This window comes from Sander vitreus, chromosome 4, assembly GCF_031162955.1.
Source record: "Sander vitreus isolate 19-12246 chromosome 4, sanVit1, whole genome shotgun sequence".
Taxonomy (NCBI): Eukaryota; Metazoa; Chordata; class Actinopteri; order Perciformes; family Percidae; genus Sander; species Sander vitreus.
This window is the reverse complement of record NC_135858.1, coordinates 14,299,479-14,360,426: the sequence shown is the minus strand read 5'-3', so window position 1 is coordinate 14,360,426 and position 60,948 is coordinate 14,299,479. Positions and strand designations below refer to the sequence as shown.

At 39.6% G+C, this 60,948-nt stretch overlaps 4 protein-coding genes across 5 annotated transcripts; 3 read left to right on the top strand and 1 right to left on the bottom strand.

Annotated features, from left to right (window-relative positions):
* Positions 1-740: 740 nt before the first annotated feature.
* On the top strand, positions 741-19,545 carry LOC144516851 (S-adenosylhomocysteine hydrolase-like protein 1). 2 transcript variants are annotated; one of them, XM_078248509.1, is made up of 17 exons: positions 742-1,226; positions 5,999-6,110; positions 6,935-7,078; positions 7,477-7,577; positions 9,371-9,473; positions 10,276-10,370; positions 10,564-10,670; positions 10,763-10,879; positions 11,852-11,915; positions 12,300-12,388; positions 13,230-13,300; positions 13,795-13,889; positions 14,032-14,130; positions 15,622-15,690; positions 15,866-15,944; positions 16,154-16,274; positions 16,394-19,545. In XM_078248509.1, the coding sequence occupies exons 1-17, from the start codon at positions 1,047-1,049 to the stop codon at positions 16,398-16,400; spliced, it is 1,653 nt and encodes a 550-aa protein (XP_078104635.1). In that variant the 5' UTR covers positions 742-1,046; the 3' UTR covers positions 16,401-19,545. The 2 variants fall into 2 exon arrangements, with proteins under 2 accessions (XP_078104636.1, XP_078104635.1); XM_078248510.1 differs by lacking the exons at positions 15,622-15,690; positions 15,866-15,944; positions 16,154-16,274; positions 16,394-19,545 and adding an exon at positions 15,129-15,322 and having other exon boundaries at positions 741-1,226.
* Positions 19,546-20,008: 463 nt separating this feature from the next.
* strip1 (striatin interacting protein 1) lies at positions 20,009-29,801 on the top strand. The gene is made up of 20 exons (XM_078248506.1): positions 20,009-20,142; positions 21,218-21,287; positions 21,434-21,508; positions 21,682-21,816; positions 21,960-22,080; positions 22,345-22,520; positions 22,615-22,742; positions 22,827-23,009; positions 23,676-23,896; positions 23,988-24,053; positions 24,161-24,224; positions 24,343-24,414; positions 24,851-24,925; positions 25,444-25,541; positions 25,960-26,086; positions 26,187-26,287; positions 26,405-26,471; positions 26,607-26,711; positions 26,820-27,024; positions 28,442-29,801. Exons 1-20 carry the CDS (start codon positions 20,035-20,037, stop codon positions 28,687-28,689), a joined length of 2,445 nt encoding a protein of 814 aa, XP_078104632.1. The 5' UTR covers positions 20,009-20,034; the 3' UTR covers positions 28,690-29,801.
* Positions 29,802-30,416: 615 nt separating this feature from the next.
* LOC144516850 (tripartite motif-containing protein 16-like) lies at positions 30,417-38,142 on the top strand. Its single transcript, XM_078248507.1, has 7 exons — positions 30,417-31,026; positions 34,049-34,138; positions 34,254-34,487; positions 34,577-34,745; positions 34,851-34,940; positions 36,318-36,386; positions 37,147-38,142. The coding sequence occupies exons 1-7, from the start codon at positions 30,535-30,537 to the stop codon at positions 37,692-37,694; spliced, it is 1,692 nt and encodes a 563-aa protein (XP_078104633.1). The 5' UTR covers positions 30,417-30,534; the 3' UTR covers positions 37,695-38,142.
* A 5,572-nt stretch (positions 38,143-43,714) lies between these two features.
* On the bottom strand, positions 43,715-53,581 carry LOC144516239 (sodium-dependent neutral amino acid transporter SLC6A17-like). Its single transcript, XM_078247443.1, has 11 exons — positions 53,268-53,581; positions 51,085-51,242; positions 50,030-50,156; positions 48,183-48,364; positions 47,983-48,093; positions 47,658-47,899; positions 46,535-46,727; positions 46,225-46,417; positions 45,865-46,024; positions 45,546-45,708; positions 43,715-44,771 (listed from the first exon to the last, which is right to left on the bottom strand). The coding sequence occupies exons 1-11, from the start codon at positions 53,548-53,550 to the stop codon at positions 44,364-44,366; spliced, it is 2,220 nt and encodes a 739-aa protein (XP_078103569.1). The 5' UTR covers positions 53,551-53,581; the 3' UTR covers positions 43,715-44,363.
* Between the last annotated feature and the right edge of the window lie 7,367 nt (positions 53,582-60,948).

Sequence of the window (60,948 nt, the reverse complement as noted above, 5' to 3'; positions counted from 1 at the left end):
AACTTACCTGGAGGAACATCAAGTCTATGGTGCAAACCGTCTCTCTGAAACATTTGACAAGGCTTCTTCTTGTGGTTTAACAGCAGTTGGCATCCATAGGTGTTGCATTACTGCCACTCAGGATCGTCACCTGAGTTACAAATTGCTTCTGACCACAAACGGCGCGGAAAAACAGTCTCAAAAGTACCCACACACGTAGAAGGAGATTTACACGTATATTTACATTGTAAGTTAATTTACAAATGATGAAATACGAGTTACAAATTAGATGCACAGACACAGATACACATTTGCGGATACAAATCACTCTGCATTAATTTGTGAATTGTGTTTCACAAGTTACAAATTCTTATGAGACTGTTTTAGCACCATACTGATCAATGACCAAAGATATATGACAGTACATATTTGTATTCAGTCTAGTAAGTAGATTACTGCCAAAACAGCATATTATGCAAATGAGATTGTATGTAGAAATTTCCTGATTAGATTGCAAGTGGATAAAGCAATTAAAAGAAAGTTTCATATGTATGGCTGCTTTTAGAACAGTTCACATTAATCGAGATACGATGCTATAGTGAAATGTGCATGTTAAATTTAGCCGAAACAGAACAATTATATTCAATAAATTACATAAAATATCTTTCTTGTCCCACTCTCCCCTGAACGCAGCTGTATAAATATAACGCCCCCCTCAGTCTGTTGGTTACATGAGAACGGTTACCGCCCTCATCATATCAAAGTTACTCAGCCAGGTGACAGCTGAGCCAGCAGGGACTTGCTACGGCTGCACTCTACGCAACATAACAGACAACATTAGGACATCTGTCAGCACCACATCTTGCGAAGGACACAGTCAGACAGTTACCCCACTGTTGCTTTCATTTTCTGTTTTTACATGTACGTAATTTGAAAGCCTCTCTTACGCTCGTTGTATCACAGTAGTTAGCTAGCACGCATTAACGTTAGCTTCTCTGACGCTACTACCAGAGAGGACTCTACGGTTGTATTTGTGACCGGTCACGTTTTAGACAGACATTGTCAACATGTCGGATCCGGCCGGGGAGTTGAAGCTGGAAGTGAAACAGGCGAGCAAAGAGGTGAAAGAGAGCGAAAACGTAGCGGAAAAATATTCAGCCATGACCGTAAGCAAGAATAGCGAAATGAACATGGGAGAGCTGTCGTCCGCCTTCAGCGCTGTGCCCACTCACAAACCAGTTAAAAAGGTAAGACCGTTCAGCCAACCCCCTTTATACAGTTTGGCAAAAATGTATACAGTTTTTGTAAAAATATTGTAGCTAGTGTAGCTACCTAATTTGTTTGGTAATCATTTGGGTGCACGGGGTCAGGTGTACCTTAAGAAATCGGGTTCGCACAAAACAGGTCATACTGCCTGCCTGCCAAATAAATGTACTTTGGTAAGTAAAATATTATACCTTTACCCTCCACTTGCAAGGTTAATGCATTTTACATCCATGTTTAACACAAGAAATGTTACATTAAAGCAAAAAAAAAAAAAATACACTAATAATGATTCACACATGGATTGTCTCTCAATCTGTGTTGCAGAATAAATCCTACACCTACACAAGAAAGTGGTGCACTGCAGAAACCGGCAGATTAATAGTGTATGTGATTTATACATATGGTACATTATTGGACATTATGGGATGTTAAAAGTTGTCTTTACCCCAGATTGTGAAGTAGTAAGAAGAGACAGTTTTGGCAAATTGTTTGTGCTTGAAAGTATTACAAAGTAATAGGAGATCACCCCTGAAAGGTCACCTCTGTCATATTACCACTGTCGACATGTATACTATACGTTTGTTTTAATCCTCACAATTGTGCTTCTTAAACAAAAGGACCAGATCAATTCATCTTCTTGGTCTTTGCAGTTTTCTTACGTTTCACGTAAATTGCTTGACTTCCTTACCACAGCCAACTCAAGGAAACAAGTGAATTATTTGCTCATTGTAACACTCACAAAAGAAGGATGTTAACTGACACTTTCATGGAACAAAGAAGAGGTGCACCGTGAATTCCTGGGTACTTTAGTGTGGAAAATATTTGCACACCTTATTTAAATTGGAGTGGACAAATGAATACCAGTTTTGGACAAAATGCAAACTATAATGTGTTTTTTTTTTTTTACATTGAGCAAACATATAACACATAATTCTGTCAAATGCAAAAAAACTCCACTGAAGATTGAATAGTCAGCCTCATTATAGAATAGTTTCACATCCTCATTCTCTTTCTGGGAGGAAGCTAATGTTTCAGCAATTGGCTTGCACATTTTGGATCTCAAATAGAACAGTTGAGATTAGTTATACTGTTGGAATGTAATCAGTTGTGCTCACTTGGTAGATAGGGTATGGAACATCAAGTAACAACCGGTATGATCCAGTGTCGAATAATAAAACAAATCAAGTCATGGTAATACAGTTAATGTAATTCACGTGTTATTTTGTATTAACCCTCTTATGTTAATGTTCTGTAGTTAATATTTAGGTATTGATGGTTAAGTTAAGTTGCAAGATTACAGATGATTATGCAAGAAAATAAGATGAAAGATGAGTCAACTTCAACTCTTTCAGCCAGGTGACGTAAAACATACATAAACATAAAGCACACATCAACTTAACCCTTGTGTTGTCTTTGGGTCAAATTTGAACCGTTGTTCAAAATTTCTATATCAGAAATATGGGTTTCCTTTTAACTACCTTGTTTTAATTACCCAAAAGTAACATGGATGATTCCACACATCGTGCTTTGCAAGTACAACAAAAGATAGGATCTCTACTTTCATTGACTTTTGGGTGTTTTATAAAAACAATTTGCATTTGAAGAAAAAAAAAAAAGTTTCAAAACCAGACTGAACGTTGACATATACCCTTCTGTAATTATCCTTACTTTAATATGAGTCTAAATAATTCATAATTTCTGCTTTTTTTTAACTCAAGAATGAGGCATTATTCCCTAATAAATGAGGTTTATTGACCATGAATTTCAAAAAATGTAGTAGATGTAAAACTGGTAATAAGTTGGTGTTAGTGGTCGTTTATACACGGTAGTGAAAAGAAGCGTTAAACATAAAAAAAAGAGCCAAAAACATTGAAAAAAGAGACAAGTGTCGATAAAAGAAACAAAAACGTTGATTTTCAGGACGACAAGTACATGGTCGAATGGAAGACAACACAAGGGTTAAACATAGGATACATTAAACATAATGTAAATAAATAAAACATATGTAAAACAAATGCTTAAACCAGCTCACATAGAAGAATGCACATCAAGTGACAGCATAACATTAAACTTGTAGTACATCCAGCCAATTCAAGCCAATCATCAGTAGTTATAACAACATTACCACCATCTCTTGGCATTAGTCCTGGATTCTAGAAGAAGCACTTTGTAATGCAGTGAATACAGACAATCTTTTATGTGGCTCTTAAATAATTAGATCTGAGGGAGCCACAATCAATCAGTCAGTATCAGTCACGCTTTGGGACCCTGTTTCCAACACCATCCTGTCCGGGGGGAAATATTTAGTGTCTTGTCGCCTTGTTGCCATGTTATTTTCACTGGTATGTGGAGGCTTTTCAGTACCAGGCCTAAACCTAGAAACTAGAGACCGACCGTATCAGGATGAAGAACCTGATTCTCATTCAATGATAAGAATGAGGCTGGGACACACTGTAGTCTCTATTAATGTTGTTTTCCAAATAAATAAGAGTTAACAATCTCACCTGGCATGGCGAAAAAAACAACAACATTCGTCCACTTCTCCATACCTGGACTCGATAACGTTACCTAGAGCAGTCATTCCCAAACTGGGGTACTGCAGGTGGTCCGTGGAAAAGCAAAATAAAATATAAAATAATAGTTTTTTAACCTTCATTTTACCAGGAAATTCAACTTTCACTTTTTTTTTTTTTTTAAACCAGGAGTAGGCCTACTGTGTTTTCATTAAATGTGTATAGGGCCAGAGGCAAAGAATGTTGTCATGATCACATCACACGCATAGCCTTTATAGGCAGTTTATATGACATTTTAAATTATAAATGGAATGAATAAGGCCTATTATTATTTTAATTTCCAGTTAGTTTCTTGATCTCGCGTTTCTGAAATGTTTTGCGGATGTGCTGTTAAGTGGACAAACTCACATAGCCTACTTTTTGAGGACTTGTAAAACTCTGAAGATTAATAATCCCCTAAAAGGTTTTTAAATTTTGACTATATCCAAGTGTTCTTATTACTGTATAGATTTAATACTCCATTGCTATGGAAATAAGCCTGTTGTTCAAATGAACCTGATTATGCCAGTGTTTCCTCTATGTTGATTTGACTGTGGCGGCCCCCCACGGCAACATTTCTGCCCCCCACGGTATCAGAAATAGGGCTGCATTGTTAGAGTGCATGTCAGAGTATAGAGCGGTCACTCGGCAGAAAAAGGGAGAAAGGAAAAAGAGACGCTGTCCGGATGATAAGCCAGTTGAGATTGTGTGTGTGTGCGCGTCCTTGAGAACTGTAAGTCGTATAACTTATGTTGTCAGTTCATTTAAGCCTGGTCTTGCCAATTTAAATTAAGGTAACTGGTGATTTTCGTTGTTTGTGTTCTTCACCTGCTAGCTAAATTGCACGTGGCTGTTTGAATTGATTGATCGATTGCTGAACGCCCTTGCTCACGTTTGTATTTTAGGTGCATTATTTATATGCTGAAGTAGTTACACTGCATTAAGATAATGTAATTAATAGTGGGTTTATTGTTATTTGCTACAGAATGTTTAGTCTATATGTCAAGATCAAAGTTGGCCTATACAGTTCAATCACAACTGAAAATATGCCTCATTGTGTGTGTGTGAATAGAGGTGAATAAATATATTTGCTTGTGTTGCAGCGACGTGTCAGTTCTGTTTCATGGGGGGGGGGGGCAGTTTTCGGACTTACCCCCACTGCTAAAAAAAAAAAAAAAATCCTAAAGGAAACACTGTATGCCCTTGGGCGCTTGAGTAAATAAATACATTTGTGGCAGCTGTTGTGTGCAGTAAACTTTCTTTTAACAAGCCTGTTGTACTGATGCGATGACCAGTTATAGTTTTAGTGGTAGTAGGCCTATTAAGAGGTGCGGATTAATTCAGGTAGGACTGTGTGTAGACATGTTTTATTATGTGTATTATGAGGTGGTCCGCGAACATTTTTGATTACAAATAAGGGTCCACACACACACACAGTCTGAAAACCCCTGACCTAGAGGATGTTTTTCTCACTATCTGATGTTGCTTCGAGGCATGCAAAATCCCTGTCAACAAAAAATTCTGGTTAGAGCTGTGGAAAAAGTTAGCTGACCAGACATAAAGCTAGGAACACACAACAAAAACATCAATTTCTTCCACTTACACACACACACACACACACACACACACACACACACAGCTTTGCCTGAGCATGGATTAACTACTTGTATGGATGCAGAAAAATAAAGAATAACCAGCAGATGAGACTTCAACAAGCTGAATCTAAATAGGGTAGTAGGCCAGTCTAATAATTGTTGTAATTAATCAATAGTTACAATTCAGATGCGTACGCCAATCACTTTCAAACCACAACATTCACAATGATTACACAAGCATGAGTCAGATGTGGCCATCGTTTTGTTGGTGCAATGACTGTTGGTCTGCAGCCAGGCATCTATTTTTGGCAGTACAACAAAATGAGCTCACTAGTGAGTTTGAGTAGGATTATCATATTGATTTATCAGTTTTTTTTTTGTTTTTTTTTTAAAGCAAAGAACTTCATTTTCCTTAATTCCACTCCATACACATCTGGCCAAGGCTATAGACAAGACCTCAAGCAAGACAACAAACAAAAACAGTTCAACTCTCATTTCTATTTGTTTTATGACTAGATTTGTATCCATTTGAAAAAGCTTCAGTTTAAACATCTATGAAAGCATACAGTGTGTAACATGACTTTTATTTTTTTCATTATATATCAGCAAATCCAGTTTGTGGAGGACAAGCAGGAGTTCAGCAGGTTCCCCACCAAGGCAGGCCGTCGCTCCCTGTCCCGCTCCATCTCTCAGTCATCCACAGACAGCTACAGCTCAGGTAAGAGAGAGATACATGTGTGCACCAATGTTCAATTTGTCTGCAGAATATTATTTTGCATGAGTTTATGAATGTCTTTGATTAAAACAAAACTGTGTTATTATATATTTTAAAGGTGTTCTAAGCGATGTCGGGTGACGGCACTTCTTGTTGACGTTCGAAGTATTGTCAAACAAAACGGAGGCTAGCTCGCTTGCCCCTGGTTTAGAGCTCGCTTGAAACGCTATAATGATCATGTTTCATTGGCCAGTTACCGTGCCACTTGCACATGTTAGTGCATGTCAGCGCACGGGTCCACTACGTGACAAACCCTATGGAGCATACCACGTGACGTGTGTGCATATTTCAACAGAGTGATAGTGTAAGTGAAGAAATAGATAGAGACAACAAAACGGAACGAATCAGAGAAGAGAAAGAAAAGTTGTGTCCTGTTCTTTTATTTATTTATTTTATACTGTACAACCAGTAAAACATGTCCTGTTCTGTCGACATGGTCATTATTTATTTACTCATGTTGTACCAGTCTAGTATGACCGTCAGTTGAAATAAACCTTGTGTTGTAAGAAAACTTGTTTAATTTGTTACGAATCTATTTTGATTCGTTTTCCCGTAACTTTTGTAATTTGACATATGTTTAAAAATATCGAAATGAATATCGCTATCGCAGTATTCATAATCCCTATCGCAATATCACATTTTGGCAAAATCGTGCAACCCTAGTAAAGGGAGATGGTGAATATGGAGCTCTAAATTCAGTAAACAATTTTTACTCCTCCTGTGGCTTTAATTTAGTGAGTTCTTTAAAAGCCTTGTTTCCTCTACAGCTGCGTCCTATACGGATAGCTCTGATGACGAGTCCTCACCACGGGACAAAACTCAGGTCAACTCCAAAGGCAGCAGCGACTTCTGTGTGAAGAACATCAAACAGGCTGAATTTGGCCGACGTGAGATTGAGATCGCAGAACAAGGTAAGTCACAGGGACAAAGTCACTTCACCATTTTTTATTCTTGAATGTTGTCTAATTCATCTAAAAGACACCTGTCATGATATGGTATGTTGAACCAATCATTATTCCAATTTTAGAAAATATCTGTAATGTTGTCTATTGATTAGTAGCTAGTGTCCCTTAAGATTTTCTGATCTGACTGATTTAATTTGATCTATTTCAAGAAATAAAACATGACTACCAATTACACCACATCACCACACACTTAGAAAAATGAACAATTTAAGATTACGTTATAATAAACTATTTTTTCTAGTTTTATCCAGCAATATTTTCTATGGATAGAGAGTGGGAATTTGAGTTTTGGGAGATCATCTGCTGTTCCCACTTATCCCTCTTTTATATTCTCTCGTTTTCAGATATGTCAGCGCTGATCTCACTCAGGAAAAGAGCACAGAGTGAGAAACCGTTGGCAGGTGCCAAAATTGTGGGCTGCACTCACATCACTGCCCAGACTGCAGTAAGATTTCTCTTTGACTTTGAGCTTCAGTGCCCAGGCAAAGGCTGTGTGTGCAGTGTGATGCCTCTTAATCCGGATAGGGTTCTATGTCAATTTTATTCACAGTTTCTGCACGATTTAACTGTCTACAAAACACCTGCCAACTCTTGTATTACCTGAGCCTTGAATGAATAAAGTGCTGTGGAGTTTTCTGTATTTTAATAAAGTACACAATTGGCTGTGTTTCATGGACAACTCGGCAGCTATCAACAACCAGCTGATCCCACTGAGCCAAATAAAGTATGCAACGAGGTGGCAGACATAATAAGGACCAGAGGGCTATTGCACAAAAGCAGAATTTATAAATCCAGGATAACTGATAAAGCAGGGCTTGACCTAGTCTAATCTGCGTATCCAGGCTTGGTGCGTTTCACGAAGACCAAGCCAGGCTGGGGAGGAGATTGAGGTCGAGTCAGGATGAAGTAATTCGAATAGATGCGCGTTCACGGCTTTCTTAAACAGACCGCAAGGTCGATCACAGATTTACTGATGCTAAATTGGAGAATACGTGTTTTGAAAATGAACAGTTCTCATTGCCTTAAAAGTGAGCAGAAGCCTAATGTTACTCAGGAAATTGACCATGAAGTTCAATTACAACCACTAATATACAATGCTAGAATAGGCCTATGATGTGTAAATCTCTCTTGCTCTCGCTCTCTCTCGCTTCCTTGTATGGGCTAAAATATAAATTACCTAAGTAACATTAACTTCCACTGCTCACTTTTCAGGCAAAGTGTTCAATAGTTAGTGGAAATAATTAGCCCAACTTCTTGAATAATTTCATTTGAGAGCAGTTGTTCAAAAATGTATATTTTTAGATCATTCAGTTGGTCCGCTTCTGCCACGCTTTTTCTCAGTTTTTATTTTTTTTAAAGAGGCCAAGTTTCCTTCTAGAAACCATTGAGGTGTCCTCTCCCTGTTGTTTAATGAATGTACAGTAGCCTACACTATATAGATACTGGTCAAGTGAACAATAAGGAGGATTGTACAATTTAGGATAGGTTTTTATAATTGTACAATCCTCCCAAATTATAGTCCCAGTTTACTGGAGAGAACACAAAGTGTGTGCTATGGCAGATAAAATGCACATGGAAGAGGAACATACATGATCCTTTATTGTTAAAGAATACAAAAAGAAATAAATCAACTAAAATAATTAAAGGTGTATTGGTCTCTGACCAGTCTGCCATTGTTAGAACCACTAACATGTGTACAGCACTTTATATATTATCCTTCATTACTGACTTCATTTAAAACACATATGCAACTGTATCAGCCTTTTCTAATCATCTCAACAACTGCCATAAAATATTCATCAAACTTCTAACAACAATATGAACAGCATAAACAGTGCTTAACTGAACAGCATTATGCACTTGTATTTTAATGCAGGCTAATAATAATAAGGTAAACTACTGCTGAGTAAACAGAAGTCCCCAGGATTAATAAATCCTGGCTTTTAGCCTGGCCAGAAGCAGGCTAGCTGCACAGAATAAATCTCCATGGTAACTTAGGTGCCTCTTCTTTTGTTCAACCAAGTCAAGCCTAAATTCTTCCAGGATAACTGGAATATCCCAGCTTAATCCGTTATTCTGGTTTTGTGCAATAGCCCCCTGGTTCATTGTAACCTTCATTGTTATGGAGTAATACACAAAATAAACTAATAAAATGATTGATTTGCCGTCTGTTGAGTTTGTGCTTGTGACCAGTAAATAGTTTTTCTCATTTGACCATTTTCTTCTTCTTGTTTTCAGGTCCTGATCGAGACTCTGGTGGCTCTTGGCGCTCAGTGCCGCTGGACTGCATGCAACATTTACTCTACACAGAATGAAGTGGCTGCTGCTCTGTCAGAGACTGGTAAGAAGTAGAGAAGGTGAAGAACATTTAGTTTTTGAGCTCAAACACCCCGACTCACTTTTACCTGTAATGTGTTGGCGATAAAGTTGCCAACACAGAGGTGTGAAAGTCATACATGTTTAAATTGCACTTGATTACAAACAATAAGGTGTTTTCTTATGAGCACAGGTGTGCTTTGCCACCTTTTATAACCAAGGATACTGTTTGGAAATGTTTAATTAACTCTTGAAATATCAGCCCTGGCGAGATAATGGGAACACTTAAGATTTGCCATTTGGTAAAGCCCTTTATCTGCAGTTGCTATGTGATGGTTTAAGTAGTTTAAGTGTGTGTGTGTGTGTGTGGGGGGGGGTTTACAACAGATTTAGGAGGCGCTCAGTGGAGATCATGGGGGTTGAGTATGTGTTCAGTAAGTTATTGCTGTACATAGTCTACTGCATGCTGAGCTGTTTTATGTGGAAAAAACCTACATTTTCATTCAGCTATAGGGCAATTAGAAAGCGTAAATGTCTGCCTCTGTTGAATGGTTCTCCAGCTTGCTCTTACACCCAATAATGATATTCATATCGTCTCTTGGGAGCTATAAGAAATGACATGTTCACCAATATGTAATGTAGAATTATTAGGTGCTGATAATTTTGAACCAAAGTGTTCTGTTTTTCTAAATAATTCACCCTCACAGAGTCAATACTGTAACTTTGCCCTCATTCACTGAAACTGTTTCTTTGATGGCAGCTTATAGCCACACACAGGATTGTTGATGTAAGATTCTTCAAGATGTGCCCCACATGCTATGTTTCAGGTGTGGCTGTGTTTGCCTGGAAAGGGGAGTCTGAGGATGACTTCTGGTGGTGCATTGACCGCTGTGTCAACAATGAGGGCTGGCAGCCTAACATGGTACAAGGAAAAGCTTGTTTTCTACCTTTTGTGAAGGGGACAGTTTATGTAGCAATAGACCGTTATGTGAATGATCTAGACATTAAAACCGCCACAGGAGCAGCCATTATTGTCACATTATTTCAATGAATAGCTATTTATGCGTAAATATTTGCCTCGCAATTCATTTATTCAGCTTTTTCTTATCCGTTAGATCCTTGATGATGGAGGAGACTTGACACACTGGATGTACAAGAAATACCCCAATGTATTCAAGAAGATCAGGGGCATTGTAGAGGAGAGCGTCACTGGGGTTCACAGGTGATTTAGTGCTTAATAGATAGGTTTCCTTTAAAATATTTCGTGACGCACCCACAGCAACACACAACTACCTTACTCTTGCCTCTCTCTAGGTTGTATCAGCTTTCTAAAGCTGGGAAGCTGTGTGTACCGGCTATGAATGTAAATGACTCTGTGACGAAGCAGAAGTTCGACAACCTGTACTGCTGCAGAGAGTCAATCCTGGATGGGTGAGTAAGCTTGACTTTGAGGTATTTGGTTATTGCAAGACTGAACAATAAGTCAAACTGATGTTGAAACACTAGTAGGGTTTGTTCATTGGATAGCTTGATTTTGGGTTGGAAAGAAATACAACATCACAACGAAGGCCCTCCGACTGGAAAACATCGGCTTAGCTGTGAACTCACCAGCACATTCAAGTCGTTTTTTCCCCCGAGTGATAAATGAGAAAAGCTCATCAGTTTGCATCAATTACTTTATGTCATTACAGTAAATTCTTTCAGCATGCAAAAAAAAAAAAATAGGTTTTGCAATCCACAGTCTAGTTCAGCTGTTCAAAGAAAACAGCAGCACATTACTTTTCCTTCACTCCTGAGTGTGTTGTCAGCTGCCACATCAGACCTTTCATTACTGTAACACTGGAGTGACGTAAAGGTCAGGAAACATTGCTGCCATCACCCGGTCCATAGATAAGAAATGTGCATATCGCCTCAATAGCTTTTTAAAAAGCTGTTTCCCTTGTAATGCTCTTCTGTTGACTCTGCTCAACACTGGGCAAAACAGCCTGAGAACAAAACTAATGCCTTTATTACCTTTACAATCCTGTTAATTATCACCACGGCAGCATATAAAGAGTCCAGCACTCTTCAACAATGTCTCTGTGTCGGGTCACCACTTTTCTGGTTCCTTCTGATTAATAATCTGCAAGGTACACTGATGTCTTGGAGCAGGTGTTTCATTACGAGTTGAGACACTAAATCATCAGACCTTTAGATTTATTGCACTAGGATGGAAACTAATGCTTTGTTTTGTAAACAGCTTTTATTCAAACAAACTTCATATTATCCAGAACTGTAGAAAGTTACACTGTCACACAACTTTTACTGTATATCAGTATAAAGATTTTGGGGTCGTGCAAATACAGATTGGCAGTTTCTCAATTCCACATAAAAGTGCTAATGTTATGCCTCAAACCTCTCTAGCTTGAAGAGAACCACAGATGTCATGTTTGGAGGCAAACAGATGGTCGTATGTGGGTATGGTGAGGTGAGATACTTCCGTTAACGTTAACATGCCACATACTAATCTATCTTTTATCATGTAGCGGTGAAAACATTCATGATGATACATTGCAATGCTAAAACCTCAGACAGCTCAGGCCATGGACTCATCACACGACAGCTCATCACATTTCATTGGACAGTGTTTACGTGTCTGATTGTTGAGTCTAGATGATGTTGGAGAATCAAATTCTGCAGGACTAGGAGATTAGTAGGCTTGTCATGTTAAATATCTAGAGCCTGGTTTTGTACTAAGATGGTTTGCATTTAAATACTGATACATACAAGTGTAATTTCTTTATTAAGGTCATGGTAATAATTGGCATATGCAACTCTGCTGGTCACACAGTATAACATCTTGTCTTTGCAGGTTGGAAAAGGCTGTTGTGCTGCTCTGAAAGCTCTGGGAGCCGTCGTGTCTATTACAGAGATTGATCCCATCTGTGCCCTGCAGGCCTGGTGAGGAAAACAAGTGGAATGATTATGCAAACTGAATGTGTTGAATGTCAAAAATGTATGAATTGAACAGACAGCGGTATGGATAACATAGCATAGCGAGCCAACCCCTCGCCATTCCGACAGCCTGCCAGAAGGTCCTAGCCGACTTTTTGTCTTCCAGAGGCTGTAGCAGGCTCAGATTTGGAGATAGTGTGAAGATATTGGTATCATATGAAACGAGACAATCTCTAAAGAATCCAGTGGTACCAACCATGCTAGCTATGTCAGGAAGGTGGCTAAATAATGCTCCAAAGTTAGGCTTAGGGGTCTTAATATGGTATTTTGGAGGGATCTTTGACAATTGTTATCAATTCTTGAGTGGTCGAAAATGGGTAAATTGTGCAACAAATCTGTTTAACAAATAGTATCAAACCAAAAACTGCTGCAACCACTTAAGAGACATACTGTAAGTAAGCATGAGAATGGCCATCATCAACTCATGTCATAATGTGCTAAAGCCCTATACACTTTCACAATTTATTTTAAATATTTAATTCATTAAGTAATTTTTATTTGCTGGTTCCCAGCTTTCAAATGCTGTATACCACTTCTATGTGGAATCTACAGTTGACCTGCTATCAGCCCGTAAACATCCCCTGTCAACCACCCCTCTAGAAAAAGGGGATGGAATGATGTTTTGTTAATTATTTAACAAACACATTGTGAGGTGACTGTTTAGCTTAAATTAAACACTACTTTGACCTAACAGGGACTCCAGCCCTTCAGCTGAATTGAGTTGTTTGTCAGTAAATAATAGTTTCCTCACTGAGGCTGAATACTGAAGCTCTTCTTTCTTTATCAGCATGGATGGATTCAGGGTGGTTAAGCTGAATGAGGTCATTCGCCAGGTTGATGTCATCATCACATGCACTGGTAACTCCTTCATTTGTATAGCCTTTCAATCTATACCTGTCTGATGACATAATAAATGCCTTTTGTTTCATGGTTCTTTTGCACTGTTCGTGTGCTAATTTTGTCCATTGGGGCAGACGATGTACGCTGATGAAAGGTGAATGTGTGCATTTACATGCAGTTTAAAAAAACGATTATATTCAGGTTAAGGCAATACCCCGGTTTCTCAAACGCCATGTAAACACCTAACCCCTAAGAAACAACAAAACAGCGTTGGCCGAATCAGCAGTGGGCCAGCGGAAGAAAAAGTGGCAAAGAAAAAGCCTTATTCTGACCAGTTGTACTTTGGCAGAGTGCCACCTACTGTAACGGAGGTAGTTACTCCCGTCATTCTTCCCATTCTTCCCCGCTCATGTATACGGGGAAAACTGTCATTACCCAGTTATTCTATAATAACCGGGTAATACCCCAATTACTGCTTTGAATGTAAACACACTTATTATATCTTTCTGTAGGGAACAAGAATGTGGTGACCAGAGACCAGCTGGACCGAATGAAAAATGGCTCTATTGTTTGCAACATGGGCCACTCCAATACTGAGATTGATGTGGTAAATTAGTGCTTATGATAAAAGAATTAAAAGTTCAAATCTATCCTACAGTCTGGGATAATGTATATTTGCATAAACCTAAGTGTCCTAAGAGGTGGGTCAGTCACATTGTGTTGAACTATCATCTGCATCATCATTGCAGGCAAGTCTTCGGACCCCTGAGCTGACCTGGGAGAGAGTGCGCTCTCAGGTGGATCACGTCATTTGGCCTGATGGCAAGAGAGTCATTCTTTTGGCTGAGGTAATTGGCTATATCTGGACATCTTGCAACCATATGTGATAAATACAGACACACATAATGACATGACGTGATGAATGTGATTTCATGTTTTAAACTTCCTTATTAATCTGTGTTAGTCTCATTTGTGGAGGACATATATTATTTGCTTGATGTAATAGCAATTCTAAGCAACTGAAACACAGAAACAACAACGAATATAACCCATAATATATAATGTATTATGATATAGACAGAAACACTATTTATACAACATACAGTGACCCCCAATTTGTAGAAAAAGTTCAAAGGACCCATCCATATTACCCACTACAGATCGATGAAGTCTCTTGCAGTGACTGATCCTTCTCAATTTCTGGCTTGTCAAGAACTCAGCAACATGTTGATTTTGAATTGAAAATCAGTGCTTAGCTTTGGTTTTCAACTATTGAAATCAAAGGTAGGGTTGGCGATTCCCCCAGTATTTTTTTTCTCTCTTCACCCCTGCCTACTTACGCTCGTTCGAAGAAAAATACAACAGACACAGTGTAGCTTACCGGCTGGTAGCAGCTAAAGACACGTGTAATGTTAGCTTACCAGTAGTCTTGCATTGCCACCTATATCTCCAGCACTGTGAAGTAAGGTATGGCTACATAACGCATACATTCTGGGATAGGAGAAAAAAAAACGCTCTGGGTTGTTAGCATTTCTTTAAACCAATCACAATCGTCTTGGATCTGGACGCAGCAACGATGGCTCTGCAAAATGGTCTCTGGAAAAGGAACTTGTTTTGGTGGCACATTTGCACCCCGCAAAAGAAATGCCACGTACAATATTAAATTAAGTTAACTGTTCACACAATACAGTAACGTGGGCTATTTAAATTAGCTGGATACATGGTTAAACCTCATTTGCTTTTACCAGTGTATTGCCGTGTGTACCTTGTCCACAGCGATCCCTAGCAATCTTGCCATTTTCAGCGGTTTTCATTTTCTAGCTCGAAGTTTTGTTGTTTCCTGAAGCGAACAGAATTTGAAAACGGCAACGCAGAGAGCGGAAGGGGAGGGACATCAGATGTCAGGCAATTATCCAGGAAATGTAATTCCGTTGATCCAGACTAGTTTACTGGTAGCCTGCAGCTTGACCTTTCCAGACAGCATGGCCACTGCCGGAGTTGGAGAAGTCATCGGTGTGGCAATATTTTGCCTTCCCCATGAGCGAGGTATGTAACAAACAACAATGGTAAAGCATGTTGGCTCCAAGCGGACTCCATGGTGCATTCATGTTCACCTTGTTAAACTAATGGTGCATTCAATTGCACCTTGTAAACTGAGAAACTCAAACTATTGTTGGAAAGTACCTTTCCTTAAATCGAAAGTGAAAAACGAATCGTGGATTTGGAGAATGGTGACACCCCTAGTTGTGGAAGGTTTCATAATGTTGGCGCAGCAATATTCTTAAACCTAATTGTTTTGTAAAACCACCTTCTTGATAACATGGTGTTTTCTTCCACAGGGACGTCTCCTTAACCTCAGCTGCTCTACTGTCCCTACCTTTGTCTTGTCCATCACAGCCACCACTCAGGTAACATGTTGATACTACCAGACAGCCTGCAATAAGCTATACATCAGCAAGAGACAGACAGTAGTTATTGCTGCCGTCCACTCAAAAGTTAATGGTTACATTTATTGCTCTTCATTCAATTCAAAATGTGCATCCATTTTCAGTAACAGTGTTATTAATCCATGTTTGTGTTCAGGCACTGGCCCTTATAGAGTTGTACAACGCTCCTGAGGGACGATACAAGCAGGATGTTTACTTGCTTCCCAAGAAGATGGGTGAGAATATATACTGTAGATGCATAACCGTGACCTGCAGTATCGAAGTGTTTAAAGCTTACAAGTAACATTACGCATGGCTGGGCTGTAGCACTGGAGTGAATTAATCTATTTCTCAGTCTACTTTGAATTTCAATTGTGAGAGTACATGTGAATCTTATCCATGTGTATGTATCTTTTTCTTACTAAACCATTTTTGTGTATTTCAGATGAATATGTTGCGAGTCTGCATCTGACCACTTTTGATGCCCACCTGACAGAGCTTTCTGATGAGCAGGCAAAATACCTGGGCCTGAATAAGAATGGCCCTTTTAAACCCAACTACTACAGGTACAATTCTGTAATATGTTGCAACTATGAAACTAAAATCTATAAAATAAGTATAGCAATTGCTGTTGACATTTTTCTATTAAGCATTTCCTAACTAAACCTGTTCTTTGTATTCACAGGTATTAGTCTGCAGGGGAACCACACCTCAGCACACCTAAATGTGACCGCTACCAAACATCACCTATTCCTAAGACAAGACAAAAGAAAGATTGATGTACTGTATATATTATGGCTATATTGTATTTTATACGCTTCAGAGGACACACAGCTTATATTTAGTTGTATTTCACTGACCACATCGAGTTTTGCTTCACTTGCTGCTTTCTACAGAACTGCACATGGCACCCAGCTGGCTATGAAACGTCAGCGTGACCATACACCTATATCTGCTGTTCTGTGAGATTATTTTCTGGTTCATCTGTTTCCATACCTGCTGGCTCATAGGTTATTTCAGGTTCTGATAGAAACATTTAATAATATTTCAATATATTGTGCCAAATGTCTGTGATGGGATAGGGTTACAGCTGTTGTGAAATGTTAATGGTTAGTTGTGAAATCAGTTAAACCTGCACTAAGCGATACATTTTCTATAAACGTATTAAATTCCTTCAGTTAATGCTTGAAATTCCAAACCCATAAAACTAAAGCTCACTGAACTTTTTAGCTGCTGTTAGCTCCTTGTTTCGGCCCTCTCATCAACCTCCTGTATTAAACTGTTGGCAGCCATTTCCAGAAAAAAAAGCTTAGACAAGCCTAGCCTTACATAAAACGTCAGAGAGCTGATGTAAACTCCTGGCTGATGAAAAAAGTTCCAAATAGTTCTCTCTGGAGTATGTGAACCAAATCAGGTTAAATTTACCAGGTGGCCAGAAATTTGATTCCCATTTAGGTGTTACTGAGTGTCTGCTGGATGTTTAAGTAGGTAATCCTTTTCTGACAAATGAGCCATAACAATGTGATAATCTGATTGTAAATCAGGGCTTTTGCTGCATTCCATTTACCTCGGAAGTCAGAGCTGGGAATGACGTTTCACCCGAGTTGACCGCGTTCCAGTAACAAGTCGGATAACCATTATGTTTAATGGGGTGGGGTGACTCAAACCAGGTTAACCATTGTTAGCACTACCAGTTGATAACACACTATGTGGTATTTGGAGTGTACAAACATGGTAGCAATATATCCACAGATAGAAGATGGACAGTACTGTGTGAACGACTGATTTAATGAGACGCAAATAATGCAGAAGTGCTTACAAACAGAATATTCATACAGCTTTCACTACTGATGATGCACAGAGCAGCCATGTTGAATTGTTGGTTCATGGTTTTTGAGGTTCTCTCAACTTTCCGAGTCCGAAATCTGACTTCAGGGGGTCTTCCAGTTGAAATTTTCGACTGGGAACTGGGAAATTCCGACATCCCAGTACAACTGGAATGCACCAAGAATTATTTTTTTATTTTTTATTTGTTTTTGCCCCCCAGTGGTAAAAAACACTTAATGCAGCTTTAAAGTTTTCTCTCTGTTTCGATGTGGCAGCGCTTGCTTACTTCATACATTCCATCCACAACATACAAAAGAAATGGCCTGTTCTCTGTAGTGTCATCCACATTACTGCTAACCATCAGCACATCTGGGCAAAAAAGGAACTTCAGCACTTTTTGACTATAGCAAACATAGGATGAGAGCTGGGCATTTATTATCTTGAAAATAAAACAAGCCAATTTGAGTTTTTGGTGTCTGATAAGAATAGTATCTGCACCTCAGGGCATTTGAATATCTGAAATTATTTGTAAATGTATTTTTAGTGTCCACGTGTAGTCTCACTGTCCATGAAATTATTACTTACAGTAGAACTGTAAAATAGGTTTAGAGATTTTGATACTCAATGTTCAGAGTTAATTTACTATTGCAGCTATGTACAGTATGTTCTGTGTAAAGCTAACATAAGTCACGGACTACATGTTGAACAGTGTTACATAAAGTATGTTTATGCTGTATATGCAACAGCCACTGATCAGCCAATGTCATTATGGTATTTGATAATGTGCAACATTGAGTTTACTGTTTGATTTGTCACAGGACTCTGATCTTGTGTTAACTAGAGCATGTCTTTTTCAACGGAAAAGTAAACTTCAATCCACAAATGCTCTGGGCTCAGACACGGATAAGCTTTGTTGTCAACACATTTGCCTCGACACGTGTTAGCTTTATCTTCTTTGTTATTGCCATTATTATAGCTATTCTAATAACACAATGTTGTGTTTTGTTTCGCTTTTCATTGCTCAAAAGGCTTTGGCACAGTTTTGTGAGGCTTGTTAAATGCACAACTTATTATGTCACCTTCTCTATATTCTTTTGTAATACAAACTATATAGTGTGCAGGTAGTAGTTGTATCTTGCTGAATTGAAGGCTTTTCAACACATTTTAACACGCTGTATATCATGCTGGTGGTCTGATCTTACTCCAAACATTTGACAGTGTTACTGTCCCTGCAGAGGGTTTGGCACCTTTTTACCTTGTTAAAGTGTTGCTCCACATGTATTTACTCAGTATCCTGCTGCATCACTCTTCACAAAAATTTCTTAGATTTGTGTCACTTACTCCTGCTGTTTAATTGTATAGTAGTCTACAGGATGCTACTATGAAGTGCTTTCATATTTGCACCCACAGATTTAAAGGCATCAGAGCCAAGAACATTCAGTGAGGACATCAATGTCAGCAAAAAGAGCACTGTAACCATGGTTACTGGTCAATTGACAGTGCCTTGTGACTCACTTAGTAATTTCTGTTCACATGTACAACTGTGTTTCTCCCATTATGGTATTGTGTGAAACATGGTTGTTGTTCTGCAATATTCAGTGATAGCTATGCAGCAAAACACACTCAGTTTTCTTCTGTATTTTACTTCTGCAATGGTGGAGAGTTGTAAAATCTGTGCTTTTTACATTACTAAAAAAATATGCATTACTGTAAGATGACTAACATGATGAATAACTAACTAATTAGTTTGCAACGTTTTACATTCTGTTGTACTTTTTGCATCAATTTTAATGTATATGTTTCATCCCAGTTTAATTTCTTGTAACAATCAGACATTTAAATGACTTACAGTGGTCCTTTTTATAATAGCACTTTTGAATTCCTTTTGTTTTAAGAGATGTGTCATTTTACCCTTATTTTAACTCTAATATAGAGACAAATGAATGTGTTATTACTGGAGCAAACAGTTTTACTTATGTCAAATTGAAATAAATAAGCATACCACTGTGATTTGACAGTTGTACACTGTTGCTGGTTTTATGTTTTTGATGTGTAGACAAAGTTCTGTAAATGATGAGCTATAAAGTAGGCCTATTTTCAACACTATCTGTAGTTTAGTTTGAAGAACATAATTTCAGCAGTATACCACCGTTACATTTCTGTGCACAGTTCCCTTAATAAACTGCTGTTTAAATTTGAAAATGGCTCTGATACATCATTTCACAGACACATTACACATGCCACAGGTATAGATAGATAACACCAACCGGGCAATGAGGGCAACTGCCCCAGGGCCTCAGACCCCCAGGGGCCCCCAAAAACCTCAATTCACCTTCAGTTGAATTGAATTGAATACCAAATAAAATAGAGGGCATATATCACGTTTCCATCCTTTTAAAGCAGTAGTTACATTGTGATGAAGTATGACAGAATACCGACAGAATACAGTCCAACTCTCGCAGACCTACTGGTCTCGCGAGAGGACACTTCACCCAAAAAATGGACGTCGGTGGGAACAGTGGGCTTCCTGTAAACAATAAACAGAGAGCTATGTTGCCTAACAAAAGCAGGGTCGAATTTACCCGAAACCCAAGAAAAGATTCAGAGGTACGTAAACAGAAGTTTGTTATTACTTTTCAGCCGACCAGTTATGAACAGATGAGGTATTTTCTGCTGCTGCTGTACGTTAACACATAACGTTAGCTAGCTTTGTCAGGCTAGCTTAACTATTATTTCTGACATTACTCGGCGACGTTAACTAACAGCAGAAGCTGAGGTTCTTGAAAGGGTTAAAGTGATTAACCTATATTTCTTTCGTTTCTATAGCTGTGCTGATGTAATGTAATTACTTGTTGAAAAGCAGTGTAGCTTAGCAGGGGCTAGCTAGCTGATATTAGCTAGTCACAGGCCAGGCTGAACTGTCTGGCGACCTGTTGAAACGGAATCTCCCAGACCTTCTCCTTTGAAATGTATTGGTCTGGTGTGTTCATGTAATTTCATTATATAGTTATATGTACACCAGGGAGCTCCTATACACTTATAACGAAAGCAAAGTGAACCAGAGCTCTCTAGCATGACAGTGGGAGGTTTCTGCGAAATTCATATGCAAGAAGATCACTACCAGAATTCACGTTTTCACGCTTTGCTCTCTTGTCATCTTTTGAATAATCAGACAATAACACACAAACAGAAGACTTAGAAGGATTACGGCTAAAATCACTGTAAATATGATTTAGAGGAATTTCTCTATTTGCCATAAACTGATGCTTGATCAATAGTCTGTTCTTTCTTACAGTGTTGAAAGCTTGGAAGAAGTAGCTCTTTTACTAAGTTAAAGTAGAAATACTTCAATGTAGAATACACCCCATTACAAGTAAAAGTTTTGCATGATACATAGATAGAAGTACATATTTTTTTTATCAGCAAAAGTAATATCAATAGTAAAAGTAGTCATAATGCCTTCGACTGGCCCCTTTCGTTGTGTTTTATTATCCATATAATAGTATGGATTATTATTATTATTGATACTTTATGGTGCAGCTGGTCCTGGTGGATTTGATTTAAACTACTTAATATTCTGTTGGATAGTCAAATCAATGCAAGTTGTAGTTAGTTGGACTGTTACTCTAAAGTAATAATTTCTTTAATCATAAGGGCATAAAATGTGTCGTGTTGTGCACAGGGGCTGTCGGAGTCTCCAGACCTCGAGTTTGAATATGCTGATACAGACAAGTGGGCTGCAGAGCTGTCAGGTTTGTGTGTGATCCTCATGGTCATGGATTTCCTGACTCCTTTTTGCTCCCCTGATCTTCATTCTTGCAACATATAGTGTTTTCAGATGATATATATATATATATATATATATATATATATATATATTTGTTTATGTATGTTTCAGAGCTCTACAGTTATACTGAAGGACCAGAGTTTGCTCTCAATAGGAAGTGCTTTGAGGTTGAATTCAGAACACATGGTATGTAGTTAAACGTACATACCCTCAGTCAAATCCTAATTAATTCATCGTAAACAATTAATTACTTCTAAGATGAAGTGGGTATATATATATATATATATATATATATATATATATATATATATATATATATATATATAGAGTTTATTATCTCTACCTCGTTTGTGTCTTAGTTTGTGATAGGAAGTGGACGGAGCTTGATGCAGCTCAGCACAGAGCTCATGCCATGCGCCTCTTGGATGGTCTGGAGGTGATAGCCCGGGACAAGAGGCTGAAGGCTGCCAGAGCCATTCTTTACATGGCTCAGGGTCAGTCCACATCACTTAAAACTGGTTTAGCATGAATTAATTATGTAGAAAGGGAAATCTTGCCATGATGGCAATTGATCAAGGAGACTAGTTTTGGTTTTCTCGCCGTATATGTCACAGGGGGTCATTTTCTTTCTCTCTAGGAACCTTTTCAGAGTGCAGCTCTGAGGCTGAGGTGCAGTACTGGATGAGATACAACATCTTTCTGCTGCTGGATGTGGGGACCTTCTCTGCTCTGGTGGAGCTGCTCAACATGGAAATTGAGTATGTTCTCCATCAGTTTTCTAGCCATGCAGAAGCCATCCTAAATGGCTTATTCCTGTATTTTTTTCTAAAAGATGTTAGTCTGGAAAACATTCAAAAATGATAAAGCTTGTCGATGAGAAAAATCAGCTTTAGCGTTACCAGACCACAGTGAGCAAAACGAAAAATTGTGGGTTGGCTTTGCAAGAACTACAAATTAATACATTTTTGTTGTGAAATTATCAGATGGAGAAGAGTGTAAGACATTTATATTCTCCCTTTCAGCAACAGTGCTGCCTGTAGTAGTGCTGTCAGGAAACCAGCCATCTCCCTTGCTGACAGCACAGATCTCAGAGTGCTGCTTAACATAATGTACCTGATGGTGGAAACGATACAACAGGATGACCCAGCCGACAAGCCTGAATGGAAAATCATCAGAGAAACCTTCAGAGCAGAACTGGGTAAGTTTCATCAGTATCAAAAGCTGCAGTCATGTCAAAGATACAAGCAAAAACTTTCCAGGGGAACTATTTCCACTCCACCTCTCCATATCAGGGTCTCCTCTGTTCAACAACGAGCCGATGTCCGTCATGCTCTTCGGTATGGTTACCAAGTTCTGCAGTGGTCATGCCCCTCACTTCCCAATGAAGAAGGTGTTGTTGCTGTTGTGGAAGAGCATACTGGTGAGTCACATTAAATGCTCCCACACGCCAAAAAAGTAACATCTGAAGTTAAGAGACATGTTAAAATCCTCTCTTCTGTTTCAGTTCACACTCGGAGGGTTTGAGCAGCTCCAAAGCATAAAGGTTCATAAGCGTGTGGAGCTGGGTCTCGCCCCTCTCCCAGAGGACAGCATTCGAGTCATTCGCAGTATGAGGGCTGCTTCTCCTCCTGCGTCTGCATCCGACCTCATAGAGCAGCAGCAGAAACGGGCGCGCCGCGAACACAAGGTAGACATTACTGCTGCTCCCTGCTCTCAAACCAAACATATTGTAGGTAGCAACACGACACAAAGATGGCTTCTTCAGTCAGTATTTTGTATTAATATAATAACCTGTACACCATGCACTAGAGGTGTTGAAATTAATCAAATAATCGATGCATCGAATCGGGGACATGGACGATGCTACATCGATAATCGGCCGGGCCATAATCAATTATTTCTGTTTACAATTTAATGTATGCCTAACCACCTTTCTGTTTACATATTCTGTTATGTTTTGCACATTCAGGAAGTGCCATGTGCTCAGTGCTGTAGTTTTATGTATCCAATTTATTTAGTATTCGAGCACTGCAGAAGCTTGAAAAGCTATGAATTAAATATCCTATATGGCTTTAATAGAAAAATGTATTTGACGCATCGAGATATCGAATCGAATCGCTGACATGATAATCGTAATAGAATCGGGAGATCAGTGAAGATTCACACCTCTACAATGCACATCTTACCTGATGTTAGTGGTTATGCCTTCATGCTGCCAGTCCAAGCCATTAAGTGCCTATGTTTGTGCACATATTGAGCTTCTCACTTTTAGATGTGTGGTTATTATATTTTCTGCCTGTTGCCCCACTCACAAAATGTCAATGTCTTCACTGTCCACTTGTTTCTCACACAGGCGTTAATCAAACAGGACAACCTTGACGCATTCAACGAAAAGGATCCTTACAAGGCTGACGACTCTCGTGAGGACGAGGACGACAATGATGACAATGACAACTCTATAGAGGCAGAAACGTTCCCTCTAGAGAGGGACGAGGTGATGCCTCCGCCTATTCCTCACCCTCCATCAGATAGGGTGTCTTTACCTAAAGGACTGCCGTGGGCTCCTAAAGTCAGGTATTTATTGATTCCTTCCTCATGTACACAATCTAGAAAGAAACACATGATCATATGTTTTGTGTTGACATTGTTGTTTTTGCTCCAACAGAGAAAAGGACATTGAAAATTTCCTGGAATCAAGTAGAAGTAAATTTATTGGTTACACACTTGGAAAGTAAGTTTTCTCCTTGCTTAATTGAAATGAAAAGTAACCCAAGACTAATATTGTATACTCTTAACTGTATTTTGTGTGCTGAGGTTATTCTTTTGCATGTCTTGCAGTGATACAAATACAGTTGTTGGCTTGCCTAGGCCAATTCATGAGAGCATAAAGACCTTAAAGCAGGTATTGCATTGCCACTCGCTATATTTCATTGACACTTAGTATTGAGTGAATACTAAGAATTCCAAAATGGCAATAGTGCTGCCAGAGTTTTAAATATCAAGTTTTCATCTTTTTTCAGCACAAGTACATCTCCATTGCTGAGATACAGATTGCAAAGGAGGAGGAGTTTCAGAAAACCCCTCTGTCTGGGGTAAGTTACGCTAATAATTCACATATATAACCCATTTACCTGGACAGAATTATTATATTATTACATCTAAAGTTGATGTCTTCCCTATCGAGATATCTTAATTTATTCCTCCAGGTACAACCAGTATATAACAAATAGATATAAAATGTTATATGTTCGACATCATGCTCTTACAAGTAGTGTTTTGAACTAGAATGTGCAGTCTACTCTTGCTCTCCAACATCTTGGCACTATGAAGTTTTTAGCATCCTTTCCTATATGTTTCTGAATAAGCCATACAATGCACTGAATTCACATATTAGAGGATGAGGTGAAGTATTTACTCTTTCTTCTGGTTAAGAATAGCAGAAGTTTTAAGACCAAACTGTCTTGAGGTGTCATGGTGACGATATTTTGTGTGTTTTATGTCTCTTGTTTTCTCCCTCCTCCTCATCAGGGTGAAGAGGAGGTGGAGATGTCCTCCATTGAGCTGCTCTATCAGGGAATTCTGCCCAGTTTGCCTCAATACATGGTTAGTGCTGTTTGGTGTCAGATATACATTGTGGTACTGTGGATAATCTCATATGACTCATGGTACAATTCGCTAGACACAGCATTTATTATTTACACTTTCAGATGGTTTACATGGATTAATGTTTCCTAATAGTTTTTCATTTTGTTATATACTGTAATCATCCTGCACAGAAAAGACTGGGCTATAGCATATTTCAGTGTGTTTCAGTTCCTTGTATTTAGGCAAATTAAGACACAGAAAATAGATGGAACAATGTCCTCTGAAATAAGGCAATAGTATGTTCATATTACACACTGAAAGTACTTTTTGTGCGATAGGAACTGTACTCTAATGCAGAATGTTGTAGCTTTAAGGCAGTAAGACAATTTGAGTATTATATTTATATCCCCTACAATATCATCACTTTATATGTGTTAATAGTCACTGTTTTCTATAGCACAAATATCAACAGAAGCAGCCATGAGCTTCCATGTCAGACTGTAACTGACTCCATGGTGTGTCTCTCTGAATTTCAGATCGCTCTGCTGAAGATCCTGCTCGCAGCAGCTCCGACTTCCAAAGCCAAGACAGACTCCATCAACATCCTGGCAGACGTACTGCCGGAGGAGATGCCGTAAGTGATGCAGTGCCTCTAAAAGGGTTTTAACAGCGTTGCCAGTTCTTCTCCAGTGCACACATTATGTTCTAAACAAGGACATTATCCTAACTTTTCTTTCCTAACACTTTTACAATTATATTTATGTCTGAAGTGGAAATTACTGCTTTTGAAGAAACAGCAGCAGGAGTGACTCTATCAGAACATCTTCACAGTAAGGGCATGTAACAACATCGAGGAATAATTCAGCATTGTATAGCCAAGGGTCTGGTTAGCACGCGTGGCAATATTTTGAATTCAATCTGAACATAAAAGAATCGAAAGGTTGTCTGACCTGAATAAACCATACGCATCAAAGTGAAAGACTTTGTAGATTTCTCTCTGAGGATCACAGGGATACTTAAATAGGTGACTGATGTGTCATTTCTGACTGCAGGACCACAGTGTTGCAAAGCATGAAACTTGGTGTTGATGTCAATCGACACAAAGAGATCATCGTGAAGGCTATCTCTGCCATCCTGCTGCTGCTTCTAAAACACTTCAAACTTAACCACATCTACCAGGTACGGACGACACACACACACACACAGGTAAAAACAACTCTTGATCTCATTCAAAAATCTCCTTCTTCACTGAATATGTCTTTGTGTGCTTATCTCATAGTTTGAGTACATGGCTCAACACCTGGTGTTTGCCAACTGCATCCCCCTCATTCTGAAGTTCTTTAACCAGAACATCATGTCTTACATCACCGCTAAAAACAGGTACTTTCAGAGACCTCTTTAAATAACTCAAATCACGACTCTCATTTGCAATAAACAATAGTGAAGTGTACCTAAATTGCCTTTATTTCACTGCTCTCAATTTTCTTTCCCCAATAGCATTTCAGTACTTGACTTCCCTCATTGTGTGGTACATGAGCTCCCGGAGTTAACTGCAGAGAGTTTGGTGAGTTTTCAGTTGTTTTATAGTATATAGTTGTCGCAATCTGATCAAGCAGAGTGCTGCTTTGACTGCTGATGCAAAAAAGGAAGAAACTAAAGTATTTTTTTTTTTTTATCTGGAAATTGTTGTCGTTTACAGGAAGCAGGAGACAACAATCAGTTTTGCTGGAGGAATCTGTTCTCTTGTATTAACCTGCTGAGGATCCTCAACAAACTAACCAAGTGGAAGCACTCCAGAACAATGGTGAGCGCAATACTCATCAAGTAGCATCTATCATGACGGATCGTGTCATGTTTCCACGCATGAAAAATATAATGTTTAAGCTCTCAACGCTCATTTTTTCCCTCCCAGATGCTAGTGGTGTTTAAGTCCGCTCCCATCCTGAAGAGGGCGCTGAAGGTCAAGCAGGCCATGATGCAGCTGTATGTCCTCAAGCTGCTTAAAGTGCAGACCAAATACCTGGGACGTCAGTGGAGGAAGAGCAACATGAAGACCATGTCTGCCATCTACCAAAAGGTCCGACATCGGCTCAACGACGACTGGGCCTACGGGAACGGTGAGTGGAAACACAAAGAAATAGCCAGTATGTATTAATTCAACGGTGATAGAAGCTTTAGCCTGAAGATGGAAGTAGACTCAAATAGAAGCTGAACTAGTTTAAACTGTGATAAATGTATTTTTTCATTGCATTGTAGTGTGTCTGTTATTGATTTGCGGGACATTTCCAGTTGACACAATTAGAAAGTTAATTGATAGTCAACTGAGAGAAAATTAACCAGCAACTATTCTGATAATAAAATAAATTATTATTTTTTTTATATATATAAACAAAGATGGCAAAAGATTCTTAAATGGGAACATTTGCTGGTTTTCTACAGGCTTTGGACTGTTGATCAAACAAAAGAAGCTGTTAAAAGATATATGTATAATAATATTCCACATATATAGAGGTTTACTCCTCGACGCAGCTGGCCCGGGTTAGATTCCGACCTGCGGCCCTTTGCTGCATGTCATTCCCCCCTCTCTCCCCTTTCATGTCTTCAGCTGTCCTGTCAATAAAGGCCTAAAAATGCCCAAAAAATTATCTTAAAAAAATAAAATAAATAAATATATATATATATATATATATATATATATTTCAAGGAGCTATCCTCGACTGAAGAAATTGTCGATTGTCACTCATCTGATTTAGTCGACTAATCGATTAGTTGACAACGACAACAATTCTGTCGGTGCATCCACATGACACAAGCCTTCCGTGATCGCGCTTCACCCCCACCCCTCCTCCACACCGTTGCTACGTAGTCAAGGAGGACACGGAGGATTTAAAAAAAACATGATGGACTCTTCAGAAGATGTAATTCTCTTTACTTGAGTTTCTGCGCGAGAAAGTCGCCGGAAGACACCAATTTCTAAACACAGCCATGCTGAGAAATGCAGAGAGAGTTGTGTGGAGCTGATCGTCTTAATTAGCTTTGTATCAACTCATTTGGCAACGGCTTGAATGGATGTCCATTATTATAAAAAGGTTACGCACTAAAGCTTTAATCATAGATCTGTAATAAAAAAAAAATTTGTTGTTACAAAAGCACCACTTTAAATGTTCTGTTAACCAGATCTGTGCTCATAAGTTAGTAAGGAAATAAGTGAGTCAGCATGACTAAAAAAAAAAAATCTTCAACACAGAAGAATTCGACTCAGACCAATACAACCGATTAGTTGACTAAGAGGGGACAGCCCTATATATTTTAGCTTGGGTTTAGGAAATTATGCCGGAATATTTCACTATTTTCTAACATTTTAAAGAACAAACAATTGAGAAGATAAACATCAGATGAATCGGTAATGAAAATAATGGTTAGTTTCAGCCCAAATTAAGGTCAGTATTGTTGGGACACCCAGTGAGTTGTGTTTCCATTCAGAGCAGACCAAAGTGTACTAAATATGAGCTGCCCTTTGTTCTCCTGGAGCAGATCTGGATGCTCGTCCCTGGGACTTCCAGGCCGAGGAGTGTGCTCTGCGGGCCAACATCGAGCGCTTCAATAGTCGCCGCTACGACAAGAGCCACAGCAACCCGGACTTCCTGCCGGTGGACAACTGTCTGCAAAGTGTCCTGGGACAGCGGGTGGACCTGCCCGAGGACTTCCAAATGAATTACGACCTTTGGCTGGAGCGGGAGGTCTTCTCCAAACCTATTTCCTGGGAAGAACTGCTACAGTGAGAATCTAAACGACTTTCATCAACAACAAAAGTTTCAATCAGGAGTTCAGACAACAGTCCAACAGACCAACAGTGCTCTCAGCAGCACGTCACATGTTCTGTACAGACTGAAGCTGACGGATGGATTTAACGCTCTAAATTTGCCCAGGTGTCGATTTTCAATCATCGCGTTTTACAGTTCCGTTTACGTGACAAACTATTGAGAGTTCCCCACACTAATGCCACCCACAGTTTTTTAATGAAACAGCTGACGAATCATTCAGTGCTAAATCTTACTCCACATATGGACTTAAACTCAACCCCTACCTTTACATATACAGGTATTTGCTCTGTGTGCCTCTTACCTGCTAAAGACGTCCTGTAAGTTTTACCTTGAAGCACTACATGAGTTTGTTCTTAATTTTAAAGAGATTTATTTGGAATACATTGTATGTATTTACTGTAAGAATACCAGAGGTGTTGAGGCAGCACCTTTTAGGGTGTTAATAAATATAAGATTCCCTAGTATATCGTATATCTTCTTCAGAGAGATGAAAGGAATGAGGTTGAGGCTTTTTAGTCATAATTACTGTGTACAAATAAAAACATGTTTTACTTTTTAATAGTTATCACCTGAAGGGGACAAACGTCTGTTCACTTGACTTACTCTTTGTTGTTCCGCTTTCTGTTCCGTACATTTGCAAATTATTTCAATTGTATTTGCATTCAGAGTTTCTCCCCTAAGTGCTGCCTACACACCTTTTACTCTGGGACCATTCAGACCTTCACTGACCACCAGGCTGGCTGTCTGGACATGACAATACAGCCTTGATCTTATTTTTTAACGTAGAGTAACACATTAGTATCTTAATTATTTTTTTTGTGTGGAAGAACTGGTTGCACATGTTCACATGATCTGATTGCGTGAAGAGAAGCATTTCTGATTTTAAATCTGTGGTTTCTGAGCTTCACTCATCAGACAGTTAATTTCCAGTTACAGAACCAGTTTCCTATCTACATTTTGTGTTTTGTTTTTATTATAAAGATTAAGAAATGTAAATTGTGAAACTTATTTATCATGGCTTTGTCTTTGTTTTACATGGACTTAAATACTGTAATAAAACGATACTGTTATTCATGTGGCATTTTTTGCCTTTGATAGGGGTAGTGGAGATACAGACAGGAAATGTGGAGGATTTCTGTTAAAATGAGTCTCTTGCCTTTTATCAATGTCAAACATTGCTGTATGACTGTAGGTAGATGTAATGTAGATTCTGAACAGTCTGCCAGTGTGTGACAGAACCAAAATGTTTTGTGATAGAGCACTTTAAGCAACTTTGCAGCTGTCGTATTAAGGTAAAATACCTTATATAATCTGGACTTGGAATAGTGTAACTAGTGAACACTTTTTTTTTTCAAACCAAACTTAATGGTCGCAGCAGTTTTTAATGTTTTAACACATGCAGTCCTATAAGAACTGTAGATGCAAAACAGGCCGTTAGATTTTTAAAAGGATAATGATTAGATACTCAGATCTACCTGATAAATGATGTGAAAAGTACAAGAGTACCAGTACAGAATGTATGTATAAAAGCTCTCAATCAACTTTTTACCCAAAACAAAACGTACTTCAAAATGCACTGATGTGATGGCAGGGATAAAGGACTGTCTGCCTCACATTACATTTCGAAAACACTACAACACCACCATTGCTGCTCTCTTTGTTTTTCCCTTCTACAAAAAATGCAAACATTAGTCACACCCATCTCCACTCCGACATCAGGAAACCACACAAACAGTTTAAGACTGAATCACTTGAGAAGAAGTGAAACCTAACTTGTGAAAGCGCGCCTTTCTCCACTCAGACATGGCAGAGCCTCGTATCCCTGGGAGGATGAACCGCTTCTGCTGTCCAATATGCGACGAGGTTCTCAGGAATCCCACGACTATTACCTGCGGACACAACTTCTGCATGCAGTGCATCCAGGACCGCTTTGCTTGTTACGAGAGGACGAACCGTCTCTGCAGCTGTCCTGAATGTGGTCACAAGTTTCCCTCCAGACCACAGCTGATCAGGAACACAACTCTAGCTGACTTCGTAAGGGTATGGGACACAGCGAGGCGTGATGCTGCCAGTGAGAAGAGGAAGCATTCAGAAGCGTCAAAGCAGGCCCCGAAGAGAGCCCGAAGCTGTACTGAAACACGAACATCATCAGGAAGCGCTTTGTGTGTGAGGCACAGCAGCCCTCTGGATATTTACTGCTGCACGGACGAGCAGATCATATGTGCAGTGTGTGCTCAAGCTGAGCACGGTGGACACACCATAGGGTCGGTGAGGGAGGAAAGGAGGAGGAAACAGGTAACGTTTTAGTAAAACAAACAGATGCACAGACAATAGTATTTTTTTTTTAAGTTAGTAATCCAGCAGGGAGACTTAACCGTCTGTAAAAAATAAAAAGAGAATAGTTTTTTTGTTAGTTGTACCAAAGAGTAGACGGGCTTTGGTTGTACTCAGGGGCGCCGTATAGGGAGGGGAAAGTTAGGACAATTCCAAGGGCCCTTGACTGATAGGGGCCCCAAAACATAGGTAAAAACTAATATAAAATTATTAAACCATCATCATTCAGTATATATATTTCAAATATAATAATACAATTAATGATCTCTTTGTTTTTACTTGTTTTTGGCAGTAAAAGTTAAATATCCCCATTGACCAAAAAGTAAACATCCATATTGACCGACCAGGAAATGGTTTGGTCCTGCCTTAGAGCACTCAGACTCAGTGACGGTGTTTAGTTGCAGTCAGTAGATTCGCCAGAACTACAGTGACCACAATGTTGCCAAGTAACATTAAATCAAAATCTGGTTTTCAAAAAAGGAAAGCGAGAGAGAGGAAAGACAAAGGAAAGGGTGTCAAACTGTAACCCAGTTTTTCACCAAGAAAGGTGGGTAGCCTATAGTCTGTGAGTGGTATTAACCTGTTGGCTTAATGTCCATAGTGAAATAAGCTAGCTAGCTACAGACTAGTGTTAGCCAACATTTAATCACCATTTAATCAGTGCAGGGAAACGTTTAGCAAGATATTCAATCAAATTATTGTCCCTGCCCCTTTTAGCAGACTTAACAACAGATGAGTCAGCAGCACCCCAGTTTCCCCCTAACTGTGCCCCTCCCTGTCCCAGTGAAGAAGGTGAGCATCATTGTGTTCAATGACATGCCAGTTAGCATCATTGCAGGGAGTCTGTGGGGATTTCTCTGTCTCTCTTGCTCTTCTTACCATTACAAAAAAGAAAATGAAATATTTATTAATGACAGAAATTCAAACACAATAATTATTTTCTCACATAATGACCATTAAGAAATAAAATTAAAAAAACAACAACCTACTGTCTGTACTGGATGCTGGACAGTTGGAAACAGTGAGTAGCTTACCTGAGCCTGCATGTAAGATACAGACAATATTAACTATTGAACTACAAGAAGCAAGACAGTTGCAAGCCTTTAATTAGAGTTATGTAAAGCTTTTGATGGGACAGTTAGGTCCTAGAGATGTGGTGACAACAGCTGCGCAGAGGGGGCCCAATTAGATTTTTTGTCATGGGGCCCAAAATTCCTGGCGGCGCCCCTGGTTGTACTAATTAACACGCTTTGGGAAAGGTTTTGCGATCCGATCTCTCACTGTGTGACCAGACAGTGTGGACATCCATTGGGGGCTGTATTAACATGAAACTAAACTTGAAAATGAAAATGCAATTCCACAATATAGCATTATAATTTTCCACATATGTATGTGTTATTTGAGCAAGAACAACACTTTAAATGCAATATTCTAATTAGCATTTTCATTTTCACATACTTGTATGGGTGTTCTATGACCATATTCAAATAAAAGTGGATAAGCTGTATTTTTCCAAAGTTGTACCCTGCTGTACAGTGGATAATGTAAAAATATAATAAGCGAAACAGCGCCCCCAGTCTATTGCATTTACATTTACATGTCAAAATCAAAATGCAGTCAGTTCAGTTCTCTCGTCATCATGTCACTTATGCTGCGTTCATAGACAGCGGAAAAACATTTTTCCGAGTGAAAACGTCATCATTCACGTCCCTTCCTGTGGGAGTCAGAGGTGGGAAACTCGGGCTAGATATTGCTAACCGAGTTTCCCAGTTTGACCAGTTGACGTTTAATGTAGGCGAATTTGGTTCACTGGACATATTTCAATGACAATAAACTGTTTATTGTGGATCTCTGCCAAGAAACATACACAGACATAACATGTTTCAAATTATTCATAAATAGGCCCATGTATAAAATAACACCTGTTCATGTGCTATTTCTATGCTTGTATAAGAAAACAGCAGCAAATCTTTTGGTATTGTGGCCTCCATGTTTTCACACACCTGACGCTCTAGGCTACGGCCAACCGTTGGTAGCAGTCATGCAACAACTTGTTATGCCAAACGCCAATATAACAGAAGAACAAGAACACGCATCCCGACCATGTGAACGCTGGCAGTCGGAAAAACAACGTAATCACGGGGGCGGCCCCTGTTATTCCCAGGTGGCATGAGCGCAGCATAAGGCTAGCCCAGGTCGGTAGGTGAAGGAGGAAGTGACGTCCTAACTGAAGACCCGCCTTGATGAGAGTACTGATAGATTGCATTTACATTTTACAATTTTTTTGGGGCTTTTCCGCCTTTAATTTTTGACAGGACAGCTAGGTGAGAAAGGGGAGAGAGAGAGAGAGAGGGGGAAGACATGCAGGAAATCGTCACAAGTCGGATTCAAACCCTGGACCTCTGTGTCGAGGCATAAACCTCTCAGTACATGTGCGCCTGATCGACCCACTGAACCAACCCGGCCACAATTGCATTTCAATTTTAATAAAGTCCCCTATGGGCTTCCTTAAAACAGGGATCTGCCATGTATACAGTCACCTGTCTGTGAGGTGTAGAAGATCTATGTCATTGCAGTTCATCCTGTGCCACACCTTCATCTAGAAAAACAACTGCATCAGCTTGTAACTATACTATAATATTTCCTAATGAATTTGGTTGAATAAAAGTTAATTTATATCTGATACAAAATACGATTTAGTGTCGCTTCAGTCCAAACTTCCAACCACTTACACCTAATCCACTCTGGAAGATGGTGGTAAACAGTTACCTCTAAATACACCTTCACGACCAGTTTGCAGAAAAACATGAATGAATCAAATGTTTAATATGGTGGAGAAAAGGCCACCAAACGGACCAGGTCACACAACATTATGCACTTAAAAAGGATGCCATGCTGAAAAGCTTTATCATACTGACAAGGCCAAAACCATTTTCACAAAACTAAACAAATAATGTGTATTTCTATCCAATACACATTGAAGGAGGAGCTGAAGAACATACAAACAAAATCCAAGCAGATTCTCCAGAAACAAGAAAAGAAATGGGAGAACATGGGGAAGATTCAGATTCAGGTGAGGAGAACACGTGTCTTTATACTGCATGGACTCGTGTCCCTGAGTGCAAATGCAGATGTCTGACATAAGGATACAGGACCCAACTGATCCCACACACTTGTGTATGAAACAGGAGGAAGCAAGAGAAACGCAGGACTACTGTGAGAGCGTCTTGGCCGGTGTCATTGACTCCCTCCAGAGACATTACATGTCATTGAGGGAGCTGATCAGAGGTCACGAGGAGGAGGCAGCTGCTCAGGTTGAGATCTCCCTACAGACCCTGCAGGTGAAGATGGAGGAAATGAGGAAGAGAGATGCTGAGCTGAATCGTCTGACACAGACCGACAGCGATGTCCATTTCTTGCAGGTGATCCTATCACTATAAACTTCACTTGGATCTGGTGATGGATGATGTCTTCATTTTTTTGTCTCTTTCCCAATCCTTTCTCTTCACAGAAATGGCCCTCTCTACGGCGCCTCTGTGAAAAAGAACATCTCCATCTTGTCCACGAGGTCTCAAAGGATCCACTCCTCCCCTTTAAGTTTATAGAGAGAGCTGTCGAACAGCTTGGGAAGCAACTGGAGGAATTTTGCGACAAAGAATTTGCCTCAATCTCTCAAACTGGTATGTATCTTTGTTGACATGTAGAAATATTTTGACATCAATCATATTTTTCTTTAAAAAACATGTTTTATGGTATTTTGGCTCTATTATATTTATTCAATATAGCTGACGTTGGAGAGCAGCAGGAATCAGAAGGAGAGAGAGAGGAGGACGACATGCAGCAAAGATGGGAAGCCAGTACCTCACAGTCCCATGGTTCGTACTTAAAACTTCTAAACGTAGAAATACATTTTATTTTTTTAACTTCACGAAGAAACCTTTATCTCATGTTGGGCTGCAAGTGTTAGCTAGTGGTGAAGCTTTGTACCCAAAAAAAAAAAGCTTTCTTTACCCTTCAATGTATGCAAAGATATTACTGGCGCTGTAATCCAATCACAATAATTTTTGGCGGTGCTAAGCTCCAGTCGCAGCGACGGTGTATCTGCAATATTGGTCTCAGGAAGGAACTTGTTTCGGTAGCACTCTGCAAAAGAAAACACCACATAAAATATTAAATGAAGTAAACTCACCATGTGTATTTTGTCCATAACAAATCCCTGCCAGTTGGTCCCAAAAATGTCCCAGTTAGATAGTAAATGCCGTGACCATATTCTTTGTAAATCTTTACAATCGTTCCCCCAAAGAACCAAGCAGGCCTGCCTTGTTACACGATCCAAATTTTCTTCAATACGGGTCATTTTCAGCGAATAGCTTGCTAGCTCGAAGTTTGTTGATGTTTCCCGAAACCAACAGAGTTTTGCAAGGAGAGGGACATTCCGGCGATTATCCGGTAAATTAATTGTCGTTGATCCAGACTGGTGGTGAAGTGATGCCATATTGGACTTGTTGTGCCTTAACCTGTGACCAGTCAGTGACCTAAATGTGACCTAGGTCTCAACTTGTCCCAACTTACCAGCATTAGTGTGTAAGCTGGAAATTCTACCACATTTGGTAAATTCAGTAAAATCGTTGAATATAGAAAATCTTCCAGAGAGTTAAACCTTTAAATACCCGAAATGAAGTGCAACAACTTGTGTGCAAAAATACTCTTTTACTACTAAAAAGGCTCAATGTGTTTGATCCTTGATTAGCTTCAGGTGTGCAGCACCACGTACAAAGACTCCCAACCACAATTGTATAAAACAGCACAATGTATTACACAAAACCAATTCTCTATACCATAAATTACAAAAATTAATAAATTACATGTATTCCAAAGGTTTTAAGTAGTATTATTGTGGAAATGATAATGATGTCAACTTAAGCTAGAGTATACAGTATGTGTCTTCGGTTACCCATAACTTTAACAGTATGTGTGCTAACTTACAGAGTTATTTTACTCATAAGATCTGGGATATGTGTGAGTTATTGTACAGTCTTTGTGTATATTAAGCGCTTCTCAACACCTGGTGCCAATCAGCCAATCAGTGATGGAGGGTAGTTTGACTATATAACTTAAGGCAAATATTTTGATGTATCGTAGTAGTTAAAACAGAGGTGTTATTAATAACATTAATAAATGCTTTTCCTGCTATGACAAGGCTAAAGTTTTACAGTAGTGACACTTAATGATTCTCTAAAATTATCTCATAGGTCTCTCTGGAGTTAACACTCTGACTGAACAGAACGTGGAGCCTGAAACCAGAGCAGAGTTCCTGGAGTGTGAGTTTGTCTTCTTATGTACTAGACTAACAGCTCACTAACTTGTAACCCCTTATAAAAAAGCAGTATGTTGGGCGCCTGGGTAGCTTACCTGTTGAGCGTGCGCCCCATGTGCAAAGGCTTAGTCCTTACTGCAGTGGCTGCGGGTTAGATTCCAACCTGCAGCCCGTTGCTGCATGCCATTCCCCCTCTCTCTCAACTTTCCTGTCTTAAGCTGTCCTGTCAATAAAGGTCTAAAAATGGCGGTTAGGGAAACTTAGTGTCATTTGTGAACCCACAATTGTGTTCTGTAAAATTAAATGCTGGACTTCAGTAAATCTTCTTGACTTTAATCTATCGTCTCAGTTTTGATCCCTGAGTTCTGGTGTCATTAGTCTCATAAACAACATGCGGAAATTAGAGGGTATAGATAATTGGAGTCAGATCTTCCTCTGGCCTTCGGGCCAGTATTTTTCATTGTATTCTCTTCAGTATCAACAATCTTATAATGTCATATAGGCCTATTATAAATACATCAGTCGCAGGTGACATTTTCTGCGAAACGAGTACTTTTTAAGTACATTTTGCAGATAATACCTCTGTACTTTTACTTAAGTAGGCTAAACACTTACTTGCAATGGACTATTTCTACATTGTATTATTGATACTTTTACTGAAGTAAAGGAATACTTCCTCCACCACTGCATATAGATGGAGCCTACCACAACTGTGTTTTCAAAGTGCTAATTTTACCTTCACATGTTTTCCTTCATCATCTCAGATGCATGTGGCCTCAGCCTGGACCCCACAACAGCTCATGAGGACCTGGTTATTTGTGAGGGAAACAAAGCGGTGAGTCTGAGACCTCTCCAATGTAAGAGCCAAGCTATTCGTCACCCGGAGAGGTTCAGCTACCGACGGCAGGTGCTGTGCAGAGAGGGGCTGCAGGCAGAGCGCTGCTACTATGAGATAGTGGTGGAAGGAGACAAGGCTGAGATCGCCCTCGCCTACAAAGGAATAGACAGGAAATCTCGCACTGCACTGTCAGCTTTTGGGGGTAATGCAAAATCCTGGAGTCTTGATCGCTCCACAAACTACTCTGTAAGCCACAGAGCTGACAGCATTCAGCTGACAACATACCCCAGTCAGCGCAGGCTTGGCGTTTATCTGAAGTTTAAGGAGGGAACTCTGTCATTTTACGAGGTGTCAGACAGTATGACGCTTCTTTACACGGTTGAAGCTAAATTCACAGAGCCTCTGTATCCAGGCTTCTGGCTTGGAGAGAAATGTCGCATCAGGATCTGTGATTTGAAACAGGACAGACTGTGAACTACCTGTGAGGTTCATAGACAGGGCCATGACTGAATCTCTTCATTTGTAGTCTTTTGATTGTTTGGTTGTCTTCTGCATGTGGGGTTGCCCAATATAAAGTAGCCCCAAAATAAGCTGCATTAGTAGAGCCCTCTGGAACCACATCTCAATAGATTTTTTGGTATATGAATGAAATGTCAAAATGACATATTTGTGTACCCTCAAAGGAACAGAAATATGCAGAAAGAGGAACCATTTAACAGCATAACCATCCTCATACAAAATCTCATTTTACTTTTTTTTATTGTGAAATAACTTTGAATTTAAACTATATATATAATATATATATAATATATATATACTTATACAACATGAAATGTGTATGTATTTTGGGATTTTTCTGGAATCTTTGCTTTTTTGTGAAATATTGGATAATTTCCCCTCAAAAATAAAAATGATAAGTTAAGAGAAAAATCTCTCTTTTGTGGAACAGTTAACAACACATAGACCTCTAAAACTACATACTGCTTTTATTTATTTTTTAAATATATCAGTTTTATGGGGGCCCCCTTGGATTACCTCAAGGACCTCTGTAGATGCCTGGGCCGCATTTTGGGAACCACTGTTTAAAAGTTCCTAACTTGAAGAACCAGCTTGTTCTCGAAAAAATCAAACCCAACTGAACAGATTAATTAATGAAATTACATGTTGAACACCTTTTTTTAAATAGTTTTTTAACCGGGTATTATTTTCATGTCATAGTCTGCCTGCTGTTTTTATGTTACTTTAATACTTCATGTAAAATCTCATTACACAGAAGCTACACATGCAGGTGTTTTTATTCTGATAACAAGCAGTAGCTACAGAGAATGATATGGTCTTTTCAATTATTTATAATTTTCAATAAGACACAGAATAAACTTAGATAGTAGATATATAGAAAGTGCTAAACAAGAGCCTACAGCCATGCTAACGTGGGAAATATTTACTCACTTTAGTGTGTCAGTATAAGACCAATTAAACTTTGATATGTGATATATGACTATTGATATAAGAACAACTAAGTTTGATAATGCATTAACATGTATTTATTTTTGGGCATTTCTGCCTTTATTGGAGAGGAAAGCGGAGAGAGAGGGGGGGAAGACATGCAGGAAAACCATCACAGGTCAGACTCAAACCCTGGACCTTCTGCGTCAACAAACCTCTGCATATGTGTGCCCGCTCTACCAACTGAGCTAACCAGCCACAACGTGTTTATTTTAATCATAGAACATATATTAGGCAGCTTGCATAACCATATGTGTGTTAATTTGAATGACATAAAATATGGAGCAGAGAGAATCAGAAGGTTTGGACACAAAGGAAGGTAAGAAGTCATCTTGACCTCTGCAGTGTAGGAGTCTCTAGCTTGTTAGTGAAGAAACTTTAGAGTGAGTCTCTGTATAATAAAGTACCTGGCTCTCCCGTACTGATAACAAGCGTGCAAATATGAGGTAAAAGTTGGCATACGTTTAAGTTATATATTGTAGTTTCCTTGTGTAATAGCACCTCCACCTGAGTAAAACTTATGTCACACAATCTCAAATTTCAATTCATAACCAATCAGAATAATCTCAGTGACTTCCATGTTTTGATTATTGACCAATGAGGGATATCCCAAAGACTGATTTTTCATGGAACACCTCAGACATATTGTACTTTTTGATAACTCTACAATAAACCTACATCACATTGCATTGTGCTTAGAGCTAACTGCTAATGATAGCATGCTAACTCGCTTAATCTTAGTTTAACTCACTAGTTCATTAACATTCCTGACTATGTCATGATCACATTTCAAATGTAAACTTATAAATTTACTTTTTTACCATGACAGAGTTGACTCAATTTCGAGCAAGGTAGAAAAAAAAAAATAATCCAGAAATCTGACAACTGCTTGGCCACTCTTTATTATTAATATTTTTGGTGATGTTCACTTCTTTTTACAATAATTGTCAGTATGATACAATCATAATATGACTGAAGAAAGAGGAAGAGAAAGACGCTGTAAAGGGACATTTATAATTGGTCTCCTGTACAGTGTTTGAAACATGTGCTCAGTAAGGCCCTGCACCTAGGTAATAAGAAGGAATCTATACACCCTTATATAGTTCACACACACACACACACACACACACACACAATCCAGCACTTGTTAGGCAGAGTTCAGAGACAGTTCCTAATCATTGCTATTAACTGACACTAATGTGTCAAGCTTTATTATTTATTTAATTATTCTCCAGTTTAATAACTTTATTATTATATTGCTTTTACACTATGAGGACAACAAAAATGCTTACTTTTTTTGTAGTCCTAGTGAAAAAAAGTGCATTTATCACATTCATTATTACTTTATGTTGCATTTTACTGCTAAAATAGTTACTTTTTAAGACATTGATATACTTAAAGACATGGGTAAAAATCTATCTTCATAATAGTTTGTTTACACAAGAATACATTACAGACTTGAACAACAGAGAGATCGCTACATGACAAACTCTCAGCAGCAACTAAGTGACTGGCTCACACAGACTAAAACAAGATAAAAACAAGTTTAGAGCCACACTAGTGGTCCTGCAAGACAGCGATGCTTTTTACACACAAATTGTTGAATGGATAAAAAATAAACAGACAAATCTACCACCAGAGGGGGAAAATCATTCTGAATTTGTAAGCTGTGTGATTGCATACAAAGTTAATGGAAAGACGTAAGCGTGTTATGTGCTCATGTCTTTGTGCACTAGTTTAACTTGAGAAAACATTTACAGTACAGTGACAGAAGGAATAAGGACACAGGTCTGCAGGTTAATAACAGAAGAACTGGGATTCCATTTAGTCAAGCTCTGAACTGGAACAAAAACACAGAACACAATGGCTGTTCTGTCAAATAAACGCAAAGTGCAAAAACACTCAACATTCAAATTTGTAATTGGTGAATATTAGCTTCATGTTCATTCTGAATGTGTTTCCTCCGGTTTTGTGCTCAACTTTTTAGTCTAAGCTGTGCCTCATCAGTCTCAGCTGTAGTTAGGCTCAGCTATGCTTTAGCCATGTTTATGTCATATCATTTAGAATGTAATAACGAGCGACAGGGTTGGGAAATAAACTTCTTGTCATCCTCCGAGTTTTAATTCCAAGTCTGAGATGTTGGGAATAGTGACAATATCGCCCCCTTGGGTTAGGGTTAAGTATCTAAAAGTAACAGGAATTAAAGGACCAGTGTGTAGGATTTAGTACCATCTACTGTAGCGGTGATGTGTCAGATTGCAACCAAATGAATACCCCTGGCCTCACCCCTCCCTTTGCAAGTGTGTAGTAGAACCTATGGTGGGCTTCAGTTAACGAAAAGCGAAAGATCCTTTTAGAGCCAGTTTTTGGTTCGTTTGTACTGTAGAAACCATAGACAGTAAAATAATGGACAAAACGACGCCGTAGACTTCCACAGAGACCAGTGAAGTCAATTAGAAGCACTTTTCCGGTGATGGCTGAGCGTTGCTGTGCCTCCTCCAACTGAGCTTGACGACGTAGATGTGACGTGAGCAACCTGTCTGAAAGTTGTAAGTCTTCTGGTAGCTGTGCCAAGAGAAATCTCAATCATTCCCAATCTTGCAGAGACAGAGAGCGTAGGTATATGTAAGGAGATAAAATATGCACAGGCTAATTATTGCTAACTAAAATGCTAGTTAACATTAGTAATTAAACTTAAACAGCTAATGTAAGTCGAAACTGCCTGCGAGCTTCTCCTTCCTATACAGTAATTTGTCTATTATGCGACAGAAAGTCGTGTGGTTATGACACAATCGTTAGCCTATTTTTACAAAAACGTCTGCTACAGAGCCATAACGTGAGATACGAGGTAATGGAGTCTTTTATACATTTTGTGTTTCTTTAGAAATAAACAATAGACAAATAAGTCTTTAAACGCTTCAGATGTAAAGTTGACAAAATGTATGGCAGTCAATGGAATGCTAGTGGCAGGTGATAGCTTGTTAGCCTCAGAAACTCCCCATTGGAGGTACGCTTTCCAGACGCTCGCTTACCCCCTTGGTAGAAACACGGCGGTGCAACATGGCAGGCTCCGTGGAAGAGGACCTGCTCCCTATGTAAATATGAAGGGCTCATTATAAGCTAACAAAAACACAAAGATTCTTAGTTTCAGGTGATTATGCACTAATGAAAAGAGTATTATTAATCTTAATTAACCTTGATCCCACACACTGCTCCTTTAAAAGGAGCTATACAGTATTTGTTTGTGTCTGATTTAACTTGTTAATGAACCGCTCCAAATACGTAACGCCGCAAAAGTAGCTAATTTAGGCTGTTTAAATGACTACAAGGCAATCAATGGGGTAACCAACACTCCCAAGTCAGTCAGAATAATGGGATCCTGTTCATCACATTCTGCCCAAATTGTGTGAATGCAGAATTTTAGCTGAAGGTTTGTTAGCATCTTAACATGCATGCTAGCAACTATTGGATTGCATGGTGATATTCCATACAACATTTCAAATTTTAGGTTAGTATGCTAATAATCTTGTCATGCTAAAGGTAGCATGATAAAATGCTAATGTTTTGCTTGTACTGTAAAGTGTGTGTTTTCATACATTAAGCAGGACAACCTGCTATAGCATGCTACCTTAGGATTCATGTCAAGTATAGCTGAGGCAGACTGAAATAATTTTGAGAGATATCCTGTCAGGCAGACCAGTAAAGCTAAAGTGGGTACAGGTGAGTGGGCACAGCCAGAAGAACACACAGCTCATCATGGACACAACACAGAACTAGCTGCCACCCATACAAGACTACTCTGCACATCACACATCACCTCTACCTCCAAGCAGCATTTTCACATTCCACAACAAGAATTAGCTACACAAACTACAAAATATATACCTCTTTAAATATACAATTTGAATAAGCATCACACAAGATGAAAATATACTGGTCACTTTTTAAAGATAACGCTTTGTTGTTCATCACACCTACATACACTGCAAATATACAGGGATATAAATATAGTCCATTTAATTAACACCATGGCTTAGAATATTGTGATAAAAAAATAAATAAGGTATCACCTTCCATGTAACAGGAATACAACTATTCACTACAACTATTCACTACAAAAATTAATCAGGTTCAGGGAAATATGTCCATCTTACTAACGTTACCCATTTAGACTGGTTTAACATGGAGTCAAAGATCTTCATCACAAATCATGAGGTTTATTATTCCACAAATATACAGAAACAGTGTGCACTTGAGCATATGTGCAAGATTAATACTCCATTACTTATCTATTTCTTAAGTTCCTCAAACTTTTGGTCCATTGCTGAATTTTCCATTTCATATTCATTATGTTTTTGGTCCATATTGAACATAGTTTGTGCTGCAATAGAAATTATTGCTTACTCATTGTGTGGGACATATTCAATGGCAGCAAGTATTTCAATTCCACTTGTGCATAAATCTTCAAAACTATACGTCAACAGTTAGGGTTATTAATTTAACTGTGCACAATAATTGTGTAAAATCTCTTTGTGCTTTTGTAGCATTATAGGAAGAAAGTTAAAAATGCATTAATGGGGAATGGGCATTTGTTTCAACTTCACATGAACAAGCTGTGCTTTCTGTCACTGAAGAATTTGAATGCTTTATGTTTCAGTCTCATGAGCTTAAAACAAGCTCTTTTTAGTTCACTTTCAACACAACTAAACATATTCTTTGTTTATACTTCAACATAAATACGTAAATTTCAAGTGCTTTGTTTGTGTAACAGATGATGAGAGTGTGGCTTTAGAACATAAATAATATCATATATCTATGTTACTATACTGCATACCACTGTTTACAGATACACAATACTGGCTACATTAAAAATACAGCAGGGAATGGAACATAGATGGATGTCTTTAGAGCAGCCTTAAGCATAGTTTACAATACACAGAGCTCTGTGAAAACAGATCTACACAATGAGAAGTGTTTTCTAGCTCAAACATAAAAACAATGGTGCTTGTGTAGACATACTGTATATGTACTTACTGAAACCACTGCATAAGAAAAACCTAGACTGAATGGCACACAGTACCACTACGGAGGACAGGCTTAAAACCTTAAAATAATAAATTCACATTCATCTTGGCTCTCTGTGCCAGTGAAAACCAGTTCAACCAGCAGGACCACACCGACTCCACTACATTCACTCTTTCAGATCCCCTGCTCTGTGCAGATGGGGATGTGCATTAACATTAAACTGTGTGTGTGGGAGGGGGGCTGTGTCTGCTGAGGATCCTTATACTAAGTCAAAGAAAAGAGAATCACAAAACTTCATCTTAAGCACAAATCCTGTGATGTTATATACAGAATAGATATAGACTTACAGTGTCACTGTCAGTCTCACCCTGATTTCAGTGTTTCATTTATTGTTAAGAGTGAATTTTGTCTTTTTTTCCCATCCTGCTGCAGGTGGTTCCTTGGTATTACTTTGGAAAGCGTGTGTTCAGATAAATTGGGCGGCTACATACAGTTTTTGGTGTTAGGCGGGCAGAGGTGGGGATTCTCGACGCTGCAGTGACCCTCGGTGGAGACTTTATGGCTGGAAGGTAAACTGTGCTACTGGGTGTCAGAGGGGTGTTTGGACAACAGTCAAGAGTCAGACTCTGGCGTGGCGGGCGTGGTCGGTGTAGTCGGTGTGGTGGGGCTGATGGCAGCGTTCTGGTAGCTCGTACCGTAGCAGCTGTTTGGAGACAGGGAGTTGGCATCCAGGGTTTTGGTCCCTCCTGGAGTCAGGTAGGCCCTGTGTGCTGGTGCTGATGAAGGCGCCTCGCCAGGCTTGGCGCCGAGGATGAACCTGGCCTCATCCTGCTCCTCCAGGTTGGACATGTCCTTCATCATGGTTTTACGGTAGGAGACAGACAGCTTGTTGGAGCCATCTGACATCAGGTTTAAGCGACGGGCGATAAAGACAACAGGGAGAGGAAGCATGGCCACGACAATGAGAGCGAAGCACATGGCCAGTGCCCAGGGGGGATAGCTCTGGAAGCGTTCCTGAGCCTGCAGACACAAACAGAGGGTTTAGTGATTATGTACAATAATGTCCCCGTTTTCAGGGCATAGTCCCTGTTTTTGGTAGCTTGTCCCCGGAAATGTCCTTGTTTCTAACTATATGTTAAAAAATAAACAGACTGCACAGTGAAATCTTATTTTCCGTGGCAAGAAAAACAGGGCAAGAGCCTACCTGTTGATGTTTCAATTCGTTTGTGCTTGTCTTTTTCACAACAGTTACCTAGTAACAGTAACTGGAAATGTCCCAGGTTTTGATTTCAGAAATCTGGTCACCTTACTCTAGGGGTGAAAATGTCAATCTAGTGGATGGTCGGCCCACCTCTTTGGTTCAGGCTGAAATATCTTAACAACTATTGGATGGATTGCCATGTCATTTATAACACACACACACACACACACACACACACACACACACAAGTTTGTGGCACTATCTTTGTGGGGACCCGTCATTGACATAATGCATTCCCTAGCCCCTTACCCTAACCTTAACCATCACAACTAAATGCCTAACCTTAACCCTTACCCTCACCCTAACCATAACCTAATTATATCTATAATTCTACAACCAAGTCTTAACCCTCAAACAGCCCTTTAAACTTGTGCGGCCCGGTTTTTGGACCCCACGAATATATTTAAACAAGCCCGCACGCACACACGCACACGCACGCACACACACACACACACACACACACACACACACACACACACACACACACACACACACACACACACACACACACACACACACACACAGTGACTGACCAGCTCTTCGACCCAGGCATTGTATCCTGGTGGGCTGATGGCCATCTCTATGACAGTGGCTGAGATGAGCACAATGAGACACAGAGGGGAGACGTACTTCCACAGGTAGAAATAGATTATACATGGTCGGAAACCCAACATGTCCTCCAGATCCTGCATGAACCTGATGGAGGAAAGAACAACAAAAACATTAATGATCATATCCCTTTGTACAATTTTACGCTTATTTAAATTTCCTTTGTTCCACTTTTATTTCTATGTTTCAAATTTGAGCGTGATGAATTGCAGACATGCACATAAATCCTACAGCCAGTTGTACCTTTTTGTGCCATAAATCCAAGCGACAGACAGATTCTCCAGGATGACCACTACTGTGAGAGGCAGTCCGGCAGAGTAATCATCAAACATGGTGACAAAGTAGTTCCCTGAGCGTTGAACGAACAACAGGCCACAGAAGAAGGCCACAATGCAGCAACACACTGAAACAAACCCAGAGAACAAAAAAAGGGTTAGAAAATATTAGATTTTAGTCTAATAGATGAGAATATGGAAAATAAATTCTGTTTTGCATTCTGTACACTCTGACTAATAATACAAAGCCTAATACGGTGCTGAGTAAGGGGTTTCAACTACTATATACTATACATTAGCATAAAGTGTCCTGTCAGTGGGGGGTTACCTGTGAAAAGCTCCTTCTGGACCTTGTAGGCGTCGAGGACAGGTGTGGTGATGCCGGTCATAGTGCCGATCATGCTGCCCAGACCGAGGTTGATGAGCATGAAGAAAAACATGACAGACCAGAACGGAGACCCTGGGAAATGGGTCATGGCTTCTGTGAAAGCGATGAAAGCCAGGCCAGTGCCCTGGACAGACTGCAGAGAGACGGTAAGAGGACTGAAATCAAGTAACAGACTGACTGAGGTGTGAAAAGAGTTGAATACAGAACATGCTATGGATTTGGCTTTATTGGGACTGTGCCAAAGACTCGCCTTGTTAAGCTCGTCCTCCAGGAGACAAGGCTCCAGACCCAGCTGGGCGAAGCCGCCCTCTTTAACCGCCTTGATGACCCCGTACATTTCAGTGTAGTCTGATGTGGTGAGATGGGAGAAGTTTACATGTGGAGGGATGAGATCGTGGCTCAGGACGTCAGAATTGAGGTATCCCAGGATCTTCTCTGCATTCCTACAGAGATACAAGAATCACAATCAACTTTATTGGTCAAGTATGTTGACATATCGTAGGAATTTAAGTCTGGTTCTGAGACCCTCTCAAGACAGTGCAGAGAACACATTTACAGGATGATACAGATACACACATACAGCTAAACAAAGATATTAAGCAAACTTAAACATGTATATATTATATACAGGCTGGACCCCATTCTATCTATTTAAAGGTTAGATTGTTATGTACTGTATATACAGGTAGTGGAATAAATACTGTATGAATAATAAGTTACACTACTTACAAAGGTGGTTTTATGTGCATATATTGAGAGTGTATGTACAGTAGCCTATATGCAGTCTGCTTTTACTTGAGTATGACAATGACAAGGTATGTTAAATTGCACAATGTTTATATTACACTGTACTATATGTTTGTACATAAAGATATTTTAAAGACGATTTCATACATTTTCATTAACCTAATTTCTTTACTTTCATGATGTTTTTTTAATTTCTTGTATGTAGTGAAAATTTTTGGTTTATCTACGCAACAAACAAATGGGTGAGATGGTCAAGCTCGTTTAAATGTTCTTGTCTTAAACATTGTTTACATACAGAATGGTGCTTAAAGGGATACTTTGCTGATTTATAATCCAGCTCTGTGTCATCTTTGTGTGGGCAGTGTGTTTAGATGAACGGTGTTTGGCTACCCTCTGTGGCACCAGTGCACGAAAAAGTGGAGCAGCGGAGGTCTGCCGAGATCCGCCCGATGAGTCATGCCAGTCTTACGTGATGCATTTCACATCATCTGGATGAGCAGGGAGCTTCGTGGACTAGCACCACAGAAGGAAGCTAAACACACTGCCCACACTGCCATGACACAGAGCTGGATTTAAATCAGCAACAAAACTTTTTTAGTAAATAGCGTCTGCAGGTGTGAACTTACTCTACGACACACTTTTCATTCATGATGTTGGCCTTGAAGCCCAACACGGCGAACACCACCAGCGTGGCCAGAATGGAAGTGAGGAAGTTGATGAGAGAGACGAGCACGGCATCAAAATGACAGTTATTATCGATCTTATTGTAACTAGAGAAGGCTATGACTCCTCCAAACCCCAGACCCAGGGCAAAGAAGACCTGGGTGGCTGCCTCCCTCCACACTTGGGGCTCCAGCATCTTCTCCAACTGTGAGATGGAGAGATAAAGTCAGACTTCTGCGCATTTTCCAACATGACTGATAAAAAATACTGGGAGGAAGAAAGTCTCACCTTGGGAGTGAACATGTGAGCAATGCCATCCACTGATCCCTTCAGCATTAACCCTCTGACCAGGAAACAGAACAGCACCACATATGGGAAAAGAGAGCTGAAGTACATCACCTGTAAAAGTGGAAAAGGGAAAACATATATTCAGGAAAGAGAAACCGGTGGTCTTCTTTATATTTTTCTTTCATCAAGCCATCCACTACCTTCCCAGAGGAGGCAATCCCTCTGATGACGGCGAGGCAGACGATGATCCAAGCCACCAGCAGAGACAGGGTCATTTTAATGTTAAGGCCGCCGCTCTCTGCGATTGTGCTGGTGATGTTCAGCGTCTGACGGTACCAGAAGTAGGTCGTGGCTGAGCTTTTGTCACACTCCGGCTCCACAACTGTATTGTGCAGACAGAAGGAGATGGAGCTTTAGGTTAGGTGATAATGAAGGAAGAGAAATGGGTGTGAAGATGCAGTAGGGAGGTGTGGATGTCGCAGAGAGTGCAGAAGGAGAAATATAATGAGTGTTTGCTCATGGTCAATATCTCAATTCTTGGCTGGTTTACACCTCTCACACGTAAAGGGAGCCAATCAAGTTCATCTGTGTGCTTTGTATGCAAAGCATGAACCTCCAATTCACAACAACTGATACAGTTCACACAGTGTTCTCATGTATATATATACACACACACACAAATATATATATATATATATACACACACACATATATATATATACATATATATATATATATATATATATATATACACAGTATATAGATAGGCTACTCTGTTTGAGTTTAGAGTCAGCAGTGTTGGGATTCTCCACGTAATATTGCAGGATGGTGCAGATTCATGCGGATTCACAAACACAGACACAAACACATACAGGTGCAGGGAAAGCTCTTTATAGATGTATGACAATCTAAATCTCATGAAATCAAGATGGCCTCTGCTAAATTAAGGTTCCATCATGATGCTTTGTCTGTCCCACTGGATACAGAATGTATGAGAAGCACACAGACAGCGAAATGTTTTATACTCGGCTGCTGTTCTTCAGTCTGAATCTCTGCTCCCCGTCTTCCTGTCAGCAGCCTCAACCTTGCTGAGTCATATGTCATGCTGAGTGTTTCTCGGCTGCCTCTTATCAAATGAACGCCATAGTGTTTTAATCTGTCCGTGAAGTTGCGACAGAAAGTTGTAAGGAAGTTAACACAATCTGTCTGATCTGATTGTTACTAGGTGTGTCAACATGCTGAGGCTGCAAATGTAATCCTAAAGTTTGTAACATGTCTGCATTTAGCTTGTGCTAAAATGTGTGCCAACTCTATCCACTTTCAAATCTAAATTACAGTAAAAATTCATGTTTTTCTGTGCCTTTGATTGATTCATTCCTCTACTGCACTTGTATTTCCTTTACTAAATCTGTGGCAACTTGTTTCTGACATTGTCTTTCTTGTCTATGATTTCTAGCTAAGCAAGCAGCATGGCTCTATGAATGGAAATGTAAATCGGTCTTCTACCACTTTGGTCCAGACTGAAATATCTCAACAAGCATTGGATGGATTGCCATTCAATTTTGTGAAGACATTCATGTTTTTGAGAGGATGAACCCTACTGACTTTGGTGATCCCCTGACTTTTCCATTTAGTACCACCATAAGGTTGACATTTAGTTTTTTTTTGTGAAATATTTCCTACAAAACTAATGATATTCCCATCAACCTCAGCTGCACTTTGTGTTTAGTGCTAATTAGCAAATGTTAGCATTGTCTTTGTGAGCATGTTAGCATTCTGAGATTAGCATTTAGCTCAAAGCACTGCTGTGTCTAAGTATAGCCTCAGAGCCACTAGCAGGGCTGTAGAATGTTTTGCTATTTGTGTTTTTTAATTTATTTCATTTTAATCAATGTCAAAATCTATTTTTCTCTTTATTGTGTTTTTAAATGTTGCTGAAACACATTCATTTGCTTTATGCAAACCACCTTACAGTACATCATCTCTGTGTTTAACATGTGCTACACATATACCTTCCCGTGTCTGTTTAGTATGTAATGTCACTCACTGGCAAGTGTCCCATTCCTTCTGATTGGACACTCGCTCCATGGAAGAGGATACTGGAAGGACTGGAAGAAATAGAAGATGCTCCAGCCGATGATCACATTATAGTAGAGACCCACAAAGCCACACACCTGGATAGATAGATAGATAGATACATAGGTAGACAGGTAGATAGGTCGATAGATGGATGCATAGATAGATAGTTACAAATACATTATAGTAACAGAAATGATCAATATAAGCTGTCACATTCCATACCTCCACTAAATTGTATAATAAGATCTGTACAGCGTAAGAAAAGCATGCAAATGAGGCAGCGTGCTTTGTGCTTGTCCCATGTTGCTGTCAGTCTTCTGAGCAGTCTTGCCAGCCAGGACATTCACAAGCTAAATAAGGTTGAGGAAAGCATGAATAATTAAAGCGCTCTCTATTCAGCACTGATCTTCTACGAGATATTTATAGCTACTTCTGCGCCAGCCGTGCAACTCTAAAGAAAGGCTACCTTTCCCTTTCAAGCATGTCAATACCTCCTATAAACCGAAGAGAGCCTGAGGCAGTGTGATGGCTGTTGTGGTGAGTCCAGATGTTCCTGTGACTTTATCCTGCTTATTACCATATCAGTTTCATGGTTGTTACATGCTATAAACATGCAAGGCACACAAAACTATACTTCATTTGAATTAATTGGGGATCAAATTATTATTTGTCTCTTAGATAGATAGATAGATAGATAGATAGTTGGTTTGCTCATGCAGACAAAAGGCATAGTATGATAATGTTTTTTATCCTTATTATACTTGTGCCCATACAGTATAGCAGATGTGCTTCTGTTTTAACCACAGGCTTTGGCAGCTGTTCCCCTATTACAACCTCCCTGATTCTTATCAGAGAAGCCACACCTTTTCTCTCTACTTCGCTGCTGTCAAACTGCTTTTCCGAGGCGACATAAAGCCTTTACAGCACACTAAAGAAAGTGTTGTCAAGTTTGTGTTTTAGGCTTATAGCTATAGAGCTGATAGATGATTCTGAAAATAAAAATATGTGCTTTCCCCCCCTTACCATCAGGCTGGACATTCCTATGCCGCCCAGACTGGGACAGACGTAGTTCCAGACCCCGATGCTCCCACGTCGGATCTTCTGACCCACAGCCAGCTCCAAGAAGAAGAGCGGGATGCCGATGAGGAGGAGGAGGATGAAGTAGGGAACCAAATAGGCACCTGAAAAACGGGGAACAGAGCTTATACTGCACATTCTATGAAGCATTTCAAGGCAAGTGTGTCAATTCGTACAGTTACAAAAATGGAGACATATATATATATATATATATATCTCAGACAGAGTAATAGCTGTAGAAAAACAACAGTGTCTTTAATTTTGTCTTTTGTTGTTGTATTTGTCTGACAATTGGCAGTATTTTCCTAAAGAATAATAAAGGAAACAAACTAATTCACTAACAAAAATGTAGTTGTTGCGGTAGGAAGAGTGGACTATTTACGATTTAATCTTTTACTTTAAATAAAGTAAAATTGACATTACCATATTGCTGCATATGTTCAGCTTTAGCTGAGAAGAGCACTTTCCTTGTTTATTTGTAAATTACAGTAAATCAGATGTTTTGAGGCAGTGGTGCTGTTGTATTAGACTGTTAGACTTTTAATATTGTCTACCTCATTTACATGCAGAGGACCGAACAGTTCTAATACTTTTGGTCCTCTGCATGTAAATGACCACAGAAATTAATCACCTTTCTGAAACAGTGGTATGTTGTATTATAAGGAATGGGCCACATTACACAGGCTTTTTTTTAAATAAAAAAAATCTGGTTATTCTATGAATGATTTGTAGTAAATGGATTAAAACATGCAAATATACTGGTATGTTTGTTGTATCTGACAATTTACAACTTTGACTTATGTTTAATTACGCACCACATGTTCCTTTAACAATGTGAGTATAAACATAACTGTTTTAAAAGCAGAAACATTTGTACAGAAGTTCAACAACTTTGCAGTAGTTTAACTTGCGAAATGTGATTCAGTGAGATGTATGTACCCAACCCAACAATTAGCTCCTCTCAAACGTAAGGTCCTTGACTTTACCGATGAATATTCTTTGAATTTCATTTTCATTTTGATGAAAGTCTAAAGTTGGCACTTTGCAGCTTAATCCATAGAGACATAATCAGGATGCGAGAGAATTAATACATCAAAAGTAGGAATTACATACAGTGGCACACACATTTGATAGTGGGTGGAGTAATGCGGCAGAGAGAAAAGAGAGGGGGCCAAGGGCTAAATCAAAAGAGTGGAAATAGAGAGAATAGTGAGGTAAAATTTAGTGAGAAGTTTGGGGCCTTTGCCAGGATTTCCAAATCCATCCTATCACCAGCATAAAAATGTGACAACGGAGGTGAAAACAATAGAGGATGTCATGAAAGACATGACGAGGAAAGAAATAACATAACACACGGCGATATTTCCACAGAAACTACACAGACATTTCTGTAATTGGCTGCCAGACAGACACTTATGGAGTGAAAAATGGCCGTTCGTTAGGTCACATAATTGTCTGGGAGGCTACTGTATCTATAAGCAATAAATCCTGCCTATATATGCAGTTATTCAGACACAGGCAGTAATGCAGCAAACACAACAACACAAAAGACTTGGATCAATGTGAGCAGTAACATGTCTATCAATCCATGATGACACAATGTTTTCCTACCTAAACTCAGGTTTCCACAGTGTATGCCTCCGATTACAAGCACAAGAATAAATCCTCATCACTGTTACATTTTTTACCAGAGTATCAGTTGAGCCTGACCTGCCCTGTCGACAGTAGTAATCAATAGTGAAGCTATATTTAGACTTGGCGTTTTCCAACACAATACAGCTGCTCTATTGGCATTTCTGTCCTGAAAGGAAGAGCCACTATCGCTGCGTCCGGAGCTTAGTGCCACCCAAGACGTATGTGTGGTGTAGCCAGACCTTATTCCACAGCGCTGTGGAGATAGGTCTGGCAATGTGAGACTATATTGTCTTTTTTGTCACTATCACAAAGAGTCATGGTAACATCCTTCCACTGTGGGCTTTAAGTCCAAATAAAGTTACCGATTTTAAAAACCTTTAAAAAAAATAAAAAGGAAATGTAGTAAATGTCTACTTTGACAGTAAATGTGATCAGTCACTTGGTTGACTGTGCCTTGTGCAACACTGCAGCTTGGACTAATGCAAGTGACTCACCTCCTCCATTTTTCTGGCACAGGTAAGGGAAGCGCCACACGTTCCCCAGGCCTACAGAGAAGCCCACCTGGGCCAATATGTACTGTAGTTTGCTGTTCCAGGCGGGGCGTCCATCGTCTTCGGGCACCTCTATCTGCGGGACCTTTTTCCTGGTGGCCCCTACGACGTTCAGGGAGCTGCTCTTGTAGTCCAGCGGCTCCTCGTGTGCGAGCAGGTCAGCCACCGACTCTGTGACGTGCTCATTGCTCTGCTCACGCTGTGTCACCTTGCTGTTCTTAGGCATCAGGGAGGCTGAGGGGGGGGAAGGGGGTGGGGGTGGAGAGAGAAAGAGACAGCGAGACAGAGCCTGATGGGAACAGAACGAGGTGATACAGGCGGAGAGTGGAGAAGAGGTGGACGGATGTAGCTATAGGAGAGATGCTGAGGAGTGACAGCTAGATTTCAGGTCTGGGCCTCAGTCCTGCATCAGAAAAAAAAACAGAAAGGCCAAATAGAAAATTGTGTTTCAAGGACATCATCAAAAATGGAAATGTAATAATTTTCTATTATTGGACAAAAATCCCATAAATAGTCTCCATTTTAAATAAAAGAATTGCCCTTTTCAAGGCTTATTTAATGTACAGTAATTCTAAGCTTCCTTTTCCTGGCTGTGATCCTTAAATAACACTTCACACAGTTGCTGACACAATTATTCCTCCATTTAGCGCTCGGTTAGGCTCGTAATTAGACACATGGATTGTAAGACATAGTTATGACTCTCCAGAGCCATGAGGGATGTCAACATAAAGATAGGAGACCATTCATCACACCTGTGTGTTAACTTAACCCGATTATTTCAACAAAAACTCAACAGGGAATTAAACAGACCACAGCTCTTTGTCTCTCATACAATGTTTCTGAATCCAAAAAAATTCCCAATCCTGCAAATTGTTCTGCAAAGATTAACTTTAGTGAAGCTTTTTTCCCCTGTAAATCCCCTAATCCTCTGAAGCCTTGCTGCAACATCCTGCCTCACCCCTCTTTCAGATAGTGGTTGGTTCGCCCTAAACGTAATGGAGGAAGTGAACATGATGCTTTGGATGAAGTCCCGTCATGTGTTCTCTTGATCCACATCATGAGCCCCCTGTGCAGGCTCATTACTTATTGAGTGGGTCGTTTCTCTACTATAAAAATCTGCCGTCCACTGACATGCAAAACTGCAAAGCTTAGGTTATTTGAACACTGTTTCACATGCAGAGGAAAAGATAAATAAAACAAACAACAGACTATGAATAGAGACTATCTCACAATTTTTTATTCTCTGTGTTGGGAGTGGCTGATCAAATCACCAAAGTCCTGTCAAAGCAGAAAGAAAATGTATGACAAAAGGAACCAGTAGAGAACTGGGGCTGAATGAAGATGCTGCAGATGCTGAGTGTGATGCAACAGCAAGGATGCGCACGAGCCTTCATCGTCACACTCACTGCTTACATCAGCCTAAACAAACTCTGTAACTACCAGCAGATTCCCCACAAAAAACATAAACTCCACGCAGTCTCATAGCTCCTGTCAGTGAAACACACAAGAAACTTGCTTTCCTTGTTTCTGTATTTTTCATCCCACAGCAGATTTCCTCCTCTGTGCATGTCAAGATGAGCCTGTGATGCAATAATCCACGGCCATTTCACAAGTGTTCATAATCCTGTGTGCATTAACTGTAAAGCCCCCAGTGCTGCCTTTCTGTCTTGCCATTCAATCCCATCCTACAGTATACAAGACACGTAATATCAATCAGCGGCTGCATCATCCAGCCAGCGCTGAGAAATGAAAACACCCAATGAATAATCCTGCTGGAAAAAACCCCCACTGATGCTAAGAGTCTTTGGGTGTGCTTGCAATGTTTTCTCTCTCCTGTGTCGATCATGGTTTTGTCTTTCGAAATTCTACATTTTCAGTACTGAGATAAAAACTGAAGAATTGTATTACCTATGATTTTATAACCTGCACGAATATCTGCCTGGTTTTTGTTGCCTATTCAGAGATTCTGCATAACTTCTTCATAACAAGGTAAAGCATGCACATATTTAGGGTATTTCTTCAACACAGAGTCATTTTCTGTACAACTATGTTGTTTTATTTAGAAAATAATGTCTGCCTTAATGTACAGGACAGCGGTTTGTCATGCAGTCTTCTGTTGTGACTCCATGTTCTTAGACATACCAAACTGGAGTGAAACTAACATTTATTTTCATTGTTGATTAATCTGCAGATTATATATTCGATTCATATATAAAACGTCATAAAAAAGTACACTAACAAACAATATTTGTCACAAATAAGCCTAAAGCCAAAGTTGATGTCTTCACATTGTTTTGTCCAACCTACAGGCCAAAACCCAAAGATATCCTGTCACATCAACACATTCTCACTCCCATCTCGTAAAATACGGACGGTTGGTCAGGTGCCTTTGTCGTTATTATTGACGCTAAAAGTCTCCTTTAGCGTCATATAACGCGCTTTAACTAAACGCGCTTGGTCGGGACTATTGGCGTCCCTTTTGACGTAGTTAGGTTAAGGAAAAGCTTGTGGATTGGCTTCCGTTTCCGTGACTCGCGGGAAGAACGGGCCCGTTAAAGAAGAAAGCGCCCTCCGTGACACGCGGAAATAAACATAACATAAAGACACACGCGGGACACAAACCCCGGTCTCCTGGGTGAAAGTCCTGTGTTTGACACAACCACCACCCCGACCAACCTCCCTACGCGGAATTTCCCCCTTACATACTACGCTACTCGCTAAACCCCATGTAGATGCTGCTCTCCCTGGTACGTTCTACAAACACGCTGAAGGACGCTTTTTTTGTCGCTTCAGACGCTGACAGCCACTGACAGCCACTGTCCAAACGTCCGTATTTTACGAGTTTGGAGTGAGAACGGGTTGGTCACATGTATGACAAAGAAAAGCAGCAATGGAATAATGAATAATATGGAGCCCCTAAAGGAACATGGGGGATTTTCTTTCTTCTGGTGCACACAAGAAAGTTTTTTGTGCGCACAAAAAATCACGAGTAACCAATCTGAGTACCAGTCAGAATGGCTGCCGAGGAGGAGGTATTCATCTTCCTGAAAACACAACAAATGTACCTGATAGTGTCATCAACAAACTTAAAGATCATAAGGTAACTGTTAAGCTGTGAATGGGAAATAACTTTAGCCACATAACGTTAGCAGTACCTCGTTAGCATCATTTTGCTAGACCTTGATTGGTTTCCTGTGAGCACGACATACTTTCGCATGCTCACTAGAAAGTTTCTTGTGCGCACCAGAAAATATCTCCTGCTCACGAGAAAGTTTATCCTGCGTGCCAAAAGATAAATAAAATTCCCTATGTCCCTTTAGGGCCTCCGTAACTTGATTATTGCCACCCAAGCTTGTTTTTGTAAATAAATCCCTGTTAAGAAATCACACTGGTAACTTTCCACCAAGTAACTGACTGACCACTAACTGTGAACACACTACTGTTTTCACTGTCAGACAAGTTACATTCAAATAGATAGTAATGAGATTTACTCTACTTCTTCTAAAACAATATAAATAATGGGATGTAAACAGCAGATTCAGCAGGTATCAGCTTCAGTAGACTAATCAGTCCTGTTTAAATGTCAAACACTTTCACAACGTTTGCCTTGATTACCAGCCTTTTTTACAAGTCTGACCCACAGTTAGTGGTAAACTAAATCTCTGAAGCCTTTAACAACCAACTTATTTAATACTTTACAGACCATTAGATCTCAGAACGTTAAGAAACGAATGACCTGGACCTAGTGTAAATCTAAAGACATTGATTTGAACAGAGCAACTGCAGGTGTAAACCTCGTGGATGCCCTTACTAAGCAACAGCACAGCACAGATCACTCATTGTTAACACCAGGTGACCCATCTGGTGCTGATGCTGATAGCCCAGTGTTTTCATCTCTGATTTTCCTGCCTTTTAAAAAAAACTTTTAAACATGCACAATCAAGGTCAAAGAAGATTATTCTCTGACCTCTGCTATGTGTAAACTAGAGCACATTTCAGTGACGATGCAAATTGCACACGGACTACACACGATTTAAAACAAGCTGCATTTAAGCCATAAAACAAAGCGATTAAAACTATTTTCCAGCTGTCTGTGAACTTTCTTTTTTTGTTTGTTTTTAAAGCCAGGTGATAACACCTAAGAAGAAGATGCACAGTGAGGGGATGTTAGGAAAAAAAATAGCGTTCTCACCGTGAGTCTTTAGCAGAGGTCAACAATATCCAGGGTTTATGATGAAGAGATATATGTAGAGATGCATGAATACATCCGCCAACCAGCAGTTGTGTGTCGGTATGGTACTGACTGACGCTCGCAGGACTACTGGAGGACGGAGGATCACATGCTGCTCTGCCTACAATTAACATGCAGGGTGGAGAGTCCCGGGCGCACCGTGACGCACAAAGTGCTGCTCATTATCAACAATGACGAATGATCACCTGCCGCTCACTTTTTGTTTGAGACTTCCGCACATATCGTAGCATCTGTGCACGGGAAGGTGGGATGCTGAGAGGAAAAAAACGGGATTTGTCAAGGTTATCCACTCCTACCTGAGGAAGTGATGATATGACGCAGCTTTCGTCATTTCAATTGATAAAACATTTAAGCCTGGCCTGTCAGGATGGAGACCCCCCCCCCCCCTCCCCGCACACACAAAAAAAACACACATATGCTTTTCTAAAGGTAACAAAAATAGTGTTGAGGTTTTGTTGGCAACGCCCCAAAAACAGCTAAAACAGTGAGGCTGTTGGTTTTAACTGTGAAACACACGATCAAGCTTTTTTCTACTGCTCAACAATTAATAAGCATTAATATATGAACAATACATTAATAATACAGTTAAAGGGAGAAAAGAAGGACATTTTGAACTTGAAGAAGAGCAATTGTGTTATTACCTTCTACCAGTAATGTAAGACTACACTTTAGGGTAAATCTTATACTTAAGTAGTGCTCATGATGATTTATTGCATGCATTAATGACTTTAATGTTGTACATGTAGTGGGCCAAGATGGAGCTAATTTTAGCTGCTTTATTTGGATAGTTCAATCTATGATTGCATCAAATTTCATAAACTGATCATAAAGTATGTGTTGAATGTATCTAAAAAAGAAACTACAGCTGTCAACTAAATATAGTGGAGTAGTAGTGCAAAGTAGAATATGAAAATACTCAAGTAAAGTACAAGTACTTTAAAATTGTACTGAAGTACATTAATTGAGTAAATGTACATATTTACTTTTAACCATTGCCTTCTACTTACTGTTAACACAATAACACTTTGGACTTGCACTGGGTGGTCATTTCTCTATTAAACATTGGACATGCGACACGACTGCAGCAGATACAGTCACCCAGGGGACCATAAATCATGCACCACCTGCCAGAATATTCTTTAACACCACCGAGATATATTATCGAGTGGCTATTTGTTATTCTGTCCTGACTGTATGGATTTATTTCATCCTCCGTTCTGCCTCCTTGGGCGTCTTAATCAGATACCCTTACTTGCCTCTTGATTTTTCTATTCATCTGCATCATTATCAAACACATGTATCATTATGCAGTTTGGTCTAAGTGATGATACAGAACATAGGGGAGTAAACATGGAATAAGTGGCTTTAAATTTTGTGAGGACAAAATCCTGTTTAACAAGCATTAATACAGTTTGAACAGTCCCTTAAATTAGACATGACCTCTACAGTACATTTGACTCACAGCTTATGTCTACTCTCTTTATTAGTGAAGCCTTGCAGTAGGATGTTGTTGTAGCATCTAAGACAAGCTCAGGTTATGATCTGTGTTTAGTATTTCTATAGCGGGTCTTTGCTTGTGACGCTTTTGATGCACCTTCTTCGAGCTGACTGCTGGGAGCAGTTGCCACAGCAACCTCAGGATCATATAACAGACTTTGCCTCATCTCTGCACTCATCACTTTTCTGCATTCTTCCCTCCATAAATTGCTTAATCCTATAGTTGGAGAACAAGAAAATGCATTTCAAATATCCACAAACATGTGTGACCTAAACTTAAAATATAGTCTCTGAGGTTTCTGTGGGATCCTATATGTGACAGATGGAGATTAATATTTATCAAATCCAAATACTTAAAGTAGTGTAAGTCTACAGTGGATTGAAGATGTGTTCTCACACCGTTTTTTTTTCCACAATTTTTTTGATACCTCGTCTCATGGTAGAAAATGTCTCACAAGAAATCTCTGACATTAAAATGGAAAACATGTCTGAGACATATTTAGACTGAAACAAGTCTAACAGGATAATAAAGTCTGATGAAGCCAGTTTAAAAACAAGAAATAAAGTCAATGAGACAATGAAATAAAAAAACAATGAGGCGATTATAAAGTCATACTGTCTTCTTCCACAAAAAGGTGTTCTTGATCAAGGCAGTACAGCCTCAACTGCTGCAGGGCATCTGCTAAGTGGGCAGCGGTGTGTCACTCAGTGATACACTCAGTGATACACTCGTAATTTTTTCGGGTTTTTATTAAGCCTGCATCAGCAGCCTTGCAGGCCTGTGGGACTGTTGGCACCGCGGTGCTGCTGCCCTCTCTGGTTAGCAAATGACCGAAACAGTCCCATCTGGGTTGGAGGAGCTGCAGCTTTGTTCTGCCTTCACTTACCCTGTGTTCTTTTACTCATACCTGCATTTATTGTACATACTTTTAAACCTTTTTTTGTACCTTCACTCCCACTGTGAAAATCTGCAGTTTGTGGTTTGGTAAAAACCCCAGACATCAGTTCTTAGTTCTTGTTCATTCAGCACCAGATGTTTGCAACCGTGCTAGCAGCTCTGTGAGGCTACACTTAGGCACAGTGGTGCGTTGAGCTAATATGAAAGCTAATGTCAGACAATGACAATGCTAACGTGCCGATGTTTAGCAGGTATAATGTTTACCATGTTTGCTATCTTATTTTAGTGTGTTAACATGATACCATTTGATCATTAGCACTAAACACAAAGTACAGCTGATGCTGATGTAAACATCATTAGTTTAGCAGGATCACTAAAGTTATTACAATTCATCTCAACAATTCAACTTCATCATTTGTTGCGATGTTTCACTCATAACCACAAATGTCAACCTCATGGTGGTGCTAGCTTGAGGGAAAGGCAGGGAATCATCAAAATCAGCAGGATTCATCCTCTGGGAACCATGAATGTCTTTACAACATTTAATGGCAATCCATCAAGTAGTTGTTGACATATTTTAGTTGGGATTTAAGTGGTGTCCCAAACGAAAGACTGACATTTTCATCGATAAAGCGACACTGCTAGCATGACAAATAAAGCATGAATCTAAACTGAACACCAAAAAAGCTTGAGTGACAGTGGGCCTATTTCTCTTTTCTTTGGCAAGCTTGGTGTTAATGTTGGTGTTATTATTTTCTCTTTGATTTTTTTTCTTAGTTTATTTTTATCATCCTTTTCTCTGCTCTCTGTCACAGTCCCTGCAGTGTCCTTCCTTTTGTTATAAAGAATTTCTCTCTGAAATCTTTACTTCAAATATCCTTAATGGTTTTTGTTGAATCGCATGGTCCTTGGTGTCTGACGTAAGCACCCTTTCACTGCACATTTCCACTCCTCTCTGCTGTTCACCTTCAGTCGCC

What these genes read in the sequence shown, in the direction of transcription:
- LOC144516851 (XM_078248509.1), top strand. Translation starts at nt 1,047, where the DNA reads ATGTCGGATCCGGCCGGGGAGTTGAAGCTGGAAGTGAAACAGGCGAGC. An exon ending in GATTGAGATCGCAGAACAAG is followed by an intron (nt 7,079 to 7,476) that starts GTAAGTCACAGG and finishes TCTCGTTTTCAG; the next exon opens with ATATGTCAGCGCTGATCTCA. An exon ending in CCAATACTGAGATTGATGTG is followed by an intron (nt 13,890 to 14,031) that starts GTAAATTAGTGC and finishes TCATCATTGCAG; the next exon opens with GCAAGTCTTCGGACCCCTGA.
- strip1 (XM_078248506.1), top strand. Translation starts at nt 20,035, where the DNA reads ATGGACGTCGGTGGGAACAGTGGGCTTCCTGTAAACAATAAACAGAGA. An exon ending in GGGCGCGCCGCGAACACAAG is followed by an intron (nt 23,010 to 23,675) that starts GTAGACATTACT and finishes TTTCTCACACAG; the next exon opens with GCGTTAATCAAACAGGACAA. An exon ending in CGACTGGGCCTACGGGAACG is followed by an intron (nt 27,025 to 28,441) that starts GTGAGTGGAAAC and finishes CTCCTGGAGCAG; the next exon opens with ATCTGGATGCTCGTCCCTGG.
- LOC144516850 (XM_078248507.1), top strand. Translation starts at nt 30,535, where the DNA reads ATGGCAGAGCCTCGTATCCCTGGGAGGATGAACCGCTTCTGCTGTCCA. An exon ending in TGCCTCAATCTCTCAAACTG is followed by an intron (nt 34,746 to 34,850) that starts GTATGTATCTTT and finishes TATTCAATATAG; the next exon opens with CTGACGTTGGAGAGCAGCAG. An exon ending in CAGTACCTCACAGTCCCATG is followed by an intron (nt 34,941 to 36,317) that starts GTTCGTACTTAA and finishes ATTATCTCATAG; the next exon opens with GTCTCTCTGGAGTTAACACT.
- LOC144516239 (XM_078247443.1), bottom strand. Translation starts at nt 53,550, where the DNA reads ATGCCTAAGAACAGCAAGGTGACACAGCGTGAGCAGAGCAATGAGCAC. An exon ending in TGGAGGACGAGCTTAACAAG is followed by an intron (nt 46,418 to 46,534) that starts GCGAGTCTTTGG and finishes GTCTCTCTGCAG; the next exon opens with TCTGTCCAGGGCACTGGCCT. An exon ending in ATGCCTGGGTCGAAGAGCTG is followed by an intron (nt 44,772 to 45,545) that starts GTCAGTCACTGT and finishes TTGTGTCTGCAG; the next exon opens with GCTCAGGAACGCTTCCAGAG.